Below are 70,061 nucleotides of genomic sequence, written 5' to 3'. Positions count from 1 at the left end.
GCTGTCCCCCGGGGTGTGCCCGGTGGCTGCCACTCCCCCCACTCCTCCGTGGCCGGGTGTACGGACTGCTTGTAGATTCTGCTCTTTGGTTGCCTTTCCCAGTTGCGGGTCAAAGGGGTTAAACGCTGTATGTTTCTCCGTAGAAAGACCTTCTCTCCCTCCCGTCAGAAAAGGCTTTTTTAAAATCGTTCTCATCACCTCTGGGTTTGTCTCCCAGACACCAGCCAGAAATGGTTCTGAGCAGAGGCCGTGGGTTGGTTTGTCCGTCCCCGTCGTGAACAGGGGTGGGGTGTTCTGTGCCAGCTTGGTGGGTGCTTCCAGTCCCTAGAAGCCCCAGGTCCACGCCTAGGAGAGGTGTCGGGGGTCACGGTGCAGAGATGGGGCCTGGAGGCAGGCAGTGGGCACTGGGTTGGCCTCAAGTCCCTGCCTGTGCTGTGCTCTGACCAGCAGTGAGGCCCCGGGTGGCACAGGGCCTGGCGGCGGGGGGGGGGTGCCCCAGGGGGGTGGAGTCTGGCTGCTCGCACTGCCCCCCTCCACGTTCCCCCACCCAGGAGCCCTTTTCCCCTCAGTGTGCCGGACGGCGGAGACCCAGCCGCCGCGCAGCCCCTTCCTGTGCCTGGATCTCACCTACGTCAGCTCGCTGCTCCATGGACTCGGCTTCCCAGGGGACAAAGTGCTGAAGGTGGGGACTCCCCCGGTGCCCCCAGCCCCCACCCGTCGCGAGCACATGCCCGCCTTTCACACGCATGTGCTCCCTTCCACCCCCCCGCCCCTTGTCTTTTCAAGTTGACCCGGAAGATTGACAACGTGGAGACCAGCTGGGCTCTGGGGGCCACTTTTCATTACATCGACTCCCTGAGCCGACAGAAGAGCCCCACCTTGTAGCAGCCCAGCTGCCAGCCATCCCCGTAGAAGTACTGTCTCTGCGAGAACAGGCCCCTTTGGGACCCCCAGTGTGCGGGGAGGGGGTCATGGCACAGGCTGAGACCCTCCTCCCCGTGACCTCACAGACCGGCCCCTGGACGTGCTGGAACACGGCCCAGGACTTGTTTCCCGGTGGCCAGTGACCAGACAGCGTAAGGGGCACAGGCTGAGGCCAGGGTGGCACAGCCGCTGTCCCCACCGTCCCATCTCAGGGCTGGGGCGGCTGTGACACACGTCTGGTGACGGGAGTCTTGTTTTGTCCCACTGCCCCCAGCGGGAGCCCCCTGGGCTGGTGGGCCAGGCGTCTCCTCCGTGGGTGTAGACTGTGACGTCATCCAGAAGCTGCTTCCTTGGGTCCTCGGGTGGCTCAGGGTTAGCTGGCGGGTTGGCGCTGAGACTGGAAAGAGGGGCTGGAGGAAATGCCTCTTTGTGGCCCGTGTGCCCTGGCTTCTCGAAGCGGTCTAAACGTGAGCGTGAGCTGCTGTGAGATATCTGTGTCTGTGAGTGAGTGATGCCTGTGTGGTGCTGCGTGCTCGTGTAGCAGCTGTGTTCTGAGCCCAGTGGATGTGTCGCTGCCCTGAGCCATTTGCAGCCCAGCGGTGTCAGTCGGGCTGGAGCCCCAGATGCGCCCTCTCACGGCCCGTCCCCGCAGGCTCGCAGGATGCTGGCTGAGCTGTGCAACGGGATGCTATGTGTCCCAGGCCCGCAGCCGTTCCTGTGGCATATGCACTGTTCACGGAATAAGCTGAACCTCATGTGTTCCACTTGAAATAAAGGGTTTTCCAGGGTTTCTGCTCCTCTGATTCCTCTCGGTGAGTGCCAGCCGTGTCCCTCTACCCCGGGTGTCAGGCACCTGAGGTCCCTGTTCACCAGAGTTTAAACAAAAACCTGCCCAAGTGGGTGACATGTGATGGCAGGATTAAATCCTGTCGGTACATCTTGGGGAGACAACAGCAGACGGACACACAGAAGCCCCCGTCGGGCCCTCCTGGCGTCCCCTGTCCGGGACTGGCCCTGTGGAGGCCCAGGCTGTTCTGGGGTCTGGCAGGGCAGAGCCCCCTCGACTGTGACTCGCGGCACTGCCAGGTGAGGATCTGGGCTCATCACCTCCAGCGGCCGTGGGGTCTTGAGCGAGCGCCGAGCTCCAGGTTGCAGTGTGTTCAGCAAGGATCTGGCTTTAATCCAGGACAGTCGGAAGGGGATCACGGGCCGGACAAAGACTGGACAGACCCCTCCCAGGGCTGCAGCGGGTCCAGAGTGACATGACTGCTGAATAAGCCCACGTGTTAGGCCTGTGGACACGGATCCCTGACCCTGGAGTGGGCAGGCCCAGGAGAGGGATGCAAGTGTACAACCTGAGAAGCGCTAAGCCTGCAGGACAGCCACGTGGGGAGTCCCCACCCCCTCCTGCGTGTCCTGACCCAGTCTGGGTTGGGGCGTTGCCACAATCACAACCCTCGAGGGCTGGAGGGAGGCCACCAGGATGCAAACACTGGAAACTGGAGCCAGCTGTCCTCTGCCCGGTGGTTTGCCTGAAGTGTCAATACTGGGGTAGGGGGCAGAGGTCTGCATGCGACACAGCAGGAAAAGACAGAGCAGGAAGATGCTTAGCCACGTCAGCACTAAAGCTCCAGGCTCTACTTGACAAGGACATGAAAACCAGCTCCCCTCCACCCAGTACCCCCGCCTTGGTGGGCCTCCCAGCCCCTTCCTTCCATGATACCTTACAGTTTAGATACTTAATGGACTCCAGAGGCAAGGAATCAAAAATGCATGAAGGCAGAAGTGAAAATTGATTTGGTCTGTTTATAGGTTGGTGATCTCACATCTGAAAGAAATAAACAACTGGACTTTTCCCGAGAGATTCCCAAATAAGTCATGGAATGTTTTTGAGCTGAGCAGAATATGCAAGTCATTCACTGAGTGTCTTTGTGATAATGAAGTAGGCTCTTGTTTTTTAAAAATAGCCACACGTGCACATCCCAACACGTGAGTGATGCATATGCATGAAGAGGCTCCCGCCCACACGCCCTGCCCGTGTTTCCCGCACCCCACCTTCCCGCCCTCACTCAGAACAGCTGCCCCGTCTGGAGGACAACCCCGCGGTGTCCAGATGTTTGCACTCCCACACCCGTGTGTGTGAGCTGGCCTGACATTGCGGACCCAACTGCAGGAACGTGCTTTATTTTGTCTTAGGGTGCTTCTTAGAGGGGATTTTAATAAGGAATTTTAAATCTAAATTAAATTGCAGCTTGAGCTGAATGATGGTGGAGGGGCTCGGATCAACATAAATTAGAAAATAATGGAATTAAACTGATTTTTACTCCCTATATGAAATGTACCCTCTCGATACTCAGAATAGTTCAACCTACTTCCCCTTTGTCTTCATGGGGTTAAGTATCTTGAGAAAACAGAAAATGTGCCGGGAGCTCTGTGTCTTAGGTGACTCACTGAGGCGTCCCACTGGGAGACCCAGCCTGGACTTCTGGGGTCCAGTTCTGAGGGGGTGTTGTGTGGAGTTGGGGTCTATCTTCCCTGCCCTCCTGGAGGAGATGGACGAGTCTTAAGGGTGATATAAACGGAGTGGTTGAAGGGGCAGCCTTGCTGATCTAGGGAACTGCTCGAGGTGACAAGCACCTGTGAAGATCAGGCCCTGGTGGGAGCAAAGTCCTTTAAGAAGCAACACTTTTCCAGAAGACAGAGTTGTGAGACCCCTGGAGGAGCTTCGAGAAGGACTTCACTTGAAATACCCCCAAGGGTTTGCCTGCTGCCGTTATGCCACCTCATGCAGAACGGGAACAGCTTCCCCAGGCAAGACATCATGTCTTGAACTGTTCTTTTCTTAACTGAGGTACAATTGACATATAACATTGTATCAGTTTAGGTGTACAACATAATGATTCCACATTTGTATATGTTGTGAGGTGATCACTGATAAGTCTAGTTAACATCTGTCACCGTACATAGTTACAGAATGTTTTTTCTTGTGATATCTACTCTCTTAGCAACTTTCAAATGTACAGTACAATATTATTAACTATGGCCACCATGCTGGACGTTACGTACCCAGGGCTTTTATTTTATAACTGGAAGTCTGTACCTTTTGATCTATTTCACCCCCCCCCCACGCCTTACCTCTGGAAACCACCAGTCTGATCTCTGTTTCTATGACTTCTGTTTTCTAGATACCACATGTGTGATCATATAGTATTTGTCTTTCCCCGTCTGACTTATTTCACTTAGCATACTGCCCTCTAGGTCTATCCATGTTGTCGCAAATGGCAAGATTTCATTCTTTTTTTACGGCTGAATAATATTTCACAGTTTTTCATCCATTCATCCAGCAATGGACACTTAGGTTGCTTCCATATCTTGGCTACTGTAAATAATGCTGCTATGAACATTGAGGTGCATGTATCTTTTCTAATTAGTGATTCCATTTCCTTTGGCTATATTCCCCGAAGTAGGATTGCTAGATCATACGGTAGTTCTATTTTCTATTTTTTAAGGAACCTCCAGATCATTTTCCGCAGTGGCTGCTGCAATTTGTATTCCCACCAACAGTGCACAAAGGTTCCCTTTTCTCCACCTCCTTGCCAACACTTCTCTCTTGTCTTTTTGATAGTAGCCATTCTGACAAGCGTGAGATGATATCTCATTGTGGTTTTGATTTGCATTTCCCTGATGATGAGTGTGCTGAGTGTCTTTTCGTGTACCTGTTGGCCATCTGTATGTCTTCTTTGGGAAAATGTCTATTCAGATCCTCTGCCCATTTTTAAACAGATTGTTTTGTTTTTTGCTATTGAGTTGTATGAGTTTGTTATGTAATTTGGATATTAGCCCCTTTTCAGAGATATGATTTGTAAATATTTCCTCCCCTTCAGTAGGCTGCCTCTTTTTTTTTTTTTTTTTTTTTTTGGCCGTACGCGGGCCTCTCACTGTTGTGGCCTCTCCCGTTGCGGAGCACAGGCTCCGGACGCACAGGCTCAGCGGCCATGACTCACGGGCCCAGCCGCTCCGCAGCATGTGGGATCTTCCCAGACCAGGGCATGAACCCACGTCCCCTGCATCAGCAGGCAGAGTCCCAACCACTGCGCCACCAGGGAAGCCCAGTATGCTGCCTCTTTGTTTTGTTGACGGTTTGCTTTGCTCTGCAGGGCAGGAACATTTTAAATTGTGGCTGCTTTGTCAGATTTCCCTAACTCCACTGGCAGCTCTGGTGCCTGCTTCCCAAGCCCTCATCAACACAGCCATGGCCAAGCTGTTTGCTCTGCCATTCTGTCAGGTAAACAATGAAAACTGATAGTTTTACTAGGTACTGATCTAATTCATCTTGTGTGCGTGTGTCTGAGTATTTCCTTTTCTGTGAAAAGGAACATGTACATGTCCTTCTGTACATGTACATCTGTACATGTCCATCTGTACATGTCCATTGCCAATTATTCTGTAAGAGTATGGTCATTTTCTTACTGATTTTAAGAGATTTTTATATATTAAGGAAATTAGCTATCGTGGTAGAATGTGTTACAAATTTTTTCCCATTTTATTATTACTTTTTGACTTTACAATATTTTTTCAATACACAATTTTACTATGTTGATGTATTTAAATATATCTAATTGTTTGTTTGGGGTTTTTTTGGCCGTGCTGTGAGGATTGTGGGATCTTAGTTCCCCAACCAGGGCTTCAGCCCAGGCCCCGGCAGTGAAAGCACCAAGTCCTAACCATTGGACCACCAGAGAATTTCCTAAATGTATCTAATTTATTACAGTTTGATACAGTTTATCTTATTTGATGAATTCTGGGGTTTGTGTCATAATTAGAAAGGCTTCCCCAATGAGACAGTTTTAAAAGTTAACCAAACAGTGTTTTTCAAATGTAGTTTTAGTTTTTACATTACTTTAAGAACCCCCCACACATGCTTTTGAGTACTCTCAGGCACAGCAAATCATTGTTTCGGGGTGGCTATGATTTTTAGAACAATTTCAGAATCATTGGAAGGCAAATATAATATTCGAACTGGGATAATACCATTTTTGGATAAAATCAAGGATGGCAATAAAATCATGAGGCATTCCCAAAGGGAACTTTCAGAAGGGTGCAGAATCATCACAGGTCAGTAATATAAATACAGAGTCTCCCGAGGTAAGAACTGTGAAAAGCCACACTTGGGTGTGCAACTTGTGGTAAAGTTGTTTTTAAATGACTTATTTGGAGACCATGAAATGTGAGGAGTGTTCATCCTTGTAGAGGAGACTCTGTTTTCTCCTTCTACTCCACTCACCCCTCACTCTGCTCTCAGTGCTTCACCCTGAGACCAGACGTGTGGGGCTTTTCCCACCAGGCAAATCTCAGACACCAGCTGGGTGCGCAGCATTCAACTCCGTTCTGACACCATCTACCTGGAGGCGGCGTCAGACCCCACAGGCGAGGGCTCAGTCCTGCAAGACTGCCCGCCCTTCTGAGGCCCTTCTCAAGTCCAGGTAGTCAGCTGGGCTTCTGATCGACCAGCTGTAAAGCAGAGGTTCCTATGACCCCCTCCTGAGATTCTGTAGTTTGCTAGAGAGGCTCACAGAATTTAGGAAAACAGTTTAGAACTTATTGCCAGTTTATCACAAAGGATACAAACCAACAGGCAGGCGGAAGAGACACGAGGGGACGGCATCGGGGAGGGTGCGGGGCTCCCACACTACCCGGGCCCACCACCCTCCCAACTCCTCACCACCCTGGGAGCTCTCCGAACCCTGTACTCTGGGGGTTTTTATGGAGGCCTCTCATTATGTAGGTTTGATTGATTAAGTCATTGATCTCCAGCCCCTGTCCCCACTCCAGAGGTTGAGTCTAGGAAAGGCGGAATCTCTGAGCGCTCTAATCATTTGGTTGGCTCCCCTGCGGTTACCTAGAGACTTTCCAAAAATCATCTCATTAATGCAAATTCAAGTATGATTGAAAGGGCTAATAGGACTGAGGACAAAAGACCAAATGCAACACAAGATGCTCCCATTGCTCTTATGCTTAGGAAATCCCAAGGGTTCGGGGAGCTGTGAGCCAGGAGCAGGGATGAAGACCAAACATATATTTCATACTATAAATCATGACATCACAGGCCTGGAAAGAGGCTGTAGGTGGGTGGGGTTCCCACAGCCCTCCTCAATACTGTAAGGGTTGGAAATTCCCTGGTGGTCCAGTGGTTAGGACTCCTCGCTTTCACTGCCTAGGGCGCAGGTCCGATCCCTGGTCAGGGAACTAGGGAACTAGGTCAGGGAACTAGGATCAGGGAACTAGGATCCTGCAATCCGCCTGCCCTCCCCCCTCAAAAAAATACTGTAAGAATTATCAGAGCCTGGCCCCGCCTGTGTGGCTCCAGAGGCCGGAGCCCAGCCTACAGGGAAGTTGCTGATGAGGAAAGATGTCCTGAAAGAAGACGGCTCTTCATTCACACGCCAGCATTCAAGGCTGCCCGAGAAAGGGGTCCCTGCTTGGGGTGAGAGGTCAGAATCGGGCACCTCCAAGGCCTCTTCACACTCAAGGTCCTTGGATTCGCCTTGAAGATCATGTTGAGTTGGTGGCGGGATAAGCACACCACACGTAGCATCTCTCCATTTTGAGCTACGGTAACGACAATGGCTTGTGTTGATGGAGAGCTTACTGGGTGTCAGGCATGGAGCCAGTGATTTCATCATCACAGCAGCCACGGGCAGGTACCCGTCATCTCTGTCACACAGCCCAGAGGCTGGGACTGTCTGAGCTGAAGGTCAGTGGCTGAGGAGATGAAGGGCCCCACTAGGACCCAGGTCTGGAGGCTTCCGAACCCCAGGCTGGTGTGCCTCCCAAGTTAAGAGTGTCTCCAGATGAAATGTTTCATCACATCAGACCTTGCGTGTAGCTATTTATCAAAAGCAGGTTTCTCTGCTGAAGAATCAATCATCACGATCATAATGAGCATGGAATACTTTATATATATATATAAATTTATTTATTTTGGGCTGCATTGGGTCTTCATTGCTGCACAGGCTTTCTCTAGTTGCAGTGAGCGGAGGCTACTCTTCATTGCGTTGCACGGCTTCTCATTGTGGTGGCTTCTCTTGTTGTGGAGCACGGGCTCTAGGCACTCGGGCTTCAGTAGTTGTGGCACGCAAGCTCAGTAGTTGTGGCTCATGGGCTCTAGAGCGCAGGCTCAGTAGTTGTGGCGCACGGGCTTAGTTGCTCCGCGGCATGTGGGATCTTCCTGGACCAGGGATCAAACCCGTGTCCCCTGCATTGGCAGGTGGATTCTTAACCACTGCACCACCAGGGAAGTCCAAGCATGGAATATTTAGAAAAATAGTTATAGAGTCAAGAGAAATAAAAACTAGCTCCAGGCCTGACTGCCTCTATCATGTTAACAGTCCCTGATGTCTTGCTTTTCTGTGTTATTGATTGGCGGATAGAGGTTTCTGTCTAAGAGCTTAAGTGCAGTCCTGTAAACCTTAGTGTCTGCCTCAGGTCGATGTGGCTCAGAAGCAGATATCCCCCTATAAGGTATTCTCTCCAGAGGCCTCTCTGAAGGTCAGGAGAGCGCCAGAGCTGCATGTTTGTGGCACAGAACACAGGCAGTGGGATGGCTCCAAACATAACTTCCAGGGCTCGAGGTACTCAGCACATATGGCTGGGGGTTCTCCAGACCCACCCAGAGGACAGCTCAGGATCAGATGGGTTTGCACATGAGAATGCCAGAGCTCAGAGGCATGCAGGGACTTGTTCTAAAGCAACAAGGAGAGAGGGGAATATAAACCAGGGTTTTCAGCTTTCTGGGGAGGAAGAGATTTCTAATGATTTTTTTAAATGACTCTCTATGCATTGGAATATTATTTGGCAGTAAAAATGACATAATCTATAACATGGATGAACCTTGAAAACTTTAGGTCAAGTGAAAGAAGCCAGACACAAAAGATCACATATTGCCTGATTCTATTTACAGAAAATGTCCAGAAGAAGCAAAATCCATAGAGACAACAAGCAGACTGGTGGTCACCTGGGGCTCTGGGTGGGGATGGGGGAGAACTGGGAGTAGCTGCTAATTGGGGGCGGATACAGGGTATTGGGGGGTGATGAGAGGGTTCTAAATTTAGATTATGGTGATAGTTGTACAACTCTAAAAATACTAAACACTATTGAATCAGGCTCTTTAAGTGGGTAACTTATAGTATGTGAGTTACATCTCAATAAAGCAGCTTAAAAACTGGACTGGAACTCTGGGAAGGGAGCTGCCTAAAACAGTAGGTTTCCCCGCAGAAAGTTCCCCTTATGCTTAACCACATCTTATCATTTTGTTCCAGTCTGAAAGCACAAGATCCTTTCTTCCTTTTTCAACTCTTAAGCTTTTTTAAAAATCGATTTCTTTCAATTCATTCATTCATTTTAATTTAATTGACATACAACACTATATTGGTTTCAAATGTACAACAGAATGATGCAATACTTGTATACATTGTGAAATGATCACCACAAGTCTAGTTACCATCCACCACCTTACATAGTTAGAAAATTTTTTCCTTTTTTTTTCTTGTGATGACAACTTTAAGATCTACACTCTTAGCGACTTTCAAATATGCAATACAGTATTATTAACTATAGTCACCATGCTGTACATTACATCCCCAGGACTTATTATTTTATAACTGGAAGTTTGTACCTCTTGACTCCCTTCACCCATCTCACCCCCCACCCCCCACCTCTGGCAGCCACCAATCTGTTCTCTGTATCTATGAGCTTGGTTTTCTGGTTTGTTTGTCTATTTCGTTTTTTAGATTCCACATACAAGTGAAATCATACAGTATTTGTCTTTCTCTGTCTGACTTATTTCACTTAGCATAACATCCTCTAGGTCCATCCATGTTGTCGCAAATGGCAAGAGTCCCTTCTTTTTTATGGCTGAGCAGTATTTGCTTGTATACACATACCACATCTTTATCCATTCATCCATCAATGGACACTTAGGATGTTTCCATATCTTGGCTATTATGAATAATGCTGCAGTGAACATAGGGGTGCATATATCTTTGAATTAGTGTTTTTGTTTTCTTTGGATAAATACTGAGGAGTGGAATTGCTGGTTCAAATGGTAGTTCTATTTTTTGTGCCAGGTCTTAGTTCCTGCATGTAGGATCTTTGTTGCGGCATGCAAACTCTTAGTTGGGGCATGAGGGATCTAGTTCCCTGATCAGAGATCGAACCCAGGACCCCTGCACTGGGAACGTGGAGTCTTAGCCACTGGACCACCAGGGAAGTCCTTCTTTTTAGTTTTCTGAGGAATCTCCATACTGTTTTCCATAGTGGCTGCACATTCCCACCAACAGTGCACAGGATTCCCTTTTCTTCACATCCTTGCCAACACTTGTCTTTTCATGCACTTGGCCATCTGTATGTCTTCTTTGGGAAATTGTCTATTCAGATTCTCTGCTCATTTTTTAATCAGGTTGTTTGTTTTGTTTCTGTTTTTGTTTTTGCTTTGCTATTGAGTTGTATGAGTTCTTTATGTATTTTAAATATTAACCCCTTATCAGATATGTGATTTGCAAAGATTTTCTCCCATTCAGTAGGTTGCCTTTTCATTTTGTTGATGGTTTCCTTTGCTGTGCAGAAGCTTTTGAAAGACTTGTACACTGCAAACTATACGACATTGATGAAAGAAATTGAAGAAGACACAAATAAATGGAAAGATATTTCATGCTGTTTGGTTTGGGTGGAGTCCTACCAGGAACTCCCACTGGGAAAACAAGAGGATATTTGGCTCCACAGGAAATTTGGGGGGCAGAGAGGGAAGGTCAGTGTCCTGGGTTAGCAGTGCAAATAGGCTTTCAGCAAGAAGACTTCCTTCACTTCTCTCTCGGATGGACCCTTCATACTCAGCTCAAAGCTTCAGCTGGAATGTCTCTGCACAGAATGAATCTCAGGAGGAACTCAGTGTTGCTTCCTAGAGGCTTGGATTTGCAAAGGCTTCCTGTTTCATGGAGGCTGTTTTTGGTACTTAAGCTCATTCTAGCTTTTACTTCTGACCTAGTGAGTTGTTTTTTTTTAAAAGAATATCTTTATAGAGGTATTTTCATACAGTAAAATGCACAGATCTTAAGAATAGAGTTCAAACCACTGTGACAGATACACTCATATAGCCCATATCCCTATTCTGTCACCCCAGAAACTCCCCCTACCCTTGGCCCCTAGGGGACCGTTCTGAATTCCATCACAACACATTACCTTTGCCAATTCTGGAACTTCATGTCAATGAAATTGTACAATATGTGCTCTTCTGTGTCTGGCCTTCCACTTGGCATAATGTCTGTGAGACTCACTGGTGTCATTCCTTTTTATGGTTGAGTTAGTATTCCACTCTTTCAATATCTTACTTTGTTTCTTCACTTTCCTGTTGATAGTCACCTGGGCTGTTTCCAGTTTGGGGCGTTAGTGATAAGGCTCCTGTGAACATCCTCGCACAGGTGTTTTGTGGGCACAGGTTTTTATTTCTCTTGGATGGATACCTAAAAGTAGAATGGCTGGGCCACGTAGTAAGTGTATGTTTAACTACTGATTATTTTATTATAAGAAACTGCCACACTGTTTCCAACGTGGCTGTAATGGTTACACTCCCTTGAGCAGCACTCCACCGCCTCACCACCACTCTGTGCTGTTGGTCACTTTCTTTTTTTCTTTCTTTTTTTTAAAGGCTGCTTTTTTTTTTTTAAGAGCATTTATTTAGTTAGTTTATTTTTGGCTGCGTTGGGTCTTAGTTGTGGCACGCGGAATCTTCATTGAGGCACACGGGATCTTTCCTTGTGGCACGCGGGCTCTTCCTTGCGGTGCGCGGGCTTCTCTCTAGTGTGGCGCACGGGTTCCAGAGCGTGTGGGCTCTGTAGTTTGCAGCATGCAGGCTCTCTCATTGAGGCGTGCGAGCTCAGCAGTTGTGGCACGTGGGCTTAGTTGCCACGTGGCATGTGGGATCTTACTTCCCTGACCAGGGATCGAACCTGTGTCCCCTGCATTGGAAAGCGGATTCTTTACCACTGGACCACGAGGGAAGTCCCTGTCGGTCACTTTCATGTTGACCAGACCATTGTATGTAGCAGGTAAGTCCTGCTGCCTGCTGGGGTTTTAATGTGCGTTTTCCCAATGTGATCTAGTGAATTTTAAGGAGGCTTCAAGAATTCTGCCCAGGCCAGCCACCTCCCACGCCTCAGTCCACCCTCGCCTGGAATGCGGCACGTAGAACCATGGGGATTCGCTCTATTTGGGGTACATTCATGGGGCCTGCGAGTGTGAGGCAGTGCTGGGGACGTGGGGCCCTCCCCTAGGAGCATACACTCCAGGTCAGGGGCAGCACCCTCTGTAAGGGGCAGATTCAGGCCATACAGTCTCTGTCACGATGCTCAGATCTGCCGTGGATGTGTGAAAGCAGCCCTAGAGAAAATATAAAGGAATGAGTGTAGCTGTATTTGTAGACACTGAAATTTGGATTTCATGTAATTTTCGTACATCATGAATTATTCTTCTTTTCACTTGTTTCAATCATTTAAAAATGTAGGGCTTCCCTGGTGGCACAGTGGTTAAGAATCCACCTGCCAATGCAGAGGACACAGGTTTGAGCCCTGGTCCGGGAAGATCCCACATGCCATGGAGCAGCTAAGCCCGTGTACCACAACTACTGAGCCTGTGCTCTAGAGCCCACGAGCCACAACTACTGAGACCATGTGCCAAAACTACTGAGCCCGCATGCCTAGAGCCCTTGCTCTGCAACAAGAGAAGCCACTACAATGAGAAGCCCGCACACCACAACGAAGAGTAGCCCCTGCTCGCCACAACTAGAGATAGCCCACGTGCAGCAACAAAGACCCAATGCAGCCAAAAATAAATAAATAAAATAAAAAAATTAATAAAAAAAATAAAAACATAGACAGCGTTCCTAACTTAAGGGCCATATAAAAACAGGGGGTAGGCCAGCCTGGGCTGAGGGTGAGCAGAGGCAGCCCCCCGAGATGCAGCTCGAAACCAGGCCGCAGGACCTTCACTTCAAATCCGCCCCTCCAGTGAGGGACTCCCCAGGGGTGAGGGCTGCAGAGGGCAAGATCCAGACCAGGGAGGCCTGTGGATGTCGGTTGTGTGTCCTTCGCCGCCCCTCACAGCCCCACAGGCTCCACAGTTCGGGGGCTCCTTCTCTCTCCCCACCCCCAGCTCTCTCACTGACCCCAGCTCTGACCACTTCCTCTTCTGCCTGGTCCCTTTGGGATGGGACACATAAGAATGCCTGCCCGCTGCAGTCGGGTGCCTGCCTTCACCTGTCCCCTCAAGTCCCCCAGGCCCAGCCTGAGGACCTGCTAGGGAGGGGCTGAGGCTGGTTTACCAAGCTTACCTGGCTGGGGTTGTGGTTTGCAGGAGCTGTGCTGGGCTCAGCCCTCTGCTGAGGGGCTGTGCAGTCTGTAGCCTGGCTAGGATGATTCTGGGGAGTGTCTGGGAGGCAGGGGAGCCCATGAGGAAACTACCACAGGAATCCCAGCAAGAGGACCCAAAAGAGCAGCTAAGGATGGACTAGATACATAGGGAATAAAATGGCTGGAGGACCCAGACTTCGTCTTGGAGGACCGGCTCCTGAGAGAGAGTCCTTGGGAGCTTGGGAGAGAAGGCAGGCCCACCAGGCCTGATGCTATTGGCACTGGATATGTGAGCAAGCAGGAAGGCTTTGGCCTAAAGAAGGATCGGGAGCCCCGTTGGGTGTGGAGGGAGGGCAAGGAAACAGGATGAGCTGTGGAGAAAGATGGTGGAAGGCCCTGGGCCGCACCTGTGACCCCCCCCCCACTGGGGCCCTGCCCCAGGACCACACCCACAGACACTCCCCACATGGGGGAGCTCCCACGTGTGCAGTGATGAGCTTGCACACCACATGTAACCGAGCTTTTCCAGATGCCACGGATTCACCCACTCCCCCTCCCTGCCCACCCCTCCCCCCCAGCTATGTCCACCTCTAACGCTCAGCGCCATCCTAGGTCTGCAGGCCCAGAGATTGGCCAGTCTTAGAAACTCACGTGAGTGGAATCCTTCAGGCTGTGCTCTTTAGCGCTGCCCACTCTCACTCAGCACTGTTCGTCTGCGTATTGGATGTGGTCTATCATTCTCACAGCTGGGGACTGTGCAACTGTGGGAATATGCCACAGTTCATTTATCAGCCCAGCATTGGTGGGCATTTGCGTGGTTTCCAGTTTGGGACTGTTCTGAATATTTGAGTATTATGAGCATTTCTGTACATGCCTTCTGGTTGGTATAAGCATTCATTTCTGTTGGGTATTTTCTCTGGACTAGAATTGCTGGGTCAGAAGTAGGTGTTTGTTTAGCTTCAGTGAATACTGCCAGTTTTTCAATGTTAAACCAACCTGTAAGGACTCTCCTTGATGCAGAGACCCCAGAGGCCAAGATAGGATCAGGGAGGAGCAGTGGGAGCAACACTGAAGCCGGGGACCCGAAGACGGCCCTGGGGAACAGCAGCGGTGGTGCTAGTGGGTGTAGACTGGAGGGTTGCTGGTGAGAGTGAGCAAGAGGGCCCCAGATGAGGACCTGCAGGTAGGAACCAGGTGAGCAGCTTTAGGGAGGGGGACGAGCAGGAGGAGACACCGTCTCAGGGAGTGGACATGAAGAGAGTTGCTGGCAGGAATGGGCTATAAGTCCAGGACCTCATCCTCAGCTCTGGAAGTTGAGAAACTCAGCAATACTCCTTCACCCCGGGGTCGGTGCGCGGCCCCTCCAGCAGGCCCCTCCCATCCTGCGACCCCGCCCTTCCTCAGGCCCCGCCCCTCACGTGGTCCGGCGCAGCGCGCAGGCGCACCCTCTGCACCTCACTTCCTCGCCGCCGCAGCGCAGTGCGCAGGCGCGGCCTGGCAGCCGGCGAAGCTGCAGCATCCTCCGTGCGGGCGTGTCCCCGCGGCTTATCTTGCCCTCCTCCTCCTCGTCCTCCTCGGACTGCCGGCGCGATGGCGAAGCCGCTGACGGACGGCGAGAGGCGGAAGCAGATCAGCGTGCGCGGGCTGGCGGGGCTGGGCGACGTGGCCGAGGTGCGGAAGAGCTTCAACCGGCACCTGCACTTCACGCTCGTCAAGGACCGCAACGTGGCCACGCGCCGCGACTACTACCTGGCGCTGGCGCACACGGTGCGAGACCACCTGGTGGGCCGCTGGATCCGCACGCAGCAGCACTACTACGAGCGCGACCCCAAGGTGAGGCTGCACTGGGGTGGGGAGAGACCCCCGGTGAGGAGGGACCTCCCCGCGAGATGGGGAGAGACCCCCCCGAAGTGAGGATAGACCCACGGGTGAGGAGAGACCCCCTAAGATGAGGAGCGACACTCCGCCCCACCCCCCCACCCCCCCGCGGAGTTGAGGAGAGATCACCGGGTGAGACGGCCCCGGCACACGGCGTCGCCTAACCCTCACCTCGTGTACTGGGCGGCCTGGAGCCCTGTGGTTGGGGCCTGCTGTCCGGGCGGGCAGAGATGGGGGGGCGTCACTGGGAAGCCTGCTGAGGAGAAGGAGCCCGCAGTGATGGGCTCTGCCTTCCAGGCGCTCACACCTGCCTTGAAGAACTTCGCTTAGCTTAAGGTTGGCCAACGTTAAGGAATTGTTTTCTTTTTACATTTTACACACATGTAGGTTTATGGTAGAAAAGTACAAAATACACGAGAGAAAATTTGTTCATCACCTCCGTTATTAACTGTGTTAAAATATAGGTGCATGTCCTTCTACATCTTTTCCTGTTCTTGAATATATATGCACACTTTTAAAAAGCATGTTGTATACACAATTTTGTGGCTCTTCTGTTTCATTCATCAACATTTGTAGCTTTTTCAACAGCTTTCCAAGTCAGTAAATATGATTCTCCAAAGTGGTAGTTTTCGGTTTGATGGGTATGGGCTTGGCCAGGCCCCTGCTACCAGTTTTGTTTGTTGGTTTTTGTTTTTTTCCTCTTGACCATGGAAAGTTTTATCCTTTCTACTATACTAATGTAGAGTGAAAACTGGTGAGGAAAGGACACACTTGCAGGCCTGAAGCCAATTTGCAAAGATTTGACTTGCAGTGCACACCTGAGCACTGGGCAGTCGCTTTGTTGATAGTATTTTACAGTATTTTTGTAGGGCGTTAAGAAATGTTTAATAATTGCTAAGGCTGAGATTGGTTGCCTTTCCAAACTTATTCTGGGGCACTCTTTTTTCCTAAAAGAGAGGTGGTAAAAAGGACAGATTTGTTAGAATACCAACTAGGATCTTCATATTTAGTATGCAAGACAGTGAAGAATGGAGTGGCACCAAATGGCTGAAATAGGTTATTTCAACAAGGGCTTGGGATGACTTTGCCAGGGAAACTGGCCAACAGGCAGTGGCTCCCCCAGAATTCCCTGCTGATGGCAGAGCTCTGATTTGCAATATCATTGTTCTTCATGTAGCAGGTGACATCTCTGACGGCATATTCAAGGGTATTTCCCTGCAGCTGGACCAGAACACACCGCAACACTGTGGGGTCCCATTAGAGTGTTTATTTATATTTAGATCCTGAAAAGGCTAGTGATGGGCTCAGGGATTACAGAAATAACCTTTAATGAACAGGATTAAATCCCTCTAACAAAACAGGTTTGCTCATCCTCACTGATTGCTATGGTGGCTATAGGTGTAAACCTTTCTCTTCTTTAAAGCCACACAGCCTGTAAATGGAAGGTTGTTTTCTTGTCCTGGATAGGAAGGTCATCTGAAAGTGGAAACTTGGAATTTGAGTGCTTCAGTCTGGCTAATTCATGTTGAAAATAAGCTCATCATCTCCTTTTTCTGCAAAAGTTACATGTTTGCTTGTAAAGGACAAGAAACAAGCCCCTGGAGGATCAGAGCTGAGGGGACGTGGAAGGTCTCCCAATAAGAATCCTGCAGAGCCACACCCCCAGCCTAAGAGCGGCTTCAAGGATGTGAACCACTGCACTGCAGACTTAGGTAGCCTGACGATCTAAACAATAAGTTAAAGTGCTTGTATTTAATATTTTTATTTACTTTAAAACAGTTATGCAAGTCCTTGTGATCATTGGAGAAAAAATTAGAAAACACAGATAAGCCAAAAGGAAAAAATTAACTGTAATCTCACCACCTAGTGGTAACACTGTAAATGCTACAAACATCTTGTGTTCCACATCTTTTTTTCTGTGCAGGTAGAAACATTTGTTTTTATTACACAAACTAGTATAGTGCTATGCTGCACCTATTGTTTCATAACTCTCAAGCACTCTATTTTTGGTAATAGTAGAAACGGTTGAAGCTCAGCGCTCAGAGGAGGAGTTTTCAAGTGAGCTGGCAAATCAGCAAGTCAAAAAATCAGGCTAAAATTAAGAAGTCTGCTCTTGGCAGGAGGCAGGCTTAGTTCTAAAGTCGGCTCCAGGAGTCTCTGAAGTGATGGCAAGGTCAGGACTCCACTGCAAACTCAGGGATGGAAAAGAGCTGGGTGGTGAGGGATGGCTCACAGAAATCCAGGCTCCTCCTGGCTTTACCATTTGGCCTGTTTGACCCTTGGGCTTGGGTGATTTCTTAACCTTTCTTGGTCTCAGTTTCTTCATCTTTAAAATAAGGAAGGTCAAGCTAGGTAATCCATCCCTGAGTACCTTGCCGTTCTAAAACATTACAGCTTTGTGTTTGCTGATAAAATGTTTCCACTTTATATTAACATTCCATCCAAAAAGAATTTGAGAATGCTTAAGCAAGATATGCTGCAAAAGTTTCAACTTCATAGAAGACCTCAAAGAGAAAGTTGGGGCAAGACAGTAAGGGTAGGAAAGTGGGTTAAGTTCAGATACATGGTCAGGAGACAAAATGCAGATGTAAGTTCTGGCAACCAAAGCAAATTGCAGATCATGCCCAGTTATGGGAGTCATGGAATCTCTGCAGTAAATTCTAGAATGAGCAGATGCGAGATTTCTTCCATGGGTCTTTAAAGGAGATGTTGTACGATGTGGACAGCTGGCCTGATTGCATCCTTGTAGCGGATGGACTGGCCAGTTTACCATGGCTCTTCCCCATGAGCTCTTGGCATAACCATAATGGTGGACTAAGGAAAGGAGCTCTACCACTGGGTCCAAACAGCTGTCCTAAATATTTCTAGTAAGATAATCATGATGAATACAATTAATCTTATGGTTTGGCTGGATCTGGGAGTTAAAGGAAGATGATCTAGAGCAGTTTTTTGTTGCCTTGGCTGCACAACCCCTACTTCTGAAACTCTGTTTGAATTAGGCAGGAGTGGGTCCAGCACTGGGATCTTTTTGACCCACTCAACTATTCTGATGTGTTTGCCCTCATCTGTGTGAAGTTGACCTTGTATCCCAAGGGCAAGCTTCCCTGATAGCAGAGAGCTCAGAGTTACTTTCTCTGGCCAGAAGCCGGGGAGGGGCAGATGTTTCATGTTGCTGATTACCCTGACTGCTTGCCAAATGGAAGGTAGGCTGAAGCCGTCATTTATGAGATTAGGAAGCTTTGGGTGTGTGCCGTGATTTTTCTTAGAAGACAGTCTAGCCTCTGCTCCTGTAGGCTGTGATGGTTAATTTTGTGTGTCAACTTGGCTGGGCTGTGGTGCCCAGATATTTGGTCAAATATTTTTCTGGTTTGTGTGGAGGTGTTTTCTAGATGAGATTAACATTAAAGTCAGTGGATTTTGAGGAAAGTAGATTACCCTCTGTAATGTAGATGGGCCTCTAATCAGTTGAAGGCCTGAACAGAACAAAGACTGATACCCCCACCATACCCACCTCCCCTCTCTTCCTCTCCACATCCCTCCCCAGCGAGAAGGAATTTGCCGGCAGAAGGCCTTTGGACTCCAAATACTGCTCCTTCTTGGGTCTTCAGCCTGCAGGCTCACCCCAGCAGATTTTGGTCTTGGACCCCCATGATTATGTGACCCAATTCCTTAAAATAAATCTCTGTGTATATATCCTGTTGATTCTGTTTTTCTGAGGAACCCTGACTTACAGTGTTGTGTAAGTGGATGGCTTAGGCAGCCTTAGGCAGGTGCTGTGGATGGCTAACCCTTTGTATCTTTATGAAATATTGTAACCGATCTTATTTCTGCATCCTAGCCCTTTATAGATGATTTTTTAAATGTTTATTTTATGTGATTTCAGACTTTTACAAGTTGCAAGAATGATACAAAGAATTCCCATATGCTCTTTATCCGGATTCCCCAAACATGAAACATTTTTAACATGTTTGTTATGTCTTTCTCTCTGTATAACTACATTTTTTCTGTAAACCATTTGAAAGTAAGTTTTAGACTTGATACCCCTTTACCCCTGAAAACTCAAATGTGTAACTTGGAAAATCAAGGAGATTCCCTTATACAACAAAGAGCATTTGGAAAAAACGCAGGGTGTTCACACCAACACGGTGTTGTCAACTGCAGACCTTAACCAGCTTTGTCAGCTGTGCTGCTGATAAGAAATACAAGGAAGAAAACTGAGAGCACTTTACACATCTTTCCAGATATACCTCCTTTTTTCCCGCCCATTAAACAGAGCAGGCTCTAACCCATATGGAAACCCACACATTTTAAGAGATGAAGCAGGTAAACAGCAGGCAGCAGATAGCTGGCTCTTTTCTGCCTTGTAGAGGATGGGGCTCTTAGGATATGGCGAAGGGAAGAGAAATGAACACAGAAATTTAGAAAGGTAATTGGACAACTGAAAAGTCTGGTTAAATTTCCTCGAAGATCAGGAACAAGACAAGGTTGTCCACTCTCACCACTATTATTCAACATAGTTTTGGAAGTTTTAGCCACAGCAGTCAGAGAAGAAAAAGAAATAAAAGGACTCCAAATCGGAAAAGAAGAAGTAAAACTGTCACTGTTTGCAGATGACATGATACTATACATAGAGAATCCTAAAGATGCTACCAGAAAACTACTAAAGCTAATCAATGAATTTGGTAGAGTAGCAGGATATAAAATTAACGCACAGAAATCTCTTGCATTCCTATACACTAATGATGAAAAATCTGAAATAGAAATTAAGGAAACACTACCATGTACCATTGCAACAAAAATATCTAGGAATAAACCTACCTAAGGAGACAAAAGACCTGTATGCAGAAAACTATAAGACACTGATGAAATAAATTAAAGATGATACAAACAGATGGAGAAATATTCTTGGATTCTTGAAATATTCTTGAATCTATGTTCTTGGATTGGAAGAATCAACATTGTGAAAATGACTACATTACCCAAAGCAATCTACAGATTCAATGCAATCCCTATCAAACTACCAATGGCATTTTTCACAGAACTAGAACAAAAAATTTCACCATTTGTATGGAAACACAAAAGACCTCAAATAACCAAAGCAGTCTTGAGAAAGAAAAACGGAGCTGGAAGAATCAGTCTCCTGGACTTCAGACTATACTACAAAGCTACAGTAATCAAGACAGTATGGTACTGGCACAAAAACAGAAATATAGATCAATGGAACAGGATAGAAAGCCCAGAGATAAACCCATGCACATATGGTCACCTTATGTTTGATAAAGGAGGCAAGAGTATACGGTGGAGGAAAGACAGCCTCTTCAATAAGTGGTGCTGGGAAAACTGGACATCTACATGTAAAAGAATGAAATTAGAACACTTCTTAACACCATGCACAAAAATAAACTCAAAATGGATTAAAGACCTAAATGTAAGACCAGACACTATAAAACTCTTAGAGGAAAACATAGGCAGAACACTCTATGACATAAATCACAGCAAGATCCTTTTTGACCCACCTCCTAGAGTAATGGAAATAAAAACAAAAATAAACAAATGGAACCTAATGAACTTAAAAGCTTTTGCACAGCAAAGGAAACCATAAACAAGATGAAAAGACAACTCTCAGAATGGGAGAAAATATTTGCAAATGAAGCAACTGACCAAGGATTAATCTCCAAAACATACAAGCAGCTTATTCAGCTCAATATCAAAAAAACAAAGAACCCAATCAAAAAATGGGCAGAAGATCTAAATAGACATTTCTCCAAAGAAGATATACAGATTGCCAACAAACATATGAAAAGATGCTCAACATCACTAATCATTAGAGAAATGCAAATCAAAACTACAATGAGGTATCACCTCACACCAGTCAGAATGGCCATCATCAAAAAATCTAGAAACAATAAATGCTGGAGAGGGTGTGGAGAAAAGGGAACCCTCTTGCACTGTTGGTGGGAATGTAAATTGATACAGCCACTATGGAGAACAGTATGGAGGTTCCTTAAAAAACTAAAAATAGAACTACCATACAACCCAGCAATCCCACTACTGGGCATATACTCTGAGAAAACCATAATTCAGAAAGAGGCATGTACCACAGTGTTCATTGCAGCACTATTTACAATAGCCAGGACATGGAAGCAACCTAAGTGTCCATCGACAGATGAATAGATAAAGAAGATGTGGCACATATATGCAATGGAATATTACTCAGCCATGAAAAGAAATGAAATTGAGTTATTTGTAGTGAGGTGGCTGGACCTAGAGTCAGTCATACAGAGTGAAATAAGTCAGAAAGGGAAAAACAAATACTGTATGCTAACACATATATATGGAATCTAAAAAAAAAAAAAGGTTCTGGTGAACCTAGGGGCAGGACAGGGATAAAGATGCAGACATAGAGAATGGACTTGAGGACACGGGGAGGGGGAGGGGTAAGCTGGGACAAAGTGAGAGAGCAACATTGACAATTGACATATATACACTACCAAATGTAAAATAGATAGCTAGTGGGAAGCAGCTGCATAGCACAGGGAGATCAGCTCAGTGCTTTGCAACCACCTAGAGGGGTGGGATGGGGAGGGTGGGAGGGAGACGCAAGAGGGAGGGGATGTGGGGATATATGTATACGTATAGCTGATTCACTTTGTTATACAGCAGAAACTAACACAACATTTTAAAGCAATTATATTCCAATAAAGATGTTAAAAAAGAAAAGTCTGGTTAACAATGCTTTCAACAGGATCTTCTGGAATAGGAATTATATGTAATTTCAGTTTTAGCTGAGTGTCTTTTCTCAGCCTTGAAACACCATTGTTTTTTTAAAGGTGAAAGTAGCTCTGTTATAACACTGAGTCACAAGTGTAGTTTGATGTGGTCCAGATCACTTACTATAAACTGATTAGGCTCTGGCTATCTGTCAGCGACAAGGTGGCCTCCGTGATTATCTGGCTCTGGGATGGGGTGAGTAGACGCTTTGTAGAGCTTAATTGCACATAAGGTGGGAGGCACAGGACTGTGACACTGACATCATGTAACGCGAAGTGAATTTGTTTCCTGCAGAACTAAGCGATCTCTGAGTGTAAAATCCCTGTAGATTTTACAGGGATAAAATACTGTAATTTCATCATATTTTACATTTTCCAAGTTGACTTTGCGCAAACAGACCTGTGTTCTACTCCTAGGTACCAGTACCTACAATAAAAAACGACATTCGTGGTCCCCGTTGAGACACAACCCACCAGTTAGGGGAAGCCAAGGTTCCCCGGCACTTGGCTCTGAAAGAAAGTACGAGTGTGACTTCATAGGTTGGGCCTTAAGAGGTGTGGTAGATAACACTCAGCGTCCTCACACAAGCACTGTAGTGGTTTTATAAAGCTGTCTCCTCCAAAAAGCCCCTCAGACGCAGTGGCGTGTACACGGGGACATGCTCAGTGAGGACAGGGGTGGAAGGGCCCCTCCCCCCACCAGCCCTCCTCTCGCTGAGCTGCCCGGGCAGGGCGGCAGGCTGGAGGTGACCTCAGTGCCTTTGTAGAGGCTGGGGGGCCCAGCGGAGCTGACTTCTGTGTTGAGTCAGTGGTCAGTGTCCCTGTGTCATGTCAGGGCCAGCTCTGGCTGGAGGGAGCCACTCTGTGCTGCGAGAGGGCAGCTCGTGGGTTAAGACGCCGCTGCGGCACCGACAGAATCTGATAGACAAGAGGAGTGAGGCTGCGTGTTCCTGGCACAGGCAGACACCTTCCTGGCCAGATCTGCCTGTAGAATCAGGTTCTTGCTGGTGGTGAAGTCAATTGCCCCAGTCTGTGCTTCAGTGCCCCGAGTGTTGAAAGTTATTTCTTTCCTTTTCCTGCAGAGTGATCAGACCCTTCTGTTAAACAAGGACTCTAAACACACTTTTAGGAGAGGGGAAAGAAATTGGAGGTCTCTGAAAGTCCAGTTGTATGTATTAATCTCGGTTGTATAGAGAGCAAAATGAGGCTCTACCTATTGACATTAAACTCCATTTTCACAGAGTTCATTAACTCCTAAGATTCTTTAGGAGAGTAATATGTTGTATAATGTTTGTGTTGATCATATTTTCATCTTTGTCAAAGAGCTTTGTTTATGCTTTTCTGTGATGTTACTTGTTGGTGTGGGCTTTGCATGTAATAAATAAACTCAATTTATAAAAAACTTAAGGCTGCTTCTAGGCCATTTAACACTTGTTACAGCCATATTGCAAAGAAGGGACTCTGCAAGAAAGCTCAGTGACCGAGTTCAGGCCTGCAGACGGCCCCCCAGAGCTGTGTGGCAAGGTTAAGGGGTCCCTGCTGTTCTCAGGCTCAAGCAGGTGAACATCTGGTTCTCTATTGGCACCCCTGAGCCGGGAGGCCCTGTCCAAGGTTGCACAGATGGCGCCGGGAGGCTGGAGGGGCTGGAGAGGTAGGAAGGGGCTGGGCCGGGCCTGCAATGGCCTTGGCCATCAAGCGGCAGAGTTTGCGCCTGGCAAGGAGCTGGCCCTTTGAAGGTGGTTTTTTTCCAGAATTGTCACCCTGTTCTTTAAGTTCCACACCCCTCCCTGAAAATCTGGCCAGGTGAGGGGACCAGCATTGCCGAGTCCCAGGTAGGCATGGTGCTATCAGAGACATAAAGTGACCAGGCCACCGGCCGCTGCAGGAGCCGGGATGGGACCCAGTCCGTGTGGTTCAAAATCTGTGCATGTCATTGGCCGGCTTCTCAAGCGCCTTCTTCAGTTTGATGGTTTCACGCTGAACCATCTTAAGGAAACTGGGGAAAACAAAATCAGCATATGTGAGGAAACAATAAAAGTTCTCAAGTCACACAGACAAAAACAGCAACAGAAAACAAGGCACAAACCCTGAGTCCAGAGCTCCAGCCAGGCACAGTCTGCAGCGGTGCCTGGCGCAGAGCTGACCGTGGTCGGTCCTTTCTGAGTGGGCAGTGCTGGGGGACCCTGGATGCCATGCTGCTCTTGCTGCCCTCTTGTTCAGGATGCCGCAGGAGGCTGCCCAGGCAGGTTTACAGAACTAAATACACAGCTGAGCCCTGGACACCCATGTTGAACTTGGGAGGAAAATGAAAGAGTTTCAGAGGCTTTAAGACTGGGCCCAACATTTTATCCCTCAGCACCCATCTCTTAGAAAAAGAGATGATCAAGCTATTTTCATAGTGCTAGTTAAAAGTTGGAAACTTTAGCAGAAAGATCGAACTACAACTTCTAAAATACATATTTATAGTTAAAGGCAAAATAAAAACATCTTGATCATATCCCTGACCTGCCAACTTTTTTTCTTTTAATATTATTTATTTATTTTTGGCAGTGTTGGGTCTTAGTTGCGGCACTCGGGATCTCTCAGTGTGGCGCGCAGACTTCTCTCTAGTTGTGGTGCGCAGGTTCCAGAGTGCGTGGGTTCAGTAGTTGCAGTGCACGGGCTTAGTTGCCCCGTAGCATGTGGGATCTTAGTTCCTTGACCAGGGATCAAACCTGCGTCTCCTGCATTGGAAGGCGGATTCTTTTTTTTTTTTTTTTAATAAATTTATTTATTTTTGGCTGCTTTGGGTCTTCGTTGCTGCTCATGGGCTTTCTCTAGTTGCAACGAGCAGGCTTCTCATTGCAGTGGCTTCTCTTGTTGCGAGCACAGGCTCTAGGTATGCGGGCTTCAGTAGTTGTGGCTCATGGGCTCAGTAGATGTGGCTCTCAGGTTCTAGAGCGCAGCCTCCGTAGTTGTGGCATACGGGCTTAGTTGCTCCGCGGCATGTGGGATCTTCCTGGACCAGGGCTGGAACCCGTGTTTCCTGCATTGGCAGGTGGATTCTTTTTTTTTTAAATTATTTTTAAAGGTTTTTAAAAAAAGTTTATTTATTTATTAAGTTATTTATTTTTGGCTGCGTTGGGTCTTCGTTGCTACACGCAGGCTTTCTCTAGCTGTGGCGAACGGGGGCTACTCTTCATTGCGATACGTGGGCTTCTCATTGCGGTAGCTTCTCATTGCAGGGCATGGGCTCTAGGCGTGCGGGCTTCAGTAGTTATGGCATAAGGGCTCAGTAGTTATGGCTCACAGGCTCTAGAGCGCAGGCTCCGTAGTTGTGGCGCACGGGCTTAGTTGCTCTGTGGTATGTGGGGTCTTCCTGGACCAGGGCTCGAACCCTTGTCCCTGCATTGGCAGGTGGATTCCTAACCACTGCGCCACCAGGGAAGTCCTGGAAGGTGGATTCTTAACCACTGGACCACCAGGGAAGTCCCTTGCCAACTTTTTTTTTTTTTTAAATATAAATCTGATCCATTCATTCTTTCTTTCATTCTTTCTTTCTTTATTCATTTTTGGCTGTGTTGGGTCCTTGTTTCTGCTCGCGGGCTTTCTCTAGTTGCGGCGAGTGGGGGCCACTCCTCATCGCGGTGCACGGGCATCTCACTGTTGCGGCCTCTCTTGTTGTGGAGCACAGGCTGCAGATGTGCAGGCTCAGTAGTTGTGGCTCACGGGCTTTGTTGCTCCACGCCCTGCCAACTTTTTATAAAACCTCTTGGGAGAACCCCATAAATAGGCATGGCCTTCATGTGTGCCTAGAAGAAGGGAATGGCTGCTCAAAACATTCACTCACTCTCTCGGACAGCTGGGTGTTGTCGTCTCAGTGTGTTTTCACGTTGATTACTAAGCCCCATCTAGAGGGAGGTGTGGTACCGTGCTTTGGGAACCCCATATAATAATAAATCAGTGCAAGTATAGAGTAAATAGTGTCCAGGACAGTGAAAAGTCAGGAGGAAGCAACGGGCCGTGAGCAGCAACGACAGCGGTGGTGAAGCAGAGGGCAGCTCTGCAGAATCACTCGTTACACTGCGACGTGTTTGTGATTTAAAGGACACTGGAATTTTTTTTGTACGTAAGCATGTTCTTTCAATTTGTAGATTTAATATATATGTAAAGTTTTATGAAATTACATATTGAAAAGTTTTTTTAACATTTTATTCATTTTCTTTCTTCAGGAACACTGATTATGCAGATGTTAAGTATTCTTTGTCTCCCGTATGGGTATTTTTCTCTCCAGTCCTCTTCATTCTTTTCCCCCACTTTGCTCACTTTTCCAGCCAGCTTTTTGTTTTCAGCTGTGCCGCTGTTTTGCATTCAGTGCTGCCTCCATTTCTGTGGTGGTTTTCTCTCTTATTTATTTTACTTCTTTCCCGTGCTTGGCTGAGTCCCTTTGTTACCTTATCAGTGTTTCTTGATGTCTTAGATGGGTCTGTGTTTATGGATTTCATGTGGCCCTTGGTAAATGTTGGGTGTTCTTTGTCTGTTGTATTTCCTGTCTGTTCTGTTTTTCTTCTCAGGGTGTAGACCCTGAGCTCCATCTCTGAGTGGAGGGGCTTCTTCCTGAGCCAGTTGCTTGCAGCTGGATGATGGGGCAGGGCCTGCTGTGTGCAGCATGGAGGGAGCAGCCCCTCCTGGTTCCCAGTTTTGTGGGGTGTGTGTGTGTGTGTGTGTGTGTGTGCATGCGCACACAGGTGTGAGCGAGTGTGTGCCGTGGGTGTGAATGCATGTACACGTGTGGGTGTAGACATGTGTGCACGCATGTGAGTGTAAAGTGCTTTGTCCCTTCATCGGCCTCAGAAGGCAGAGACCAGCAGTGGACAGTCACCGTCATCCGTCTCCTGCAGCTTGGTGGTGAAGTGTTACAAGGGCCAGTTTCTGGCTGAGTTCTGCCTCCCTCAGTTTCCACCTCTGTTTTCCTAGGGTCAGTGAGTTTTAGGGAGAAGTGGGTAGAGACATTTTTATCCTACCACCTTTACAAGTGGAAGTATTCTATCTTACATACAATATTTATTGAGATAAAATTCAGATACCATACAATTTACCCATTTAAAGTATACAGTTTATTCAGTGGTTTTGATATATTCAGAGTTTTGTGCAACCATCACCACAGTCAGTTTTATAACATTTTCGTTACCCCAGAAAGAAACCCCACGCTTTTTAGCTGCTACCCACCCTAAACTCCCTGTCCGCTTGTCTTAGGCAACTACTAATCTACTTTTTGTTCCTGTAGATTTACCTATATTCCATATAAATGGGATCATACAATATGTGGTCTTTTGTGACTGGCTTCTTTCATTTAGCATAATGTTTTCTAGGTTCATTCTCACTGTAGCTTTATCAGTACTTGATTCCTTTTTATGGCCGAATAATATTCCACTGTATGGATCTATCACATTTTGTTTATCCATTCATAAGTTGGTGGACATTTGAGTTGTTTTCACCTTTTGACTATTAAATAACAAATCTTTTAGTGGACACAGGATTTCATTTCTTTTGGATATATGTCTAGGAGTGGAATTGCTGGGCCAAATGGTAAACTGTTTAACTTTTGAGGACCTGCCAGACTGGTTTCCAGAGTAGCTGTACCATCTTACATTCTCATCAGCTAGTTTTCAGATCCTTGCTAACCATTTGTTATTATCTGATGGCTTATTAATCATAGTTGTACTAGTGGATGTGAAGTGGCATCTCATTGTGCTTTTGATTTGCATTTCCCTTATGATTCATGATGTTAGTCATCTTTTCATGTGCTTATTGGCAATTTGTATTTTCTTTGTAGAAATGTCTGTGCAGATCCTTTGCCCAACCTACCACTGGGCTGTCATTTTATTATTGAATTGTATATATATATTCCTGATACAGATCTCTTACCAGCTATGTGATTTGCAAATATTTTCTCCAAGAAGAACAGAGCTGGAGGTATCATGCTGTGACTACAGTCACAAAGCTACAAAGCTACAGTCATCAAAACAGTATGATACTGCAACCTAAATGTCCACTGACTAATGAACGGGTAAAGAAGATGTGGTACATATATACAATGGAATATTACTCAGCCATGAAAAATAATGAAATAATACCATTTGCAGCAACATGGGTGGACGTAGAGATTATCTTACTAAGTAAAGTAGGTCAGACAGAGAAAGACAAATATCATACGATATCACTTATATGTGGAATCTAAAAAAAAATGATATAAATGAACTTATTTACAAAAAGGAAACAGACTCACAAACATAGAAAACACACTTATGGTTAACAAAGGAGTAAGGGGGGTGGGGGAGGGATAAGTTAGGAGTTTGAGATTAACATATACACACTACTACATATAAAATAGATAATCAACAGGGACCTACTGTATAGCACAGGAAACTCTACTGAATATTCTGTAATAACCTATAAGGGAAAAGAGTCTGAAAAAGAATATATATATGTATAACTGAATCACTCTGAAACTAACACAACATTGTAAATCAAGTATACTCCAGTAAAAAAACAAAAACAAACAAACAAACAAAAACCAGTATGGTACTAAGATCAGTGGAACAGAATAGAGAGCCCAGAAATAAACACACCCACTTAACGGGCAGTTAATCTAGGACATAGGAGGCAACAATATGCAATGGGGAAAAGACAGTCTCTTCAACAAGTGGTGCTAGGAAAACTGGGCAGCTACATGTAGAAGAATGAAATTAGATCATTCCCTCCCATCACATACAAAAATAAACCAAAATGGATTAATGACCTAACTGTAAGACCAGATACTATAAAACTCCTAGAAGAAAACATAGGCAGAACACTCTTTGACATAAATTTTAGCAGTTTTTTTTTTATCTTAAGGTGAAGGAAACAAAATAAAAAATAAACAAACGGGACCTAATTTAAACTTAAAAGTTTTTTTTGCACAGCAAAGGAAACCATTGACAAAACGAAAGACAAGACCTACTGAATGGGAGAAAAGATTTGCAAATGATACGACCAATAAGGGGTTAATATCCAAAATATATAAACAGCTCATACAACTCAATATCAAAAAAAAAAAACTGATTGGAAAATGGGCAGAAGACCTGAATAATCATTTTTCCAAAGAAGACATACAAATGGCCAACAGGCACATGAAAAAATGCTCAAAATCACTAATCATCAGAGAAGTGCAAATCAAAACCACAATGAGATGTCACCTCATACCTGTCAGAATGGCTATCATCAAAAAGACCATAAATAACAAATGTTGGCAGGAATATGGAAAAGAGGGAACCCTCCTACACTGGGAACGTAAATTGGTGCAACCACTATGGAAAACAGTATGGAGGTTTGTTAAAAAACTCAAAGTGTAACTGCCTTATGACCCAGCAATTCCACTCCTGGGTATATATTCGAAGAAAATGAAAAAACTAATTTGAAAAGATATTTTCACTGTTTACAATAGCCAAGATATGGAAGCAACCTAAGTGACCATCAACAGATGAATGGATAAAGAAGATGTGGTCAATATACACAGTGGAATACTACTCATAAAACAATATACAGCCAAAGAAAATGAAAACACTAGTTCAAAAGTATGCACCCCATGTTCATAGCAGCACCTAAGTGTCTGTCAATAGATGAATGGATAAAGAAGATGTGATATGTATATCACAGTGGCATATTACTCAGCCATAACAAGAAGAATGGATAGACTTGGAGGGTATTATATGCTAAGTGAAACAAGTCAGACAGAGAAAGACAGATACTGTATGTTATCACTTATATGTGGAATCTAAAAAATAAAATGAATGAATATAACCGAACAGAAATAGGCTTGAATATACAGAGAACAAACGTGGTTACCAATGGGGAGAGGGAAGAGGGGAGGGGCAAGATAGGGGTAGGGGATTAAGAGGTACGAACCCCTATGTATAAAATAAATAAGCTACAAGGATATATTGTACAGCACAGGGAAATTTTTTTTTTTTTTTTTTTTTTTGCGGTATGTGGGCCTCTCACTGTTGTGGCCTCTCCTGTTGCGGAACATAGGCTCCGGACGCGCAGGCTCAACGGCCATGGCTCACGGGCCCAGCCGCTCCGCGGCATGTGGGATCTTCCCGGACCAGAGCACGTGTCCCCTGCATCGGCAGGCGGACTCTCAACCACTGCGCCACCAGGGAAGCCCAGGGAAATATTTTATAATAACTTTAAATGGAGTATAATCTATCAGAATTGTGAATCATTATGTTGTACACCTAAAACTAATATAATATTGTAAATCAACTATACTTCAATTAAAAAACATTTCCCCCTTTTTGTGGGTTGTCTTTTTTACTTTCTTAATTGTATCAAATGTTTTAAATGTTGATGAAGTCCAGTTTATCTGTTTTTTCACTTGTGCTTTTGATGTCATGTCAGAAGAAACCATTGCCTAATCCAGGGTCACAAAGAGTTGCCCCTGTGTTTTCTCCTAAGAGTTTTATCGTTTTGCCCTTACATTTATGTTCTTGATCCATTTTGAATTAATTTTTTGCATATGGTATGAAAGAGGAGTCCAACTTTATTCGTTTGCTTCTGGATATCCAGTTGTCCTAGCACCATTTGTTGAAAAGACTGTTCTTCCCCACAGAATTATCTGGGCACTCCTGCTGGAAATCAGTTGGCCATAAATGTGAGGGTTTATTCTGGACTCTCTGCGCTATTCCATTGCTCTGTGTGTCCTTCTTTACACCAGTGTAGTCTCACTGACAGTAGTTTTGTAGTAAGGTTTGAGACGTGTGTGAGTCCTCCACTTCTGTTGTCTTTTTCAAGATTGTTTTGACTATTCCAGACCCCTTGCATTTCCATCTGAATGCTAGCATCAGCTTGTCACTCTGCAAGGAAGCCAGCTGGAATGTTGACAGGGATTGTGTTGAATGTGTAGATCATTTTGGGATCATTGCCATCTTCACGGCATTAGGCCTTCCAATCCATTGACATGGGATGTCTCTCCGTGTACATAGGTCCCCTGTCTGTGTGTTTTGCAAGTTGGGAGCCTCTTTCTACCTGGCCCATCCTTTCAGGCTGCCTTTTGGTTCTGAGGAGAGTAGGTTAAGAACAACTACAGTGAAGTGTGAAGTGATGGTGTGAATGCTGCTGGAAAAACCCAAAGGGCAGCACCACTAAAACGGCTGTTGGCTGGCAGATGGTCACCAGGTTTGCTCAGATGTTTCTGGTCAGCTGCTGGTCGGAATTCTAAACAAGGTATAAGAAAGCGCCTTCAGCGTGTCTCTGCCCACATGGTAGGTTCCGAAGCTGCTGGTGCGGGGCTCAGCAGGTCGCCCTCTGCAGGTGTCTCCGTGAAGTGCACAGGCCCCAGCAGCCCTCTCGCCACCCGAGGAGAAGGAATCCAGGCCTTTCTTCTCCCTGCATTCTGCAGCCCATAGGGAAATAGATTTTTTAGATTGCATATTTTGGAAATTTTATAGGAAAGGTAAAACCGTAGCGCAGCCAGCGCTCTCCCCTGGATTCACACCTGAGACCGAGACGTGCTCTCTCATCATCGTGCTCGTGCACAGCTCACAGGCACACACCTTTTCAAGGCCTGGTTTTGCTCTTTTACGTTTTACTTAGAGGCAATATTAGGTTGACAGAGGGTTGCAAATAGAGTGTAGCATGCCCACGTGCCCTTTACGGCTGCCCCCAATGGTAACATCCTGAGTGACCACAGCACAGGTATCAAAACTAAGAAGTTAGCGCTGGCTCAGCACTTCCTGTCAGTTCTTCCTCTGATGGCCTTTCTCTGTCCCGGACCTAATCCAGGGTCCTCAGGGCATTTAGTCGTCCTATTTCCTTAGTCTTCTATCTGCAGTGGTTGTTGGTCTTTCCTTGTCCTCTGTGATCTTGACAGATCTGACGGATGCTGGTCACGCAGTTCCACAGATGTCCCTAACTTTGGGTCTGACCGATGCTTCTCACCGTCAGTCTGGGGTTGGGAGTTTTGGAAAGAAAACCGTGGAGGCGAGGTCCCCTTCTCATGACAGCATATCACCCGACCTGTTACTGGGGAAGTTAACCTTGATCATGTGGGGAAGGTATTGTCACAATCCAAAATTGTGAATTTGCAGTTTTCCCTTTCCAGACTATTTGTCGGAAGGGAGTTGCCATGACCAGCCCACCCTCAGTGGGAGGGGTTTGAGTACCACACCACCTCCTGGAGTGAAGGCTATCAGAGAATTGGGGGGCATCTGCTAAAACCACCATGGCGATTAAGATTATTTGTGGGGAGACACTTGGAGGGCTGTGCAGAATATCCAGTCAGTCCCTAGAGCCACGGTGGTCACCTGCGCAGCTGTTCCTGTGCTGTTCTCATGGTGGTTTTCCATTCCTCCCCTTCCTTCTGCGTTTATTAATCAGAATTCTTCTGTAGGGAAGCGTTTTTCCCTTCTCTCATCAAGGCCTTACTCTTTTTTTTTTTTTTTTTGAGCGTTCTAGTTTTATTTTATTTTATTCTTTTAGCCGTGCTGTGCGGCATGAGGGATCCCAACCAGGGACCGAATCCGTGCCCCCTGCTTTGGGAGCCTGGAGCCTTAACCACTGGACCTCCAGGGAAGTCCCAAGGCCTTACCCTTGACAGCTGGAGGCAGCATGGAGCCCTGTATGAGAGCAGGACTCTGCGGGCCAGATCTCAGCTCTGCCACCGCCTCCCGTGGCCCATTGGGTGGTCGTGTGGGCAGGTGGCACCAGGCGCAGGAAGTGTTGAACCCTGCGTGGCCCCCAGCGAGTGTTGGTGGTCGTCACCTCGTTTACATGGAGGTTTACCTCTCAGTCCCCCAAAGCCAGCAAACAGTCAGCAGGTGGAAGTAGACGTGTCCATCCGTCTATCCCGTTGTGTTGACCGTGCCGTTTGCACTGAGTACTTAGTGCAGGTATCAGAAGCTGTTCATCCTGCAGGGCTGCTTCACCCCGTGTGAGCGATGCGGTCTCCTCCTCGAGGGCATGGCTGGGAAGAGGCCCCGCCAAGCTCAGACCTGGCTCTGTCTGTCCTGGGAGTCTGTTCCCCACGACTGCCCCTCTCTGCCTCCCTACCTCAGGCAGTGGTTCGTTTCCATCCCCTTGGGGACTCCAGAAGGGCAGTGAACAGACTACTTTCGAAGGGCCCCCACTACGGGGCTGCCCCTGGAAAGCTGAGGTTGGCCAAGGCTGAAGGGAGTGAGCCCATTTTAGGGATGTGCAGGTAAGTGCAGGGTTGACTGAGCGAAGCCCCTAAGAAGGTCTTCTCGGCACCGGACTCTTCTCGTGTGTGGGGTGGAATGCACAGTCTAAGATGCTTCCTTTTGCTTCCTCAGCGCATCTACTATCTTTCCCTGGAATTCTACATGGGCCGCACACTACAGAACACGATGGTGAACCTGGGCCTTCAGAACGCCTGTGACGAAGCCATCTATCAGGTATGGGTCCTTGGGGACAGGATGCTAGGTGGCCTCTCGTGGGCACTGAGTCTTAATCCAGGCCCTGCAGAGGTGAGCGCTGCCATCTGGGACGGGAGAAATGGCTCGGGCGTCGGGGAGAATGGGTTGGTGGGCGACACTCCTGCTCAAGGGGAGAAAGCACAAGTGGATGGGAGCTAATGCATTGGAGGGCAAGGACTGGGTGCGTCGTGATGCTAAGGCTTGACGCTTCTAGACCTTTGCACTCCGTACCCCAACCCCAGGCGGGTTTACCACGTGGCAGAAATGGCTGGTATCATCCCATTTCTCTCCACTTTATTGAGCCAGTGACCCACCGCCAGCTCCCCTCCCCCACCCCAAGACACTGGTCCTGCCGTCTAGTTATAAAATTGCCCTTTCTCCCCTACTCAGAGTAAACACTGCCTGTGCCTGAGCTTCGTCTTTGACAGCTGTTCACTCAGAGGCCTCCCCCTTTCACGGTTGATTTGCAGTTTTAGGGCAGAGCTGGAATAGGCCGTGTCTGTTTACTGTGTGTGTACCCCCTCTGTGGACACTGTCTCCCTCCCGTACCGGACGCTCAGTGTAGGATTTCTAGAGTGTGAATGGGCAGCATCCCTGCCCTTTGCACGTATGTGGAAGGGTCCTCACCAGAGTCGTTCCTTCCCCCAGCACCTGCCCCTGCCTTTGCTTTTGTTTGGTTTTGGTGTTGGGGTGGGAGGTGCTCTGGGGGCTTTGTTGGAAGCAGGGTGGTGTGAGCCTCCTGTGGCTGTCAGGTCCTGACATCACAGGGGCTCCTGTCTCCCCTCCAGGACTTAGGGGAGCCAAGCATCTGGGACAAGTAGTTTCAGTTGGCACAATAAAAACTTGGAAAAATAATTGACTCCCCCAAATAGGAACCTTAGGCTCACAGTTATCTAAAAAGATGGAGGTTATCCTCCCAGGTGATTTGTCATTTGAGTTTCATTTACTGACTGTGAATGTTAGAACATGTCTATAAGGACCACAGAACGGTGGAGTTTACAGTCGTACAAAGCATTTCAGTTTTTGAAACATTTTCTCTGTATATTTCTTACAGGTAGTAAATATTTTAGGGAATGTTTATACCATAAATATGCATTATCTGTTTATAATGTTTTTAAAATATTTACTTAAAGTGGTTGTTTATTATTCCTGAAGCCAATTTTTTTTTTTATTTTTTGGTCGCACTGCAGGCTTGTGGGATCTTAGTTCCCCGACCAAGGATTGAACCCTGGCTCTTGGCAAGGAGATCACAGAGTCTTAATCACTGGACCACCAGGGAATTCCCTGTTTATAATTTTCATTACACAAATAAGATGTTAATTATAGAAACTTAGAAAATACAAGGAGGCATATATCTTTCTAAACATTGTACATTTTTTTCCCTAAAAATGGTATTTCACTTGCCATTTAGCTTTTAATTAAGCTTGTGTTTGAGAAGTTTCCATGATGACAGAACTTGAGCGTCTTCAGGCACACGTTTGCCTGGCCTTCCTTCCAGGCACAAGGCGGGTACCAGACGCCGTGGGTGGGACTGTCAGTGATGCAGGGCTGGAGGCCTCCTCCCTCCAGGCTCCCCAGTTACATCACCCAGGGCTAGTTCTGGGAGCAGGTTGCACTAAAAACTAGAAATTCAGAAGAAGCCATTGTCTCCTGATTGAGCTATCAAGGACACGTTTAAAATTTTTTTATTGTAGAAAACTTTATATATGGAAATTGAGTGACTGTTACGATGAACTTCTTCCACATACCATCACCTGGCTTCACCAGTCCGCAAGCCCAAGTCCTGGCCGGTCTTGTTTCCCTTATGCCCCCACCACTCCCAGATTGTTTAGGCCAATGTCAAATATAATATTTCACTTGTAAATATTTCAATGGATATTTTTAAAGATAGGGTCATACCATTATGACCTCTAAAATATTAACAATTCTGTAATATCAGTTTTTCAGGCAGTGTACAAATTTCTCTGATCACCTTAAAATTTTTTTGAATAGTATGTTCAGAAACTTAGTTGCATCTATGCAACTATGAGCATAATCTATGAGCGTTTCCTCTTTTTTAATTTGTCTGCCTTGCAGTGTATTTGTTGAAACTGGGTTTGTTCTGTAGAGTGTCCCCAGCTTGTGTTTAACCTGCTGCTTTGTCCAAAGGATGTCTCAGCACTTCTACTCAACACTGTACTGATGGAGCTGGGACATTTAGCCAAGAAAATGAAATAAGAGGTATCCAGATTGGAAAGGAAGAAGGGAGGCTATCCCTACTTATAGATGACATGACCTAGAAAATCCTAAGGATTCTAGTAAAAATGTATTAGTACAAATGAATGGGTTCGGCAGAGTTGCAGGATAAAGATCAATATACAGAAATCAGCTGTATTTTTATATACCTGCAATGAACAATCCTAAAATGAAATTAAGAAAACAATTCCATTTAAAATAGCATCAAAAATAATAAAATACCTAGGAACAAATTTCCAAAAGAGACACAGACTTATGTTCTGAAAACTATAAAACATTGTTGAGAGAAAGAAAACCTAAAAATGGAAAGACATCCCCTGTTAATGGCTTGGAAGACTTAATGTTAAGATTGCAGGGACTTCCCCGGTGGCGCAGCAGTTAAGAATCCACCTGCCAGTGCAGGGGACACGGGTTTGATCCCTGGTCTGGGAAGATCCCACATGCCGTGGAGCAACTAAGCTCACGAGCCACAGCTCCTGAGCCTGTGTGTCACAACTACTGAAGCCCATGTGCCCTAGAACCCAGGCACTGCACCTACTGAGCCCATGCGCCGTAACTACTGAAGCCCACGCACTCTAGGGCCCACGTGCTGCAACTACTGAAGCCCGCGTGCCTAGAGCCCGTGCTCTGCAACAAGAGAAGCCACCGCACCACAACGAAGATTAGCCCCCGCTCACCGCAACTAGAGAAAGCCCACGTGCAGCAACAAAGACCCACGCTGCCAAAGAAATAAAGATTGCGAGACTCCCCAGACTGATCTACAGACTCATTGCCGTCCCCAGTAAAATTCCATTTGGCTTCTTTGCAGAGATTGACAAGCTGATTTTAAAATCCAGATGCAGATGCAACAGATCAGGATTAATTAAAACATCTTGAGAAAGAAGAACAGAGTTGGAGGACTCACATTTCCAATTTCAAAACTCACTACAAAGCTACAGGTGTGGTCCTGGCATAAGGACAGACAGTTAGAGCAGTGGGATAGAATTGAGAATCAAGAAATAAACCCTCACATTTATAATTGATTTTTTTCCCAATTTAAAAAAATTGAGGTAAAATACACATAATGTAAATTTACCATCTTAATTGTTTTTAAGTGTACAGTTCAGTGGTATTAAGTACATTTATATCATTGTGCCACCGTCACTACCGTCCATCTCCAGAACTCTTTCATCTTGTAAAACTGAGACTCTATATCCATTATATACTACCTCCCCATTCTCCCCTTCTGCCAGCCCTTGACCACCACCATTCTACTTTCTGTCTCTGAATTTGATACTCTGGGTACCTCACATAAGTGAAAACATACAATATTTGTCGTTCTGTGTGACTGGCTTAATATCTCCAGGGCTCATCTGTGTTGTAGCATATGTCAGAATCTTTTTCAGGCTGGATGAATAATAGTCCACTGTATGTATATACCACATTTTGTTTATCCATTCATCTGTCCTTGGACATTTGGATTGCTTCAACCTTTTAGCTACTGTGAATAATGCTGTTAAGCATGAGTATACAAATATCTCTTCAAAGCCCTGCTTTCAGTTCTTCTGTGTGTATATATAGAAGTGGGATTGCTGGGTCATAAGGTGATTCTGTTTCGCTTTTTGAGGGACCACCATACTGTCTTCCAGAGCAGGTGCACCCCTTTATATTCTCACTAACAGTGTAAAAGGTTCTAGTTTCTCCACATCCTCACAAACACTTATCATTTTATTTATTTCTTTTTTTTTAATAGTAGCCATTCTAATGGGTGTGAGGTGATATCTCATTGTGATTTTAATTAACATTTCCTTAAAGATTAGTGATGTTGAGTGTCTTTTCATGTGCTTGTTGGCCATCCGTATGTCTTCTTTTGGAGAAATGTCTATTCAAGTACTTTGTCCATTATTGAACCGGGTTGCTTGGTGTTTTTATTGTTGAATTTTAGGAGTTCTCTATCTATTCTGTATATTAATCCCTTATCAGATATGTAGTTTGTGCAGATATTTTCTCCGATTCTGTGGGTTGCCTTTTCACTCTTGTTGATAATGTCTTTTTTAAAAAAATTATTTAATATTTATTTAGGGACTTCCCTGGTCCAGTGGGTAAGACTCTGCGCTCCCAATGCAGGGGGCCTGGGTTCTATCCCTGGTCGGGGAACTAAATTCTTCATGCATGATGCAACTAAGAGTCTGCATGCTGCAACTAAAAAGATCCCGCATGCTGGAACTAAAGATCCCTCATGCCACAATGAAGATCCCTCGTGCCACAACTAAGACCCGGCACAGCCAAAATTAATTAATTAATTAATTTTAAAAATGGTTAAGATAGTAGATTTTTAAAAAATTATTTATTTATTTGGCTGTGCTGGGCCTTAGATGCGGCATGCGGGATCGTTGTTGCCACGTGCAGGATCTTCGTTACAGCATGCGAGATCTTTAGTTAAGGCATGCGGGACCTAGTTCCCTGACCAGGGGTCGAACGTGGGGCCCCTGCATTAGAAGCATGGAGTCTTAACCACTGGAACACCAGGGAAGTTGCGATAATGTCTTTTGATGTACAAAAGGTTTCAATTTTCATGAAGTCCAGTTTTATTTTGTTGCCTGTGCTTTTTTTTTTAATAAAAATTTTTGCATTATTATTATTTTTTATTTATTTTTTTTGGCTGCACTGTGCGGCATGTGGGATCTTAGTTCCTCGACTAGGGATTGAACCCACACACCCTGCATTGGAAGCGTGGAGTCTTAACCACTGGACCGCCAAGGAAGTCCCCGTTGCCTGTGGTTTTGGTGTCATATATAGTCAACTGATTTTTTTTTTTTAAAGGAGAAGTGTACCAAAACAATTCAATAGAGGAAGAATAAATAAACGGTGCTAAGATGCTTAGACATCTACTTGCAAATGAATGAAGTTAGATCCCTACCTCACACTACATATAAAATTAACTCAAAGTGGATCAGAGACCTAAGTGTAAGAGCTAAAAATATAAAATTCTTAGAAAAATATATACATCTTCATGATTTGGCAACGGATTCTTAGAAATGACACCAAAAGTACAAGCAGCAAAAGAAAAAAATAGGTAAATTGGACAAAGGACATCAAAGGGCATAATGAAGAAAGTTAAAAGACAATCTGCAGGGCTTCCCTGGTGGTGCAGTGGTTGAGAGTCCGCCTGCCAATGCAGGGGACACAGGTTTGTGCCCCGGTCCGGGAAGATCCCACATGCCGCGGAGCGGCTGGGCCCGTGAGCCATGGCCGCTGAGCCTGCGCGTCCGGAGCCTGTGCTCCGCAACGGGAGAGGCCACGACAGTGAGAGGCCCGCGTATTGCAAAAAAAAAAAAAAAAAAAAAGATAATCTACAAAATGGGAGAAAATATTTGTAAATTATAAATCTGATAAGGGTCTAGTATCCAGAATGTATTAAGAACTCTTACATCCAAATAACAGAATGACAGAAAAGTTGCTCAGTGTCATTAATCATCAGGGACATGCAAATCAAAACCACAGTGAAATACTACTTCACACCAACTAGAATGGCTGTAATCATAAAGACAGAGAACAAGTGTTGGTGAGGATATGGAGAAACTGGAACCCTCATATGCTGCTATGTTGAGAAGCTAGTGTATTAAATTAAGAATATGCAAATTATGGCCAGCTGAAAGAGGAGGCACAAGCCACCCACGTGGGGTCGGCATCCATGCTCCCACTTTGGGGAAAGACACACCCTGGGATCACTTTGATTGAAGGTGCAGTTGCAATACACCCACATGCAGTAGGTAAAGTCACAAGACTTGTTGCTTACAGAAATGGGGGTTGGGGGGAAGAGCAGTCCTCTGTCACAGGTTGCCAGCAAGCAGGAGATAGAGAGCAGGGCAGTAAGCACTTAGTACTTACAAGGTGGTTTCAGGCCCAATTCTAAGTGGTTATTTTAAAAGGTTATTTTTTACTGGGAAAAGCAAAGTGGGAACGTGGGTTGGCAATCCTCAGCTTGAGTCCTTATCTAAATGTCCAGACTCTGAGTGTGAGCAGGGCTGTCATACTGTAAAATGCTGAGGCAGCAACTCATCGTCACATCTGGTAGGAAAGTAAAATGGTGGAGCCACTTTGGAAAATAGTCTGGCAACTACTCAAAAAGTTCAGCATAGAATTACCGCGTAACCCAGCAATTCCACTCCAAGGGTTATATTGAGAAAAATGAAAACATACTTCTAGTAGGGGGGGAGGGATAAATCAGGAGTTTGGGATGAACATACACACACTACTGTACATAAGACAGATAACCAACCACGACCTACTGTATAGCACAGGGAACTCTACTCAATATTCTGTGATAACCTATATGAGGAAAGAATCTAAAAAAGAATGAATATGTGTATAACTGAATCAGTTTGCTGTATAACTGAAACTAACACAACATTGTAAATCAACTATACACGAATAAATTAAAATAAAAAAAAAAGAGGGCTTCCCTGGTGGTGCAGTGGTTGAGAGTCCGTCTGCTGATGCAGGGACGTGGGTTCGTGCCCCGGTCCGGGAGGATCCCACGTGCCGCGGAGCGGCTGGGCCCGTGAGCCATGGCTGCTGAGCCTGCGTGTCCGGAGCCTGTGCTCCGCAACAGGAGAGGCCACGACAGTAAGAGGCCCGCGTACCGCAAAAAAAAAAAAAAAAAGAAAAAAGAAAGCATACATCTATACAAAAAATTGTACGTGAATGTTCATAGCAGCGTTATTCATAATAGCCAAAAGGTGAACACAACCAGGTGTCTTTCAATGTGGCATGGCCATACAGCGGACTACTACACTGTGATAAAAGTACTGACACGGGCTACAACATGGATAAACCCGGACAATAGTATTCTGATTGTAAGGAGCCAGATACAAAAGGCCGCATATTGTATGTCTCCATTTACAAGAAATGTCCAGAACAGGCAAATTTATACAGACAAAAAGTAGAAAAGTGAGGGAGGGGGAAATAGGGAGTGACTGCTACTGAGTAGGGGGTTTCTTTCTGGGGGAATGAAGTTCTAAAACTGGATAGTGGTGATAGTTGTACAGCTTTTGAATATGCTAAAAACCATCAACTTGTTCGCTTTTGTGGTCTGTGGGTTATGACTCAATAAGAAAAAGTCAGGTTGTTAAGAGAGCTCTGTTGTGCTCAGTTTCCGTCTTTGTTTCCGAAGCCCACTTTAGGAAGGTTTTTTTTTTTCCTTTATTATTATTTATTTATTTATTTGGTTGCACTGGGTCTTAATTGTGGCTGGCAGGCTCCTTAGTTGTGGCATGCAGACTCTTAGTTGTGACATGCAAACCCTTAGTTACAGCATGCATGTGGGGTCTAGTTCCCTGACCAGGGATCTAACCCGGGACCCCTGCATTGGGAGTGCAGACTCTTCACCACTGCGCCACCAGGGAAGTCCCAGGAAGGTAGGTGTTAGACTTTGTGTCAATTAGCTACTTCTCTGCCTCTTCTGAATGCTCTCAAAGTCAAGGCAAAATTTGCCTTCCTAGGCTGGGTTGTGCCTACAACATTCCAGGTAAAAACGTAAAGGAACAAAACATCTTGCCCACATGCACCCTGGGCCTGTCTTCCTTGAGTGTCTGGTCTCTGAGCTAAGAGACGTGTCAGGAGTAAGAGGTCCCAGCGTAAGGTTTGGAAAATGTGGCAGTTAAACACGTTTCTTAATGTTGAGCTGGTAACGTGGTATTAGGTACATCCTATAACCCCCACACACCCAACATATTTTGGTGGAACACACTCTTTGAAATTGCTGTAGGAGTCAGTATTTTGAAATTTCAAATTGGAAATTTGGAAGTCAGTGTTTTGAAATCTTAATCAGATTGTTGTATGTGTTAATACCACTTGATTTAATAGATACTAAATCATTTCTTTATGACTAATGTTTTTAATTCTCTCACAACTTAGCTTCCACCCTTTGCAGTTTGTCAGATCCTCAAAGTGTGGTCTGGAGACCCCCGGGGTCCCTGAGACCTTTTCAAGGGGTCCTCTGAGTCAGAACTATTTATTCTTATTCGCACGAGTCTATGTACGGTAGGCTTTCCAGGGGCTCTATGTGTGTGATATCTTAACAGATTGAATGCCATTAAAGAGATTTATAAAAATGTAAAACACTGCCACCCTTTTCATTATTTTTTTGGTTGTTTTTAAAAATGTAGTTATTTTCCATTACTTCAAAAAATTATACTTCAAAAAATTTCTCCATTTTAATTTCTAATTTGATAAATACTGATAGATATAATCTCAATAAACAGTAACTCTTTAGGTCTTCCTGAAATCAAAAAGTTTAGAAGCCACTGATCAAGGTAATTAATGAGGGAATTCCCTGGCGGTCCAGTTAGGACTCTGTGCTTTCATTGTGTAGGGTGAGGGTTCAGTCCCTGTTCGGGGAACTAAGATCCCACAAGCCATGTGGCGTGGCCAAAAAAAAAAAAAAAAGTAATAAGCAATTTGTCAAGTTTAATACACTAAAGCCAGATTAATGGCTTTATCTCAATTATCCTAATTGAGAGCCTTAAGATCTGCATTCTTTTATTTATTTGTTTGTTTATTTATTTTTGGCTGCGGTGGATCTTCATTGCTGCGCTGGCGTTCTCTCGTTGTGCTGAGCGGGGGCTACTCTTCATTGCGGTGCTTGGGCTACTCACTGCAGTGGCTTCTCTTGTTGCAGAACATGGGCTCTAGGCGTGCAGGCTTCAGTAGTTGTGACACGCAGGCTCCGTAGTTGTGGCGCACGGGCTTAGTTGCTCCGTAGCATGTGGGATCTTCCCAGACCAGGGCTCGAACCTGTGTCCCCTGTGTTGGCAGACGGATTCTTAATCACTGCGCCACCAGGGAAGCCCCAAGATCTGCATTTTTGAATGGTTTTAAATCAGGTGCTTTCTCTCATGTTTAACCTACCATATCTGTTTCACAAGATTGTTTGAATGCAGTTGGAATAGATAGGAAAAGTGCTTTTAGGTTTTGGCTTTAAAAGATGTCATGTAGGGCCTCCCCAGTGGCGCAGTGGTTGAGAGTCTGCCTGCCGATGCAGGGGACACGGGTTCGTGCCCAGGTCTGGGAAGATCCCAAATGCCGCGGAGCAGCTGGGCCCGTGAGCCATGGCCGCTGAGCCTGCGCGTCCGGAGCCTGTGCTCCTCAACGGGAGAGGCCACAACAGTGAGACGCCCGCGTACTGCAAAAAAAAAAAAAAAAAAAGATGTCATGTAAATATCATTAGACTGTGGGAAAGTAGAGAGTTACTAAAAGCATTGGCTTCTTTTTAGGATACGTGTTATAATCTGTCCACTGTAAGTAGGTTAATAACGCGGCAGTCAGTATCTCTGGCTATTAAACCACGTCTCATTTGGACTGTTAATTCTTAAGTCATTCGGCAGCTTTTGAAATACCTGGAAGCTTTCATTTTCATGCATTGATTATACACCAGATTTTTTAAAAATTGAAGTATACTTGGTTTATAATGTGTTAGTTTCAGGTGTACAGCAAAGTGACTCAGTTTTATTTTTTTTCAATTATTTTCCATTATAGGTTATTACAAGATATTGAATATAGTTCCCTGTGCTACACAGTAAATCCTTGTTGTTTATTTTATATATGGTAGTGTGCATCTGTTAATCCCATACTCCTAATTTATCCCTCCCCACTTTCCCCTTTGATAACCATAAGTTTGTTTTCTATTTCTGTGAGTCTGTTCCTGTTTTATAAATATGTTCATTTGTACTATTTTTTAGATTCCATGTATAAGTGATATCATATAATAGTTGTCTTTCTCTGTCTGGCTTACTTCACTTAGTATGATAATCTCTGGGTCCATCCATGTTGCTGCAAATGGCATTATTTCATTCTTTTTTATGGCTGAGTAATATTCCATAGTAGATTATATACCACATCTTCTTCATCTGTTGATGGACATTTAGGTTGCTTCCATGTCTTGACTGTTGTGAATAGTGTTGAAATGAACATTGGAATGCATGTGTCTTTTCCAATTAGAGTTTTTTTCAGATATATGCCCAGGAGTGGGATTGCTGGATCATATGGTGACTCTATATTTAGTTTTTTGAAGAACCTCCAGACTGTTTTCCACAGTGGCTGCACCAATTTACATTCCCACCAACAGTGTAGGAGGGTCCCCTTTCTCCGCATCCTAACACCAGATTTTAATGTTGGATTTGCAAGTCTAAAAGAAGGCAGACTCTAACCTTTGATTGATATAAGCTCATAAGATTTAAATATCTTTCTACCTATCGCTGAGGGAAAATATTAAGTAATATTAAAATGTTACCTCTGTTTTTATTCACAGCTGGGGCTAGACTTGGAAGAACTGGAGGAAATAGAAGAGGATGCCGGCCTGGGGAACGGAGGCTTGGGGAGGCTGGCAGGTAACCCCAGGCTCCTGTCCAGGACAGACCTTTCCTGACACGGTGCCTTGGTCAGAGAGCAGCACGTGGCAAGGCCAAGATCAGCCATGCTCCCAGCACTGGTCCGTGGGGATAGATTGGTCCCTCAGAGTGGATGGGACAGTGTGTCCTCTGGGTCAAAATCTTTGCCACCAGTAGGGGAAAAAAATGCAAATTATATATTCTCTTTCACACAAAGGGCGCTTCATAATTATGGTGACCAGGCTTGCCAGTATTGGGGAACTGGTGCCAGGAGGGGTTTGCAATATACCAACCACCTCCACAGCCAGTAACTGGGAGAAAGACAGAGGGCTAGAAACACACACGCACAATTTATGAATGTAGCCCAGCGTAAAGCAACTGTTCCTGCTTTATTACAGTGAACAGATTGCTCTAAAATAGCAGAGCTGTTTCTCTGGGAGCTGCTGCTCCTTTGGGCCACCCTATTTGAGAATATACCCAGTTTGAAGTTTGTGGGTTTTTTTCTGTTTTAATTATTTTCGCCAGCCTTTATGAGGGGGAAGGAGCTGGGTTAAGAACTTGGAAGTGGAAACAGCAGTCACAGTGAGATTTGATGTCACTGTGTCCTTCAAGGCTTTTGGGCACAGTGCTTCTGGAGCAGAGATGATCAAGTTCTGTGCTGCCCTTGTGTGTACGGGGCCCTAAAGTGATACACTTTGCATTACTGCCCCTTTTGAGAGCTGTCAGTTTGTAAAGGGAACAAATGCCCTAAAATTTATCTGGGTGAGTTGTGAGTATGTGTTTATGTTTTCAGAATTTAAGTTAAATTCTTCAGAAATTATAAGCGCAGCGTATGTTTCTGTCCAACACAGCAGCACCCGGCCCTAGGTTAACCCTCGGCCAGGCGTGCCCCGCCTCCAGGGGAAAGGCCGTGTGTGCCCCACTGGCGGGTGTGGGCTCTGTGTGGCCTGCGAAGGTGAGGTCACACGCACCACGCTAAGCCGTCGCTTCCCGCTGCGGACGGCGTTACAGCGTCCAGGCTGGCAGGCAGAGGGCAGCCCCTCGGGCTTCAGTCCCCTTCGCCCTGACGGCATTCCGTTCAGCGTGGTCATCTCCCCACTTAGTCCTTGCTCAGTCAGTAAAAACTGAACTAAAAACCCAAGGTCTAGCGAAGCTCCAGGCCGCCCGCCCTGAGGCCGGCGTGCCCACGGGTCCTCAGGCCGCATCAGGCTGCTTCGCGTCCACTCCAGGCACCTTTCCTGCCACGGGGCGGCGCCACTGGCCTTCCCCCTGGACTCGTCTGGGCCCCTCTGCTTCCACGGCTCCCCTCGCCGTGCAGACCCGGGACACCCCCAGCCTGCGGTAGCTCGTGTGCGGCGTCCCTCCCGCGAGAATGATTTCCTCAGAGCGAGAGCCCAGGCCTTAGTTTGTGGATCTTCTTGTTGCTCCTCAGCAGAGGGCCTGACACCCCCAGGTCTGTGCATGTTTGGTAAATTGGCATGTGTCTTATGTGCTGGTGTTTCGTCGTTAAAATTTTGTGTTCTTTTTAATCCACAAGTTTAATGAGGCTGCCTTCTGAATCTTTAATCAAATCATGGTGGTTTGCTTTCAAGACGTTTTGATCGGAGCAAGGGCTCCATTTGGCGGCCCCTTCCGGGGGCCCTGGTGGCACTTTGGCACCTGGGTATTTGGTGCTGTGGGTGCTGAAATGTACATTTGCAGGCCCCACTTCTGTGCCCTCTTTACCAGTATGTGGGCAGATGTTTTGTGATGTTGCTTGGATTTCAAGTAGAACGTGTGAGGGTGGGGCCTGCAGCCTGAGTGAGGGTCCCTAGGAGAACGTTGGCAGGAGGGGACAGTGTGTTGAGATGAGCTGAGTTTGGCAGTGTCCTCCGTGGGATTCGTCCCTCTTCCCACACCCCCAGGTAGCCCCCGTGTTGATGTTGTCTTGTTCTGGCCCCGGGCTCTCAGGCCGAAGGGCATCAGAGTGGGGTTCCATTTTCCTTTTCATGAGACCTGAAGGTGACCGGTCACCACTGGGCCACTGCCTGATGCCCTGGGGGCCGGCCCTCCGGCGCCTACTTGACTTGGTGTCTGGGCCTTGGCTCCAGAGGCCTTGGGTCTACTGATCGTCTTCGATCCCAAGAAGTTCTTTGTGTTTGGACTTTCAGCCTGCTTCCTTGACTCGATGGCCACCTTGGGCCTGGCGGCGTACGGCTATGGAATCCGCTATGAGTTTGGGATTTTCAACCAGAAGATCATCAATGGCTGGCAGGTGGGTGCGATTTCCTTCCTTTGCTCACTTGCGGCTCTCGTGCGCATGAGAAAATAGCCAGGCACCGTCAGTTCTGTGTTTGGACTTTCTGCTCCTCCTGGAGAGGCTGCGTGCCGGTCCTCGGCAGGGCAGAGGGGGGCAGGTGGGCAGTGCTGGGAGTTCTGGGCACTCCGTGCTTTCCACATCGTCCCCACGGCCGGCAGTGCCCGTCGCCCACATGTGCTCATTGCACACGGCTTCTGTGTGGCGACAGGACGTCTGGTGGGCTGGGGCCAGAGCCCAGCTGGGCCTCACAGGAGACACTGTGGGTTGAGGACGCCACCAGCTGGTGGTGTTTTCTGTCGTCTCTCACAGAGCAAAGGCACCCCCCAGCCCAACCCCACCGCAGAGGAGGATTGGCCTGGAGTCGCTAGGAGAACAGCTATTGCAGACTTTGCTCCCACCTGCCCTCGCTGACACCAGCGAGGTGGTGGCGTCCTGTGGGGTTAGGGGCTGGACTCTGCAAAGCAGTGTGGCTCTTAGGAAGAATGAGCCTCAATTCTAAAGCGTCAGGCAGAGAAGTAACACGGTCAAGACCCTGCTGGTAAACGGGGAGACTCAAAACGCAGTCCCACCTTCCTTCTCTTAGGTGAGGTGGGCGTTTCCCCTCACTTCGGCATTTCAGAAAGGAAGGCAGCACTCTTCCACTTGGGTGGAGAATAGTTTAAATAATTTGGGGTCTAAAAGTCACAGATAAAGCAGGGCTGGAGTTAGGATCAAAAAGCTGGTAACAGGAAAGTCGTACAGTCTGAACGAAGAAGCTAATGATCGGGGTGATGGAAGTGTCCTCTGTCTTGATGGGGTTTGGGTCACACAGGTGTGTGCAATTGTCGGAACTCACCAATGTTGGCCTTAAGATTTATGCATTTCACTGTGCGTCTGTTAACCTAAAAAATAAACACTGTGATGGACTGTCCTTAATGACATGCCTGCTGAAGTGTTCAGGGGAAGAGTGGACAGATGTCTGGGATGAACTGCTCACTTTGAAATGCATCAGAAAAGTAATGGATGGATGGAAGGAGACGTGGTTATCAAGTATAGCAAGATGGAAGCAGTGACAGAGCCTAGGTGGAGGGTGTGCAGTTCACTGTCAATTCCTTGGCATTTCTATGTGTTTGAAAACGCTCATAATAAAACGTTAGCCAAGAAAATTATGGCCAAAAGGAAAAGGAAACAAAACAGATTTGTAGCCACTGGTTAATTTATAGAAATACTCCCTGTGACCTTGAAATACTCCCTGTGACCTTGAAAGGAGAAACGCACTTTTCCTCCTGCCACCTTCTGGGTGATTTTAGTCACAGTTCTTTTTGTTCTTTTTTTTTCTTTTTCTTTTTTTTTTTTTTATTTTTTGGCCACACCTCGCTGTATATGGGATCTTAGTTCCCCAAGCAGGGATCGAACCTGCAACCCCTGCATTGGCAGTGCGGCATCTTAACCACTGGACCTCCAGGGAATTTCCTAGTCACAGTTATTTATGTGAGTGTTTCTGTCAGATGTGAGCCAGCCTTTGTACATGTGTGGTCTGTGGCCCATTCTAGCTCTTTCGTAGTCGAGGCGATGTGTGTGTTTGTAAGACAGAGACTCTGAGGCTCCTCCCTGGCTGGTGGGTGTTACGGTCGTAAGGAGGAAGGTTTTGGTGGTGGTTTCTGTCTCTGTCTGTTTGACCACAGACACTTCTTCCTTCTGGTTCCCTGTTCCTGTGCCTCTTGCCATCATGCGTAACAATTTAAAGACAGTCCTAGGTTGATAGGCCGGTGGTGAACTTGCCAACTCCCACGCTTCTGTCAAGGGAGCTGCTCAGTCAGAATGCTTTTAGCGGAGTTTAGCTGTAGCACAAGTAAATGTGGGCAGTGGTCACAAAGCAGCATTGGTGGCCAACGGGGGCCACAGACCAGCCTTCCTATCAGAGAAGGGGCTCCAGAAGGGAGACCCCCTTGCCTCATGCACTTGGGAAGATGCTGCTTCTGCAGACAGCTCATTGAACTGCTCTGTGGAGAAAGCCAGGCTCTGATGTTGGAATCTCACTAACGTACAGGAGATCAGAGGCAGGACCCATCCTGTGATGAGTATCTGCCTGCACCAGGCAGAACAGTCCTGCAGGGAGTTCTGTGGAGATGGGCACAGTGAAGCAGTAACCTCAGCCACGTCACTGTCCTAAAAGCATGACCCAGATGCTCCTTCTGGGGACTTGACTTCCTTCTGTCTGTGACTTGGCCGTCCTGGACGTGTGGTGTAGACAGGGCCATCCTTCTGTCTGTGACTTGGCCTTCCTGGACGTGTGGTGTAGACAGGGCCATCCTTCTGTCTCTGTGACTTGGCCTTCCTGGACGTGTGGTGTAGACAGGGCCATCCTTCTGTCTGTGACTTGGCCGTCCTGGACGTGTGGTGTAGACAGGGCCATCCTTCTGTCTGTGACTTGGCCGTCCTGGACGTGTGGTGTAGACAGGGCCATCCTTCTGTCTCTGTGACTTGGCCGTCCTGGACGTGTGGTGTAGACAGGGCCATCCTTCTGTCTGTGACTTGGCCATCCTGACGTGTGGTGTAGACAGGGCCCACCTTCTGTCTCTGTGACTTGGCCGTCCTGGACGTGTGGTGTAGACAGGGCCATCCTTCTGTCTGTGACTTGGCCGTCCTGGACGTGTGGTGTAGACAGGGCCCACCTTCTGTCTCTGTGACTTGGCCGTCCTGGACGTGTGGTGTAGACAGGGCCATCCTTCTGTCTGTGACTTGGCCGTCCTGGACGTGTGGTGTAGACAGGGCCATCCTTCTGTCTCTGTGACTTGGCCTTCCTGGACGTGTGGTGTAGACAGGGCCATCCTTCTGTCTGTGACTTGGCCGTCCTGGACGTGTGGTGTAGACAGGGCCATCCTTCTGTCTGTGACTTGGCCGTCCTGGACGTGTGGTGTAGACAGGGCCATCCTTCTGTCTGTGACTTGGCCGTCCTGGACGTGTGGTGTAGACAGGGCCATCCTTCTGTCTGTGACTTGGCCGTCCTGGACGTGTGGTGTAGACAGGGCCATCCTTCTGTCTGTGACTTGGCCGTCCTGGACGTGTGGTGTAGACAGGGCCATCCTTCTGTCTGTGACTTGGCCGTCCTGGTCAGGTGACGTCACGTGGATGGAGTCATGCTGTGTGTGGACTCTGCGTAACGTCTCGAGGTTCGTTGATGTGCCCCAGGACTTCTTCCTTTTACTGCTGAATTCAAGCAATTCTTAACGTCTTTTTACTTTGATTTATTCTTCTAATTTTATATGAGTTTTTTCTTTAACAGTCCAAAGTGTTCATTTTTAAACAGAGCCTTGACCAGAATTGGAAACCTTTGCGCTGTAAATAGGCCACAGTTTTGTTTCCGTGCCGGGCAGCATCGTCTGGATGGTGTGGTCATTGCGGGCGGAGGGCAGGGTCTGCCAGTGCCCGGGACCATCTCCCCCGCCCTCACCTGCCGCCCTTCCAGGTGGAGGAGGCAGATGACTGGCTGCGCTACGGGAACCCCTGGGAGAAGGCGCGGCCGGAGTACATGCTGCCCGTGCACTTCTACGGGCGAGTGGAGCACAGCCCCGAGGGCGTGTGCTGGCTGGACACACAGGTACCACGGGCGCTTCTTGGTGGGTGGGGGGCTGAGCACGGGGACCCTCGGCTCCCCTTGGGGCTTCCCTGTGGGACCCACCTCCGCACGCTCGGTCGGGACTGTCCAGACACCAGCTGTGGAGCCACACTCTGTAGTTTAACGGGAGCACGGCACCCCCGGCCCCCAGCTGGGCCCTGGGGGGCCAGGGCAGGAGCACCGAGTGCTTGGCGGAACGCGGTGCCGTACCGGCGGGTGCACACGCGGAGTCCAGCCCGGGCTCAGAGACCGCGGAGGCGGAGGAGAGCTTCTGGGGGGTGGGGATGGGTGGTGGTCGCAATACGTAAGAAAGACGCCACCGCAGCAGTGTGGGCAGTAGAGCATAAACAGGGCAAGCCCGTGAGTCACGGGTCAAGTGAGTCATGCAGACTCAAGTCTTAACTGGGGCTCATGGAGCCAGGGCAGGCTGGCGGCCTACGATGCCAGAATAAGTTGGATTTAATTTGGAAAAGCAGAGAAGGGGGTCTGGTTTTCTAGGTGCGTGTGCTTGTAGATGAATGAAAGGCCTGGAGGCCACTCGGCACCCCAGGCGCCGTGCAGTGAGGGCCTTCCCCTGGGGGACTGGCCGTGGAGAGGGAAGGAGCAGGTTGCAGGTGCTTTGCAGGGCTTGTCAAGGCCAGGCAGGGCTGGGGAGCAGGGCTGCGGGGAGACGGGAAGGGAAGGGTGATACTGGGGCTTTAACCCGGGGCCCTGCCCCATAGTCCTTTGTGGCCATTGGAGCTGCCTTCAGCTTCTGAGGCCGCACACGAAGCACCCCCGGAAGCAGGCCTGAGTGTGAGAAGCCCGTGGGAGGGTCTGCGGTGGAAGTGACCTGAGGCTTGGCCAGAGCAGAGCTGGTGCTTCTGGACAGATGGGGCTTGGGACGGGGGTGGAGGGCAGGTCCGGTGTTTTCTGTCGGGAGGGAGTGTGCAGGCTGCTTTGGTTTTGCTGAAGTTCGAGGTCAAGGCGACAGGAGGAGCCTCGCCGCAGACGTGGGAGATGGTCTGAAATAGCAGCTGTCTGTGGGGAGAGGTTAGGTGAGTCCCGAAATCGCCCACGCAGAGTTGAGTGAGAAGAGGGCAGGTGTGGAGGGGGAGGCCAAGGACACGGGAGGAGGGGCTACCGAGGAGCCAGGTGACAGTTGACTCTGGTGTCGAAAGTAAAGGTAGAGAGGGCCTGGCGTGTGGTCAGGGCCCACCGGAGGCGGCCTCGGGTGCTCCCGGCTCAGGACATGTGCGAGCCGGGGCTGCAGGTGCAAGGGACACGGGGCAGGTTGGGTGTGTTTGAGGAGGAAGGAGCGAAGCCAGAGGAGGGTGGGCCGGTGGGCTGCTTCCTGCGAGGCCGAGCTGCCCCAGCCCGTGGGGGGAGGTGGCCCAGACCTGGGGACCGTGTCTTCCCTCGGCAGGTGGTGCTGGCCATGCCGTACGACACCCCGGTGCCGGGCTACAAGAACGACACCGTCAACACCATGAGACTGTGGTCCGCCAAGGCGCCCAATGACTTCAAGCTCCATGACTGTGCGTCCCCTCCTGTCCCCATCCGGTGGCTGATCCCAGACCGACCCCGTCTGCACCCACAGCCCACGAGGCTCCCCACTGCGGGAGGGCTGAGGGCAGTTTCCCTGTGAGCCCTGGACTTCCCAGGGACCCCGCGCCGTCCGGAAAGAGCCAGGGGTCTGGGGCGGGGTGTGGGCGGGTCGGCGTAGCAGCTGTGGGACGCCTTCTGCTCGGAAACGCTGTCCTCAGACCGATCAGGGCACATGAGGGCCTCGGCAGGCACGCGGGTCCTGACTCCGCTCTCTGCCCTCAGTCAACGTGGGCGGCTACATCGAGGCGGTCCTGGACCGGAACCTGGCCGAGAACATCTCCAGAGTCCTGTATCCCAACGACAACGTGAGTAGCTGCTGCAGGTGGTCCTCGTCCGCGCCGTTCCTCCAGTGCAGGAAGCACCCCTGCAGGGCTGGGCTCCAGAAGGGCCCCTGTGCTGGCCTCAGGCTTGTCAGGTGAGGCCACGAGAGTGACCTCCTCAGAGTGAGGGCGGCACGGCATCCCTGACGGGGTCCAGGAGCACCTGTGTGCTGTTAGCCCCTCCTTTGCCCTCTGCCCAGGGGAGCTCTTAGGAGGTTCCTGGCCTCACACCTACGCTCCCCATAAGCACACGGCCACCGAGTGCAGGGCCGCGGAGGCCTCAGACCTCACGCCCAGCCGTTTCTGCTCTTCAGCACCTGGTGCCAGCTCCCCAAGAGTTGGTTGGCGCGTTGGCGCGTGGGGCCAGCAGCGCCTATTCTGCAGGGACGCCTTGAGACGCCACGTGGTCATGGTTTGGAACGCTCTTAGCAGGTGTCCCCACTTGTGAGGCGGGGCCTCAGCCACGTGATCCACTGCCACCAAACGAGCCCCTAGGATCTGCCCATCTTTGTGGGTTGTGTGTTTTTCTTATTTTATCAGGGAAATACATGCATGTAGCAGCAAAGGGCCCTGTGCTGAAAGGCTCATAAGAAAATGCCCTCCCCCAGCACCCCCCAGAGATTCCGAACAGGCTCATGCTTCAGGCATGAGGCCTCCTGGAATGTGAGGCACCTGGGAGGTTGCTTTCCTGGCCTCGGCCCCAGCACTGGGGATCGAGGCATTGCACCCCTGGGCCGCACCCCAGCCTGGGCCCTGTCCTGGGTTCGGGGGCCCCAAGGGCCCATGCAGCGGAGGCTGAGCCGGGCATGTCCTCAGTTCTTTGAGGGGAAGGAGCTGCGGTTGAAGCAGGAATACTTCGTGGTGGCCGCCACCCTCCAAGACATCATCCGGCGCTTCAAGTCGTCCAAGTTCGGCTGCCGCGACCCCGTAAGGACCTCCTTCGAGACGTTCCCAGACAAGGTGCGTGTGTAGAGGGCTGAGCGCCGTGCCGGAGACGGGCTGTTCCCGGGCTGGGCCTCCTCCTTCCAGCTGCAGTGGGGGCTGGGCGGGAAGCCGCCCCCCAACCTGGGCCTCCTCGTGCCCGGGGACCAGGCCGCCTTCCTTCTCGACCAGGGCTGCCCTGGACCTCAGGAGGCGTCGAGGCAGCAGGGAACGCTGTGAAAGGTCCGTCGGGCAAAGCGGCCAGTTTGCAGGCTCAGTTCAGTAATCTGAACACAACCAGCCAGTGTCCGTCAGGCAGGAGCAGCGTTCCAAGGCGGGGAGGGCTCTGGACGCGCGCTGCGGGGCTGGCCTCCGGGTCCTCCACCCTGACCTGCTCCCTGCACCTCCGCGGCTTTCCATGCTGGGCCTGGAGCCCGTGCAGTGCCATCCGCTTCCTGCTGCCAGCCCTATGACCAGGCTCCTCGGGGCGGGCAGCCGAGGACCCCGGTTCTGCACACACAGGCAAGGGACTGAGGGGGTCACCCCGTGTAAACGCAGGTGGCCATCCAGCTGAATGACACCCACCCGGCCTTGGCCATCCCTGAGCTCATGCGGATCCTGGTGGACGTGGAGAAGGTGGACTGGGACAAGGTGAGCACCGGGGGCCCGAGCACAGTGTCCCCAAACACCTGGCACGGGGTGACCTCCTCGCCTCTCCCGACAGCAGGGGTGAGTACTGAGCTGGTCCACAGAGGGAGGCCTCTCTGGTGGCCCCGGGAGAACAGAAGGAAGTTGTCCTGGGAAGACGGGGCTGTGGGGAGAAGGACGTTCCAGGAGCGGGTCTGGGGTTTCTCCCAAGGGCAGGGCACAGTGAGTGGGCGCAGCAGTTTAAGGGCCAGAGAAGGGTGGTGTTCTGGAAGACAAGAAAAGGATTCTGACACTTCTGAGAGCTTCTCACCTATATTTTTTCATCTTAAAATTGTGGCGAAAAACCCAGAAGGGTTCGGTTTAAAGAAATACGTCGTTCACACATTTATAGGCTCGTTCTCTCTGCTTCACTTATTTTGGTCCTAGGTTCTTTAGTGGGGTTTTGTTGATCTCATTTACTTAAATCAACATATAAAACCATTTTTACCCCATTTTTTAGCACCAGAGCCCCTTTCTGGTTTGGGGCTGCACTTCTGGGTGGGGCTGGGCAGACCCTGTTCTCCCCTGGCCAGCGGAGGGCAGGGCCAGACACTTGACCAGTTTCCTCTGGACTGTGGGTGTGAAGTCGGTTTGGTGGAAGTAAAGCAAAGCTGCCTGGAGCTCTGTCTGGTTTACAGAGGAAAGTTGCAGTGGTTCCCAGGTAGCAGGTAAGGTGCTCATTCCTGCGTGTGCTCTGGGTCAGGATGTGAGGTGCACGTGGGGCGTGTCAGGACAGTGAAGGGCGCAGGGCTCACTGTGGGTTTAGGAAGTTCTGGGCCCCGGAGAGCAGAGACGTGCGGGGGGCCCTTCCTGGTGGCATCTGAACACCTGCCTCTGATCCTACACGTTCCCCTCACCTTGGCATCTGGCCACGAGCTGCTTTTTTCTGAATAAAACATTGGGGTGTTCTGGAATGTTGTAGGCCTGGGAAATCACAAGGAAGACCTGTGCATACACCAACCACACGGTGCTGCCCGAGGCCTTGGAGCGCTGGCCTGTGTCCATGTTTGAGAAGCTGCTGCCACGGCACCTGGAGATCATCTACGCCATCAACCAGAGGCACCTGGATGTGAGCACGCCCTTCCTGTGGGGATGCGGGAGGGGAGAGGGCTGCCCTGCTCTGACGGGCCCTCCTCTGTCCTCCACGTCAGGTCGTCTGGCCCGGGACAGGTGCTTTACTTCTTGAAGGGAATAGCCGTTCGAGAAGAGGACTTTGGGGTCTGGGGCTGTCACTTGGCAGAGCTGTTGCCTGGTCCCCACGCTTGGACCCCTGCTGCGTCGGGGGGAGTCTTCTTCTCATTTCTGAGCAGGTTCAGGTGTGAGTGTCTGTTCCTGGAATGCCAAAGGCCTTTGTCCTGCGACATCACTGCAGCATTTGGGTGATTTGGAAACAAATCACCTTTGTCTTTCCTCTGTCACCCACAGAAAGGATAGTGGTACACGCACAGGGGAACTTAGAATTCAGGTGTGATTATAGTTCATTTTTTTAATCTTTTGGTGAAAGAGTAGCCATTCCCACTGGTAGACTGCGGTTATACCCTGCCTGGGCCAGCGGGGACAGCATCCCCATCTCTTCCTGTACGTCACAGGGCACCTCCTCAGCTCCTCCGAGCCCACGGGCCGGGCCGCCGCCCCCAGGCCGAGGCAGACCTTCGCCCGGGGCCCAGTCAGGCTGGGCTGCAGCCGCCCTGGGCCTTTCTTGGGGAAAGCAGCCCCCGCCCTCCTGCTCACTGCTCTGTCTCGGCAGCACGTGGCCGCCCTGTTCCCCGGGGATGTGGACCGCCTGCGGAGGATGTCCGTGATCGAGGAAGGGGACTGCAAGCGCATCAACATGGCCCACCTATGTGTCATCGGGTCCCACGCTGTCAACGGCGTGGCGAGGATCCACTCGGAGATCGTGAAGCAGTCAGTGTGAGTGGGGCCTGCGCTGGCCTGCGCCAGGGCGAGTGAACTGCCCAGAGCGCGGCGGTGGGAGGGTGAGGCTCTGACTCGGTGGACGACGCTGGGGGACCGAGCCCTCTTGTCACCAGGAGCCCTTCCTGTTGTCTGCGTTCTCCTTCTGTCCAGGCAGAGGCTCTCCTTCTGGAGCACGTGCCGCTGGCTGTGGGCCTCGGCGCCCCGCCTGGGGACAAGAGTACTGGGCCCCGCCAGGGTGGAGGTTAGGGTGTGACGGGCTGGGGCTCATCCCCGAGAGGAAGGAGGAATTCTTAGGTCAGATTCCCTGCTTCTGCCCCCTCTTTGTGGGATGTGGTCTTGGAATTCCTCCTTTCCATCCTCGCCGCAGACCTGTGGAGCGCCTCTCGTGTGGGCGCCCGGCAGCCCTGGACCGGTCTGTCCGTGTGGAGGCTCCCAGGTCCTCGGTGCTGGCCTGAGGCTTTTTGTGATGTACTGTTTAATCCCCACTGTCCGTCCACTCTCCACTGTCACAACCACTGGGAGGTGGCCAGGCTCCAGCCACATGCTGGCGTGGAGTTGGGCTCCGTGGGGGATGGAACAGAAAGGCTGGGCTCTGGATCGCCCGGGGGCTCCCTTCAGAGGGCCCTGTGCCTCTCGCTCACCTTGTTTGAAACAGTGCTTGTGACAGTTGCCCGTTGTCTGTGTTTTTAGCTTTAAGGACTTTTACGAGCTGGAGCCAGAGAAGTTCCAGAATAAGACGAATGGCATCACGCCCCGACGGTGGCTGCTTCTGTGTAACCCGGGGCTGGCGGACATCATCGTGGAGGTGAGGCCAGCGCCTCTGAGCCCACCCGGAGCTGTGGGCAGGCAGAGCGAGCGGCAGCTGCCTGGGGCCGTGTGGGCGGTGACCCGCTCCTCAGCGCGTGGACAGCGATGGCTTCTGGACGGGTGCGGGCGGCGGGGACCTGCTGTCGCCCTGGGTGTGGGGGGCCGGGCGGTCGGCCAGCAGCCCTGGCGGCCTGTGCAGGAGTTCAGAGGGGAAGCGCTAGGCCCAGCTGCCCCCGAAGAGGTTTGTGAGCCGGGGACGCCGTCGTTGTTGACTTGTTCCCATGCTCACGCGCTCAGCGAGGAAGGAGACAAGTCACGCAGGGGCCAGGCTGCGTGCTGGACATGGGGGTGCGGCGGGGGTGCTGGGGGCGGGCTGTGTGCCAAGGAGGCTTCTCTGGAAGGGACGGCAGAGCTGAGGTCTGCCTGCCCAGATACCGGGAGGGCCCGGGAGCAGCACTGCAGGGACGTGACCACCTCAGCCTGGCTGGTGCGGCCTCGGTTCAGGGCAAGGCCACGGAGACGGCCCAGGTGTCTGGAGGCCAGTTTTCCTCTCGGTCCTAAATTAGAAACAGGGAGACTGAAGCTGGGGTTTGTTTGGAAACAGCGCTGTGCTGCAGTGTTGGGGGCAGGGTAGGGTGCCCAGGCCGGGCGGGAGTGGCCGGAAGGCCTCCGTCCATCTGCGGTTCTGGCGGGTGTGGGCCTTGGGGGTGGGCGGAGCCGGGCCCCCAGGTTTCAGGCCTGTGGGGAGCCGGGGGAGGCGCGTGCGTTTGAGGGCACGTTTCAGTGGTCGGGACTTGACCGGCGCCGGGTGTGCGGTGTTTCCTGGGAGGGGGTGTCGTAGAGAGAGGGGGCCTGAGGCTGAGGGGGGCAGAAGAGGTGCAGAAACCGCGTCTCCCTTATGACTCGGCAGAGAATCGGGGAGGGTTTCCTGACGGACCTGAGCCAACTGAAGAAACTGCTGCAGCTGCTCAGTGACGAGGCACTCATCAGGGACGTGGCCCAGGTCAAGCAGGTAGGCCCGGTGGGGGGGCCCATCCCCCCGCTCAGCCTTGCAGAGGGGGCCCCGCTGAACCCTGAGCGCACCGCCGCCCCAGGTCCGGAGGAGAGCTCATCTGGGGGGAAGCAGTGGGAATCGATGCAGGTCTGGCATCTGCACTTGACATGCTGTCCGCACACCTGGGCCTCCCTGTGGCCACCTCACCACCAGGCGGCCTGGCCCACTTGGCGGCCTTTGAAGACCGAGACTGACCCTCCACTGTGCCAACAGCCTGGTCTCGGGGGCCCAGAAGTAGTCTTCATTTTGGAGTCTCGCCCCCCACCCCAGGTCTCCTTGTCTCCATTTTCTGCTTTTCTCATCCTTTGCTCCTCTTCCTGGGTTTGCACATCTACTTTCCTGTTTCTCTCCACGCTCTCGTGTGGATCCACTTTCAGGATCACGCTTCCCCCTTCTGCCCACCAGGCTCCGGTGACCACCTGTGTCCCTCTGTGTCTCCCCTGGGGTGGCAGCGCGTCCTGGGCATCCCCTCCCTGCTGCGTCTCTGACACCAGCCCTGGGGGCTCGGCCCTGTGAACATCCCACCATCTTTACCTCTGTTCTCCCAGGAAAACAAGGTGAAGTTCTCTGCCTTCCTGGAGAAGGAGTACGGGGTGAAGGTCAACCCCTCGTCCATGTTCGACGTGCACGTGAAGAGGATCCACGAGTACAAGCGGCAGCTGCTCAACTGCCTGCACGTGGTCACCCTGTACAACCGTGAGTGCTCCGCCCTGCGCCCCACCCCCCTTCCCCTGGGCCTTTTTCTCACGTGGCCACTGGGGCAGCCGTGGCATATTCATTTTGAGTGGCACCTTCTGGTTTTCTGTGTTCAGAGCAGAGCAGCTACAAGGAGTGAGATGTGAACTCAGAGGTTGGGGAGCTCGAGGCCCAGGGGCTGCACCTCCTCCAGAGGCTGGGTTTTAGGTCTGGTGTAGCATTTCTTTCATACTTAGTTATTATCGTTATTAGACTCCTCTTAAGTTATTTGGAGAGATTATACTTAGCAGGTGAGGCATTTGAAGTATACTCATAGAAGATGAAATAGTATGTTACATCTATACACCTTAAACTATTTAAGTGGCATTTGATCTTGAAGCACGTGTGAATCAAAGGCCCACCTAAGGGCTTCCCTGGTGGTGCAGTGGTTGAGAGTCTGCCTGCCGGACTCGGGTTCAGGGGACATGGGTTCATGCCCCGGTCTGGGAAGATCCCACATGCCGCGGAGCAGCTGGGTCCGTGAGCCATGGCCGCTGAGCCTGCTCGTCTGGAGCCTGTGCTCCGCAACGGGAGAGGCCACAACAGTGAGAGGCCCGCATACCGAAAAAAAAAAAAAAAAGACCCACCTAAAAGTAACTATGAACATTTGCTACTTCTATAAATAAGATAATAAAGCCTCAAGGAAAAAATCTGTTTTTTTTTTTTAAAGTTCTTTATTTAATTTATTTATTTTTGGCCGCGTTGGGTCTTCGTTGCTGTGCGCGGGCTTTCTCTAGTTGTGGCGAGCGGGGGCTACTCTTCGTTGTGGTGCGCGGGCTTCTCATTATGGTGGCTTCTCTTGTTGCGGAGCATGGGCTCTAGGTGTACCAGCTTCAGTTAGTTGTGGCACGTGAGCTCAGTAGTTGTGGTGCACGGGCTTAGTTGCTCCACAGCATGTGGGATCTTCCCGGACCAGGGCTTGAACTGTGTCCCCTGCATTGGCAGGTGGATTCTTAACCACTGTGCCACAAGGGAAGCCCAAAACGTGGTTCTTAAGATCTTGTAATGTAGTAAAGCAAATACTAATTTTGAAAATAAAGGAACCAAATACTTTCCAAGACGCAGAGCTCCCCTTGAGAACATCAGCTCTCCAGTTGCCAGTGAGAGAGACTCCGTCTTGAGGGATCCGCTCGCTCGTGAGACAGTGAAGTGACAGGACGGATGCTAGTTTGGGTTGAATGGTTCTGACCCGACCCTCAGAAAAGGCCCAGGTGAGGGCCCTCCTGTGCGTTTAGCGGAAGGGCGCGCCTCCCGGGCCAGAAACAGCAGTTCACAGAGACTTTGTTTTGTGCTCTTTGCTGTGGTTTTCTTCTGCAGTTGTGATTTTTCTGCATTTTCTTTGTCGTTTCCCGGGCGGCGTCCCCGAATCCCCTGCCCGTGAGCGGCAGGGCCAGTCACTGGGTGGCCTGCCCTTCCTCCCGTCACCTCTTGTGAGCGGTGCCTTCCTGCTGCCCAGGGTGCTGCTTCTGCTCGGCTGTGAGCGTCCGGGGCGCCTGCGGCATTCCGATGGGGCCATCAGGGCACGTGTCACCCGCCCCCCGCCCGCTCGTCCACCTGCGTGTATGAGCGCACAACGTGGTGCTGCTCTGCCATCCTCGCCTCGACCTGACCTGGGTTTCCATCTGCGATGAGACGCCCAGTCCTCTTACAGGGCCGTCCGGTCGCCCTTCTGCCCAGCTCCTGTGCCCCGAGGTCTTCCATGTCCACAGTAGTCTGTGGCCACTTGCGGGAAGGGTGGTTCCGCTGAAGCGATGTTCTCAGTCTCCCGTTCTTTCCTTGAGCAGCGCCATCTGGAGGGTGGGTCTGGAGTGAGCTGCTCTCTTGTGCTCATTCCACTCGGCTGTGTCTTGGGTGCCGGCTGTTATGGGTCAATTTTCCTGATGCTTGGGCACTCTGAGGATGGTGGTTGATATCTTATATCATTTCTAGGACGTTTCCTTGAAATACATTAAAACATGTGTTTGGCTTTCTTCTCCTGGGGCTCCAGTGACGTGTGTGGTTGGTTTCTTCCACCACCTTCTTTTTGCCTGTTGATAGCTTTCCCTCCTTTTCTGTTCCATGTTGTCTGCTGGTCCCGCTTCCACACTCTGTGTGTCTACTGTGTTTTCTGCACGTCTCCCCGCCCTCCTGGCTTCTGTGATCGGGCTGCACTCTGTGGGGCAGTTCTGCCTTGTCGCCTGTGTTCTGCCTTCTCCCGGGGTCTTGGGTTTCGGCGCTATGGTCTCCCATCTGCGTCGACAGTCCTCACAGGTTGGAGACTCACAGGGAGGCTGCTTCCACTGCCCTTGTCTGTGGCAAAGCTGTGTGTTCGGGTTGGTCACTCGTGTCTGAGGAGCTGGCCGGGGCCTCGTGAGCTCAAGGCAGCCGCAGGCCTCCCCAGCTTGTGATGCCTCTCTGGGGCTCCAAGTCAAGGCTGGCTCAGGAGGCGTCATGGCCCTGTGGGCCTCTGTCCACAAGGATGTCCAGACCCCCTTTCCAAGGTTTCTCTGTAGGAGGGGTGCCGACAGGGTCTGCCCGCCCGGCCCCCTGGGGCTCTTTCCTGCCTCCGCTTCCCCCGCTCACAGCCCCCGGGAGGCTGGGGTTCCTGAGACCCTGAGTTCACAGCCCTGTCTCCCACCCATCCCACGACCCAGGAGGGCTTGCTCAATGATCTGGAGTTAGCGTATTTTTCTTCTTTTAGTAAAAATGTAGTTTGTGGGGTTTTGGCTTTATTTTTTTCCTGTTCTCTTTGTTACTCTGTCCACAATCTGGAAGCGGGAAGATTCAGAACTAAGGGACGGTCATGTTCCTACTAGAACCTGAAGACGGAGGTTACAGATCAGCCGCGACCCTTTAGTGGCTCCTGTAAACCTTGCGGCCGATTCCTGCCTCTGGTGAAAGCCGTCTAGGGCAGCCTGTCACTTCTGTAGACACTCCCTGCCCCCACCCCCCAGCTGAAATCTGGAAACCAGTGGCCTGGTGAGGACATCTCATTCTGCTGGGGCTGGAGGTGAGCTGTCTGCTCCTGTACAGAAAAGGTCTGGGGGGCTTCTTAGCCTCTGTCCCAGTGACGGAGGGGGCTTGGGGTCTCACTGACACCTCTCGCAGGCTGACGGTGAATCACCACCATCCCAAGGTCACCCCATTTTTGAGTACCCATCACATGCAAGGGCCTTCAGTCCTGGTGACCAGACCCAGAGAAGCTGCTGTGTTGGGCTGTTCTGGACACAAAGGCACAGCTTTTCCACTGAACTTTCTGGAAGAGTCTGCTCCTGGCTGGCCTTCCAAACCAACCTGGACCAAGTGTAGAATTCTGTAAGCGGGAGCTCCTGGCAGTGCAGCACCTGTGTCGGGCTGGCCTCTGAAGACACTGTCACTGAGGCCTGTCCCAGGGCTCAGGCATGTCTGGCTCCAGGGGCTTCACGTGGCTCTCTTTTTGTTTGTCCTGCAGGAATAAAGAAGGACCCAGCCCAGGCCTTTGTGCCCAGGACCGTCATGATCGGGGGCAAGGTGAGGGGACGTCTTCTTGGTTCCTGCTTGGCGTTGGTCGGGGATGCACAAACCACCGTGCTTTTCAGCAGCGTCTCTGCATCGGGGCTGGATGCTGCGGGTAGCCGGGCGCCAACCTGCACACACAGCCCAGAGGTCCTGGCCCCAGGTGTGCCTCTGGGCCAGCTCAGGCTCCATCAGCTCAGCCACAGGAGGGAGCTGGATGGGGCCCCTGCCTGCCCGGCCCAGGGGAGTGGGGTCCCCAGCCCCAAGGGCCAGTCTCTACTGGGCTCTCATGGGGCAGCGCCATTTCTCTTGTAACTGCCGGATTTCCATGCCTCCCCTGCACTGGTGCGCCAAGTAGGCGTGAGTCGCTGGCTGCTTCGTCAGCCAGACGTGCGCCTGCTCTCGGCTCAGCCTGGCCTTATTCGTTTTATTTACATGTGCTTTTGGACGTGGGATCTCAGAGTCCCAGCGTATCGCCGGCAGGCATCAGTGGGTCCCATCACCCGGCTCCACGCTCTAGGGCCCGCGTCCCCACCCTCTGCCACTTTTCCCAGAAGCCTGGGCACAGCTGCTTCACGGGGGCTGCAGGTGGGCCCAGGACTGTCCTCACCTCTCACTTGAGCACATATGAAGGTGGAGGCACCTCACAGGCAGGCCCATCTTGTTCTGTCTCTGCCACCGTCCCCCGGCCCCCCGACTCCTGATGTTTCTAAAGCAGACTCCGGACAGCATGCTGGGGTTCTTTTTCTTTTCTTTTTTTTTTTATCTATTTCATACATATTAGTGTATATATGTCAATCCCAATCTCCCAATTCATTCCGCCACCACCCCACCCCAGCATGCTGTTTTGTCAGTATTTCTGTATGCATTTTAGAGATGTGGACTTTCAAAAGTTAAAAAATGTTAATTTTTAAAAAATTAACATTTTTAAAAAGGAAAAAAGAAGTGTAGAACATCCACAAACCTGTCCCCCAGACTTTTGCTGAACCATTTCATAGTAGATGGATTACAGACATTATAACACTTCAACCCTAAGAACTTAATCAGTTGTCTTCACAGTGATGTTTTCCTGCAAAACCACACAGCGCCACCATCACACCTAAAACACTTGACAAGAATTCCTCCACATCATTAAATATCCAGCCAGGGCCACATGCAGCGGTCTTGTGACAGCTACAAATACCTTGAGCTTGTTTGAATCAGGACCCAGCAAGGTTCTCACATGGTGACGGGCGGCTGTGTCTCTTAAACCTCTTCATCTGTAGGTTTTTCTCCACGTCCCCCTCTTTTTTTCCCCTGCAATTTGTTACAGAAATCGGGTTGTGTGTCTTCCCCAAACCACGTCCCTCTGGTATCTCCCAGTACTTTCCTTGGTTCCCTGTGTTTCCTATAAGTCGGTAGTCAGTTCTCAGAGGTCCTTGTTCCCTCTCTCCATTTTTGAAAAAACCAACTAGAATCAGAAAACCAAGCTTGAGGTTGACAGATTTGTGCACGTGGGTGAGGTGCCGTCATGAGAGGCGCTCGGTTGAAGCCGAGGAAGCGGGTGGGGCGCCGCGCTCTGTGGGTCCGTCTGCCAGGTTGAGGGCAGGACACGCAGGGATGCCGTGGCCTCAGCCCACCCCTCCCCTGCCGTGGGACCCCCCCGCTGGCAGAGCCACTCGGCTGGGCGTGTGCAGCCCGGGCTCCGGCGACCCTGCCGTGCCCCTGAGCACAGGGTGTCTGCTGAGCGCCCCTCCCCCTTTCCAGGCGGCGCCCGGCTACCACATGGCCAAGATGATCATCAAGCTGGTCACGTCCATCGGCGACGTCGTCAACCACGATCCGGTTGTGGGCGACAGGCTCAAAGTGATCTTCCTGGAGAACTACAGAGTGTCCTTGGCCGAGAAAGGTGAGCCTGCCCTACCTGGGCGCAGCCAGTGGTCCTCTATGGTCAGGGCCTGTCTTGCTTTCAGACGGATTAACAGCCCCAACACCAGGCTGCCCAGCCAGAGGGCCCCCCACCCCCCGGCCTGGCTCTGGGGGAGCCCTGCTGCCACCGAGTGTGTGGGTCGTCCTCGGTCTCACACATCCTTGGTCTCTGAACTTCCCACTGCTCCCCCTCCTCGCTCCTCTGCCCCGGGGCTCCCTCTTGCTGGCCCTCCCCGTCCCCCAGAGGGTGCTTCTGCTCATCCCCACCTGTCCACTCTGGCCTGGCGTCCTGCACCTGCTCCGGGAGGGTTTAGCCTGGGGCCACTCCACTTTGGGGGTACTGGGTGTGTGTTGCCATCTGGAGAAGGGCCTGTGGCCAGATGTGCCTCGGAGCATAGCTGTCCTGAGCTGGACAGGCCCTTCTAAGCCAGCCACTTCCGGGGACCTGGCAGGAAGTGCTGGGAAACCTGAGCCTGGACTTGTGGCCCGAGTAGCAGCCCCTCTGATCCATGAGACTGTGCGCTGCCCTCCAGGCGTTGAGTGAAGGGCAGGCTCACGCACTCCCTCCTCCTCCGTTGCGGGCGGATCAGGACCATCCCTGTGGTCCCGCCACTGCCATGGACCATGTGTGGCTCGGGGGTTGGGTTGGGGTTAGTGTTTCACTGAGCTTCTAAAGCAACTTACGGCCGCTGCCTGGCACTCCCAGGCCAGTTCCTGCGCTTCCTTAGAACTGACCTTGGGGACAGCCAGCCTGGAGTTGGGCCCCACACCCTCCCCCAGCTCTTGGACTGGCTGTGGTAACGTGTCCACCATCCCGTCTGCCCATGTCCCTCTGCCTGAGGGGCCGGGGGTGCCTGTGTCTCTATCCTGGCACCTGCACTTGACCTTGAAGAAGGGGCCGGGCTCTGGTCTTGGCTGACCCCGAGTGCCCTTCAGCTGGGTTAGGGAAGCAGCATTAGCTCTGAGAACGAGCTGAGGACGTGGGAGCAGGGATGCCAAGGCAGGCAGGACGGAGGCTGCGTTCCTGCTGCCACATGGAGAAACTCACGCAGGGAACCCACACTTGGGAGAAGCTGCAGGGCCATGGATGGGGTTGTGTCTTGGCCACTATGCCAGTCTGTAAACGGCACAGAGTGACTTCGGTGCGTGTGGCCACAAGAAGATTGTCCCCCCGCTGTCCCCAGTCCTTTGGTGCTGTGAGTCGGATTCCTCTTTAAGCCATTTAAGGAGTCTGCGGGGCTGATCGAATAAGACAGCAGTGATGTCAGGATACAAGGGAATGATGACAACACCAGGCTTTGATTTGGCCCTGGTCCGCGGAAGGTTCCAGAACAAAGGTCCTTTGCCACCTGCAGGGCTTCTCAGGCGTTTCCACTGTGGATCCTCTGCCTCAGGGTGCCCTGGGTCAAAAAAGGGAGCCGTACAGGTGGTGTGGTCAGTGCATGGTGTTGCTGTGCTGTTCCCATTGCTCTCGTGTTGAGCGGTTCATGGCTGACGGGTCTTGCTCTCGCCGCCTTGCAGTGATCCCCGCCGCCGACCTGTCACAGCAGATCTCCACCGCGGGCACCGAGGCCTCGGGCACAGGCAACATGAAGTTCATGCTCAATGGGGCCCTCACCATCGGCACCATGGACGGAGCCAACGTGGAGATGGCTGAGGAAGCTGGGGCCGAGAACCTCTTCATTTTTGGCTTGCGGGTGGAGGACGTGGAAGCCCTGGACCGGAAAGGGTGTGTGTCCCTCTCAAGACCTCAGATCTCCTCTACTTGTTTTTCACACCCTTGGATACTGTGAGGGGTCCCAGCCCGGCCTAATTCTGTGCAACTGAAGTTGCCTAGTTGCCTAAAATCCCTCAGGGGAGTTGTTGAGGCCTCAGGCACCAGCTGCTGAACCCAAACAGTCGGAACCTTGTCAGCCTGTGAGCGCTGGCCCTTTCGGCCCTGTCCCATGTCTGCCACACGCCTCCCTCTCCCCAGACTCCCTAATGGTCGCAGGGTGTCTCTCCAGCTTGGTTTCACATGTCATTTTCTTCTGCAACATCCTGGCACTGGGGGCGGGGGCGGGGCTGCTTGAGCATCCTCTCTCGGAGGACTGCATGTGACCTGTACGTCCTCTAGCAACCACGTGTCTGTAACAGTAAAAGGAGGAGGTGGAATTGATGTGCTCACGGCCCACGTCCACCTCCCAGTGCCTGCGGTTGCCAACCCCACCTGGCTGTCGTGGGCCTGAGGCACAAACGGCCCCAGCGTGTGCCCACGAGGCTGCCATCTCCCCACAGGTACAACGCCCGGGAGTACTACGACTCCCTGCCTGAGCTGCGGCAGGCCGTGGACCAGATCAGCAGCGGCTTCTTCTCCCCCAGGGAGCCCGACTGTTTCAAGGGCGTCGTCGACATGCTGCTGAACCATGACAGGTGAGACAGGCCCCTCGTGCCTCACCGATGGGTCAAAGGGTCCCCTGGCAGGCTGAAAACTGCACGTTGTTTGGGGCCAAGCCTGGGCCTCGGTGAGGCTCACCCTCACCTCAGCCCACGGCCAGAGGCTCGGCTGCACCCAGGGGCCAGGGTTTGTGGGGCTTCTGACGGTGCTCAGCGAGCCTGGGGGCCTGGTGGTGGGATTGCCAGCTGCCGAGTGGAGCCCCAGGCCCCCGGCACCAGCTGACCTCCTTGGACAGGAGTGACAAGCGTCGCCTGGGCGGGTTGGAGGCGACTTCCTCGGGGCAGAGGGAGCCTGGGTTTAATGGGGAGCCCAAGAGTGGTTCAGGTGGAATGAGCTTGTGAGGCCGTGAGTTACCACATGGTTAGTGTTTTACGACGAGGCCGTTGACACGGGGTTCTGCTCCCCGGGGCACAGCTTTGCACAGCACTTGTTATAGGTCGGCAGTGCTCTCTCCTCTGACGACAGGCCTCTTCTCCACCCAGGTGGTAGAAGCTGAGTCTGTCAAAGGCTGAGAATCGACCTCTATCCCACTTGCAGTTCCTTTGGTTTAGTCTGTCACTTTTTGATGAATGCTGTCAGCTGGCTTCTGTTAGACCCAATCGATTGTAACTCCACACACGCCCGGGGCTGGGAGCTTGGCCCTGCTGAGGTCTGTGATCAAGGAGGGACTTTACAGTTTCATGAATTGTGTTTCTGACTCAATCGTAAACAAAACATGTTTCTGTGTCCATAAATCCTGCACCACCAGTTCTCAGCCCGTGAGATCTGAGAACAGATGGTGATGGAGCCTGTGGTCACCCTGTGCCCTTCCCCTGGAGATGAAATTGGCGGGAGGCCTCAGCCTGTGCAGCTCTGACCCACGTGCACGGGTTCTTTAAAGAACACTGGGTTAAAATAAGGTTTTTCTAGAATAGCGTCCCCAGGACAGAAGTGTTGCTCACAGAGTAGTCCCCGTGGCCACCCCTGTCCTGCAGAGCATGAGGACGCAGCCAGCCAGGCCCGTTTCCTGACCTCCCACTCGTCACCCACCCGGCCCAGCTTCCTGTCTCCCATTTCAGGTTCAAGGTGTTTGCGGACTATGAGGCATACGTGGAGTGCCAGGCCCGGGTGGACCAGCTGTACCGGGTAAGGTCCTTGGGCCCTGGCAGCGAAGCAGCAGGGTGTGGCTGTGTCCTGCTGTCTCAGGCCACTCCCAGGAGGTCACAGTTCATCTAGTGGCCCAGAGCAGGTTGGGCTTCCTCATTTCCTGCTCAGGGACTGACTCGGCTGGCCCTCTGCCCAGGCTGCTGTCCACACCAGCGCACCTTCCCCTGCAGCCTCTGGGCAGCTGCCACAGAGCGCAGGTGAGCAGGGCAGGAGTTTCCTTCCGGAGGCTCTGCACACCCTAGCCCGCCATCTGACCGCCCACGTGGGTGTGATCAGGAGAGCCTGAGGTGCGGGATGGGCCTTGTGAGCAGTGAAGACCTTTCTGTGCTTAAAATGAGAAGATGAACGATTCCTTGTAAAAGTGACAGATCTGACAGCAAGTAGAACAAGGACTTGTAGCTCTAAGGAGCCGAGTTTCTAAGGTGGGGCTGCGGGAGCCAGCTCCCCAGTCCGCGGCCCTGTGTCCCTGCCTTGGCGTGGCCCACAGAGAGTGTGCATGTCCAGTGGGGTCTCCTGGGAAGACTCAGCTCCTGAACCTGGGGAGGGAAAGGAGGGTGTTCCACCCTGTGCACCCAGCCAAGGATGGCAGCAGGAGGGGACACTGGCGATGGGGGCGTGACTGTGCAGTTGTTGGGGCAGATGGTTCATTGCCCAGGTCGTTCAAGCAGATTCTTGGACACGGCCTGAGGGGTTTGTGTGTCTGAGTTGTTGCCCACGTCTCATCCCTCCCACCCCCCCCCCCCCCCCGAGGAAACAGCCCCTGATGTTCCCTCCTGTGACAGAACAGGAGAGGGCCTAGAAACCGAGTGATCTTCCGGGCTCCGGGAGGAACTTTGCTTTCCTTTCGGGGAGGCCCCTCCTGGTGCTGGCTGCAGTCTGGGGGCGCATACTCCTCTGGTGGGGTGTCTGTGCATTGGGTGTGCCGCACCCCAGCAGGACCTCTGTCTAGTCATCTGGAAACTTTCCTGGTGGGTGGGCCCCCTTCCCAGTGACCTCTTGGTTGGCTGCCCAGTGTCTAAGTGCATCTGGGAACAGCCCAAGGTCACCGAGCACCGCTTGCCTCTGCAGAACCCCAAGGAGTGGACCAAAAAGGTCATCAGGAACATCGCTTGCTCGGGCAAGTTCTCCAGTGACCGGACCATCACGGAGTACGCCCGGGACATCTGGGGCGTGGAGCCCTCTGCCCTGAAGACCCCACCCCCCAGCCTCCCCAGGGATTAGGCCTCCGCCCTCCCCCTCCGGACCAGAGGCGTTTGTTTTCTTGCTGACTGCCCGTTTCCAAGCACTTTGCCAGCACCCTGCTTTTTTCAGTGCTGTTTCCGGGACGGCCATGGGGATCCGGGTGGTGGCTTTCGGGGGTTGGGTTGGGTTGGGGGAAGATGCTGAGGTGAGATGCTCCCCTGTTTCCTGCAGGCAAGCAGAGCCCACAGCACTGAGCAGGGCAGCTGGCCTGCTGCTCTGCCCACCTGTCCCGTGGAGGTGGGGGAAGGTGGACTTGTCTGCTGGGCTCCCCGCAGCCTTGCACACGCCTTGTGTGAGCTCGTTTTTAGTTCTGAGCCTCTGGATTCTGGGGTCCGGCCAGGTAGCCGTGGTAAAGCCTGGGGCCGTGTATGTTTCTGCAGCACCTCGTCCAGTGTGGCCCCAGCCCTGCCTCCTGGCCATGCAGGGAGGGTCCACTGTGCTAGGCCATGTCCTCATAGCTGCTGTGTGGGCACCCAGCCCGGGGTTTCCAGATTGATCAGATAAAGAGGCCCCAGGACAACTGAGAGTGACACTGGGGACAACACCTGTGTCCAGCGTCCAGGGAGCTTTGGCTGGGACAAGGCTGGCTGATGCAGAATTCGTTTGGTTTTGCTTTTTCATAAGATTTTTCACAAGGAAATGAAACTAGCTAAAGCCTTTCCTTGTTTTAGCAACTAAAAATAGCACTTTTGAAGTTTAGTGCCTGGGGAGGCAATGCTGGGATGTTCTCACCTGGCCCTGGGGACCCAGGTGGGGTCCCCACCTCTGCTGGGTGAAGCTGAACACCCAGCCCCGCTGCAGATCTGTGCCCGTCGAGTCCAGGAGGGTGCGTTTCCGGTCTCACGGGAGGCCGGCCTCCCTCCTCCCAGCAGCATGACAACCTGGTCTGGAAAAGGACTGAGTGGGCCCAGAGAGGAGCCCACTTTCCATTCTGCCCAGAGAGCAGGCTGGTGCTGGGGAGGGCGGGTGAGCAGGTGGGAAGGACAGGGCCAGGGAGCAGGCAGGAGCTGTGGGCGGAAGCTTCCGGAGGCTGTCTCCTCAAATGCTGGACCTGGGTGGCACAGGGTCCTGCCCTCATCCCCATCCTGACTGCTCACGTCACCAGAGGCGTGAGGGTCTGTGGTTGCATCCCCAGCGCCCTCTGCTGCCCGTCCCTTAGGCCGAGTGTAACCATCACTGTGCCCCTCACTGTCAGTCACTGCCTCGTGTGAGAAACGGATTAAACCTTCCTGCTTGTGCTCAGTTGATCTGGCCTCTGTGTGTCACTCTTGTGCCCAGGGCAGTCCATGTCCCAGCCGGGCTAAATTATGGTCCATCATTCCAGGACTGAGAACAGAAAGTTCTCTCACCCCCAGCTGCATGTGGGGCTTAGAGCCACGAGTGCCTGAACCGTCAAACCCAGCCACTTGGAAAACTGTCTCCTGGGTGTTGGCATTTTTGGTGTGAATTGTACTGTTTTTTGCACCCATCTTTTGCCACCCACTCCTGGTCCTGGGAAGTGGAACGCCCTGGGGACCAAAACTCCTCCCCCCCCCCGACCCCAAATTGTATGGCTGCAGGTTAAATCAAGAACCCAGAGGGATGTGACTCGGGGCTTATTGTTACCCAAAGTACCCAAGAACGCCGTGGACCCCTGCTGGTGGTGGGATGTGCGAGCCGCCCCTTGGTTGGGGGCACCTGAGATGCACATTCCTGGTCTCAGGTCTGGGGCGGCTCCTGGGACACATGCATCTGACGACCACAGTTCACAGCTGTGCACATCTCTTGCTGTTCCTGACCACCGACTGTTGTGACCCATTAAAGGGTCAGTTCTAACCCACAGTGTAAGCTTAGTCGCTCAGACCGAGGTAATAAGCTGAGATGCCACCAGGCAGAGATGTGTAGACCTGATTACTAATT

The 70,061-nt window shown here is 50.4% G+C and overlaps 2 protein-coding genes across 4 annotated transcripts in view; both read left to right on the top strand.

The window, feature by feature from the left end:
- ENTPD6 (ectonucleoside triphosphate diphosphohydrolase 6) overlaps positions 1-2,670 on the top strand; it is a 21,886-nt gene extending 19,216 nt beyond the window's left edge. The window contains exons 13-14 of one of the 3 annotated variants that reach the window (XM_060122375.1): positions 570-682; positions 787-1,880. In XM_060122375.1, the coding sequence (XP_059978358.1) occupies positions 570-682; positions 787-885 (212 nt within the window). In that variant the 3' untranslated portion in view covers positions 886-1,880. Of the gene's footprint in view, positions 1-569 lie in introns of all 3 variants that reach the window. The other 2 variants (XM_060122376.1, XM_060122373.1) reach the window with 2 other exon arrangements.
- Positions 2,671-14,804: 12,134 nt separating this feature from the next.
- On the top strand, positions 14,805-69,409 carry PYGB (glycogen phosphorylase B). Its single transcript, XM_060122366.1, has 20 exons — positions 14,805-15,158; positions 33,304-33,405; positions 43,952-44,030; positions 46,181-46,284; positions 49,778-49,909; positions 51,333-51,444; positions 51,737-51,819; positions 52,651-52,794; positions 53,314-53,406; positions 54,365-54,511; positions 55,190-55,353; positions 56,050-56,164; positions 57,077-57,178; positions 57,769-57,916; positions 61,386-61,444; positions 63,176-63,317; positions 64,859-65,066; positions 65,615-65,749; positions 66,833-66,899; positions 67,989-69,409. The coding sequence occupies exons 1-20, from the start codon at positions 14,916-14,918 to the stop codon at positions 68,139-68,141; spliced, it is 2,532 nt and encodes an 843-aa protein (XP_059978349.1). The 5' UTR covers positions 14,805-14,915; the 3' UTR covers positions 68,142-69,409.
- Positions 69,410-70,061: the final 652 nt, after the last annotated feature.

The sequence above is a fragment of the Lagenorhynchus albirostris genome, chromosome 15, assembly GCF_949774975.1.
Source record: "Lagenorhynchus albirostris chromosome 15, mLagAlb1.1, whole genome shotgun sequence".
In the NCBI taxonomy this organism is placed as follows: domain Eukaryota; kingdom Metazoa; phylum Chordata; class Mammalia; order Artiodactyla; family Delphinidae; genus Lagenorhynchus; species Lagenorhynchus albirostris.
This window is presented reverse-complemented; position numbering and strand designations above follow the sequence as displayed.

Excerpts from the sequence above, each read along its gene's own strand:
- PYGB (XM_060122366.1), top strand. The coding sequence starts at position 14,916 with ATGGCGAAGCCGCTGACGGACGGCGAGAGGCGGAAGCAGATCAGCGTG. Across the intron at positions 15,159-33,303 it reads ACTACGAGCGCGACCCCAAG|CGCATCTACTATCTTTCCCT; the intron begins GTGAGGCTGCAC and ends TTGCTTCCTCAG. Across the intron at positions 66,900-67,988 it reads GGGTGGACCAGCTGTACCGG|AACCCCAAGGAGTGGACCAA; the intron begins GTAAGGTCCTTG and ends TTGCCTCTGCAG.